The sequence below is a fragment of the Chenopodium quinoa genome, unplaced genomic scaffold, assembly GCF_001683475.1.
Source record: "Chenopodium quinoa cultivar QQ74 unplaced genomic scaffold, ASM168347v1, whole genome shotgun sequence".
Taxonomy (NCBI): domain Eukaryota; kingdom Viridiplantae; phylum Streptophyta; class Magnoliopsida; order Caryophyllales; family Amaranthaceae; genus Chenopodium; species Chenopodium quinoa.
The window spans coordinates 5,853,444-5,925,532 of record NW_018744704.1 but is presented as its reverse complement, the minus strand read 5'-3'; the positions used below and the strand labels follow the sequence as shown (position 1 = coordinate 5,925,532).

At 41.8% G+C, this 72,089-nt stretch overlaps 2 protein-coding genes and 1 pseudogene across 3 annotated transcripts; 1 reads left to right on the top strand and 2 right to left on the bottom strand.

Annotated features, from left to right (window-relative positions):
* Positions 1–18,738: 18,738 nt before the first annotated feature.
* On the bottom strand, positions 18,739–20,101 carry LOC110703014. The gene is made up of 2 exons (XM_021880772.1): positions 19,901–20,101; positions 18,739–19,170 (listed from the first exon to the last, which is right to left on the bottom strand). Exons 1-2 carry the CDS (start codon positions 20,099–20,101, stop codon positions 18,739–18,741), a joined length of 633 nt encoding a protein of 210 aa, XP_021736464.1.
* Positions 20,102–22,075: 1,974 nt separating this feature from the next.
* Positions 22,076–29,233, top strand: LOC110702963 (bifunctional aspartate aminotransferase and glutamate/aspartate-prephenate aminotransferase-like). Of its 2 annotated transcripts, none has more exons than XM_021880726.1 (11): positions 22,076–22,206; positions 22,801–22,950; positions 24,988–25,222; positions 25,394–25,487; positions 25,582–25,685; positions 27,319–27,567; positions 27,645–27,758; positions 27,928–28,011; positions 28,364–28,534; positions 28,619–28,732; positions 28,864–29,228. In XM_021880726.1, exons 2-11 carry the CDS (start codon positions 22,829–22,831, stop codon positions 29,005–29,007), a joined length of 1,431 nt encoding a protein of 476 aa, XP_021736418.1. In that variant the 5' UTR covers positions 22,076–22,206; positions 22,801–22,828; the 3' UTR covers positions 29,008–29,228. The 2 variants fall into 2 exon arrangements, with proteins under 2 accessions (XP_021736418.1, XP_021736417.1); XM_021880725.1 differs by lacking the exon at positions 22,076–22,206 and adding an exon at positions 22,361–22,679 and having other exon boundaries at positions 28,864–29,233.
* A 2,469-nt stretch (positions 29,234–31,702) lies between these two features.
* LOC110702962 lies at positions 31,703–36,575 on the bottom strand (annotated as a pseudogene).
* Positions 36,576–72,089: the final 35,514 nt, after the last annotated feature.

The following is a 72,089-nucleotide window of genomic DNA, read 5'->3' as shown; positions in this document are numbered from 1 at the left end:
AACCGGAAAAAGATAAAGAAATGAAAACGATGAGAAGGTTATCCCGACGTCTTGGCTATGCACTCTCTCTCTATAAGCTTGACAACTATCTTCTTCCATCGATAAAGACTAAACTCTATAGGGTCTAAAGGTCTTTTATTGGTTGTAAGGGTATGCTTGGGGTGTAAGGTGGGAAAAATTTTAAAAAAATTTAAAAATTTGGTGGTATTCCCCCACACTTATTCAATAAACACACACTAACAAGACTAAGAAACAGGACTCCCCCACACTTGAACGGAGCATTGTCCTCAATGCTCAAACACGAGGGATATGAAGTTTTTTTTTTTTTTTTTTTTTTTTTTTTTTTTTTTGGTCCTTACCTTATTTGAGTAAGGACGGCTTTTCATAAGCATTTTCTCTTATTTCACTGAATAGAAACACAGTTTACTCACTTGCTTGACCAAAGAACTACAACTTTCTCATTTGCGTTCAAAATCAACACAAAACAATTCTCAAACCAACATGCTTCACATAAACAAAAGGTTTAGGGGAACAAAAGGTCATTCGGTTTGTAATGTGGCTCAAAATCAAGAAAGGGAAATAGGCTCAAAGGGTTAGAAAGAGGGGCAAATTTAAAAGAAAACCAATTTTGTAACAAAACAAAAAGAAGGATAAGAAAATGAAAAATGCCTATGTCCTCCCTTAAAGGGTTCGGTCACGATCGTGGGTAGATAGAAGTCAAACTCTGGATTGAAAAATGCATAACCAAGGATCCAAATATGCCACTCAACAAAGTTGATGAAGGCTAGAACAAATAAACCTCACACGGGATTTGTATAGCAATTACCGACCTAAGGGGTTCATATCCACTATGGAGAGCGACACCGTCTTACCACAACCATGGATTAAGGCTACAAGTATCCCAAAGTTCTTAAAACCGCTACCTTAGCATTAAAATATGTTTAACTCAACCCAAAACACTCTCAAACCGTGCATACCATTACCAATTAGGAAGGAAAACATTCAAGGACACAAGTTCAAAGTAGTAAGATCAAAACAAGAACGAATCAAAACACATATGCAAACTTGCCTTGTTTTCAAAGGAAAAGACTCCATACAAGCAAATATTCACAAGACAAGAACAAATTGAGAATGTTTATACATTTGCGCAAGATGAGAGCATGATCAACAAATCCATGTATACCAAAAGTCAAATCAATAAGGCACTCATGGCCATCCAAATATAGAATAACCAAAGTCAAAAATAAACCTTGGTATGTATGGAGGGGGTAAATCAAGCAATCAAGATACCAAGAAAGGGAAGAAGGAAACAACAAAACCACAAACATGTATCTTTCAAACCACATGCAAATAAGAAGGTAAAGCAATAAAAAAAAAAGAAAATGGAAAGAGTGAACCAAATGATAGGTGGGTGTGAAACCCGCAAATGAACTCATTTTCATCATTTCCATCTAATTACTCTTCTTTGATGCTTCAACTTCCAATCACAAGCATTCCTTGGTTTGTTTCTTCTTATGGTTCCCGATCCAAGGTCATGAGCAAAAGTATAGACATCAAGTAACTATATACAAAGAGAAACAAGAGGAAAAAAAAAATTAAAAGAAATAAGGAAAAGTAAAAGCAATAAAAACACGGGTTACTTCCCGAGAAAGTCTTGTTTAAGGTCCAAGATTGACCTTATTAGTAAATAACCGGACAAAGAACGCAAAAGCTTGTCATACGCATCGGAAAACATTTCAAGAAATAGAGCATATACGATGCTCATATGACAAGCAAGCACAAAGTTGAAAGAAACTTTATGCTTGAGGGGAGGGGGAAAAGAAAAATAAAAAGAATCAAAAGAAAAATCAAAAGAAAAATTAAAATAAGAAAAAGAAAAAGAGGGAACAAACTCATTTAGTTGCATTTTGGAAGGTGATAGCTCATCATTGAAATCAAAAGTAAGGCCATGGTGGTATAGAGAGGAAAGGGGCTCCTCAAGTGGTTTATTTTTGAGAAAATATGGTAGTGAGATGGGAAAAGAAGGAATATTGCTAAACTTCGTTGAAAAAGGGATGTAAGTTGAAGGGGTTTGAATTGAGATCGCACTCACCACCTCAATTACACCACCTAGCATTGAATCACAAGCTTTCTCTTCCAACTCATCTTCAATACCCTCAAAGATTTTTGATGTATTCTCAATCACCAATTGGGATATTTCACTCTCAACAAGAGCATGATCATCATTGTTAACATTCCCCAAGTCACCATGAATGAACATCGGTACCTCATCATCACCTAAACCAAACTTTTCTCTAAGCAAACTCAAATCAATGTTTAATTGCATCAATTTTGTATCGTCAATGGGTTGCGAAGAGTTTTGAGGCTCAAATTGGGTGGAGGGGTTGGTATTCACGAAGTCATGAAAAATCTCACCATCCATACTCCCTCCATCACTTTCAAAATCATCATCCTCAATCACATTCTCAAATTCCAAATGAGTTGTCTCACTCTCTTGATTACCCTTAGGCTCACTCAAATGGGAGGAGGGAGAAGAAGGAAAGGCATCCTCTTGGGATGAGGCTAGTTGGGAAATTTTACTTTCCATCATTTTAATCCAAGCTTCCCTTTCATTCCTCTCTTCATCTTGTTTTCTCATAAACTCCTTAAGCATCTCCATACACTCTTCTTCCTTCGATCTCCCCACTGAATTACCCTCACAAAAAGGCTCATTAGACACATAGGGGAACTCATTAGGAATCGTGTATGAAAAAGGAAAGGAAGATGAAGAATTATGCATTTGAGAATTTTGGGTGTGTGAAGCATCATTGGAATTCATGCACATAATTGATGAACATTGAAAAATATCATGAACATTATCAACATTGGGATGCATCTCATTACAATTAGCATACAAAAGGGAAGGGTTGCCATCATGCATCAAGGGATCATCATGGGGAACATAAGAATCATCATTAGAGTTTATGCAAGAGTTAGAAAAATCACGACAATTATCATAATTATCTTGCTCATTGCTATCCCGAGCAAACCACAAATAGAAATCCCAAGCCTCATCCGAAGATGTGGCTCGAAATTCACCATTAAATTTGTTTTCAACCACCCCCCTAGTGTACTCATTCAAACCCCAATAAATTATCTCACAAGACTCCCTTAAAGTACAACCAAGGTAATTAGAGAAGTCTTCAAACCTATTAAAGTATACCCAAAAGGGCTCATATTCAAATTGAGGCAAAGAAGGACATGACATTTCATTTTGGACAAATTGATCCATGACTCAATGAGGCAAAACAAATAGCAACCAAATAAGAAAGCTCAAATATTTTTGGAATTTCCCCTTTTTTTTCCTTTTTTTTAAACAAAAAATAAACAAAAAGAAAAGAAAATATTCGCAAAGACCTAGACTCAATAAGGTAATACAACAATAATGGAAGCCGTCCCCGGCAACGGCGCCATTTTGGTGAAGGATAATTAGGTCGTTGGACTAACTACCCTCAACCAAACAATATTTATAAACCTACACCTACACTAAACAAGTTTAGTGGTAAGTAGAGGGTCGAACCACGGAGACGCCATAAACACTATCAACACCACCACCAATTAAGCTAGGTCAAAGAGATAGGATGGATAGAACAATAAACAAAAATGAGATTTATATTAAGTTAAACTAACACCAAGGGAGAGGGTCAAACATGACAATGATCTTCAATAAAGTTAGGCAATGGAAATGAGTTTACATGCAAACCAAATATCTCATATAAGGCAATACCAACAATACTATCTAACCACCTATTGGGGTCAAAGGCTTTCCCAACTTAACACATGCTCATACTATCGTCATAAGCTGTGAAAGTTAAGGTTTTTGCATAGAATCGATCACCTAATGGATATCCCTAAGTTACACTATCGTCATAACTTAGTTCAATCCACCCAATTACAACACATGATTGGCCATTCACATGGAGTAATTAGTAAAACATGGTTACAAGGTATATTTAATCACATATAACCAACATTTGTCTAGCCTAATACATTCAAGATTCACCACATGCTATCACCAATCCCTTAGTAAAGGGAATTACTCACTAATCATGAACAACTAACACAAAACCCAACAAGAAGAACAAAGAGAAGCAATTAAACTAAACAACTACTCTAATCAAGCAAGAAATTAAGAAAGAACAATAAATGAGATAGAGTTTAGAATGCTCATTGAAGTATTGAAAAGGAATCCAAAACAATGTCACTTTGCATCTTCATCTTCTTCAATCCACCATTGAAGCTCTTCACTTTCTCTCTCTAAAATACCCTAAATTACTCTTAATCTACATTGCAAAGTATAAAAACAAAGATTAAAACTAAATCTAAGCCTAATTTATGTGAAGATTGATGGAGAGATGTTAGGGTTTAACCCCTCAAAGAGGAGAGAGAAAACCCCAAAGAAACCCACCCTCAAAAACTTATAAAAAGAGGAGAGGAAGAAGCGTTTAAAAGACCCGTAGCTGCTCGTGCGCGCCCGCGATATTTGCCTGCGCGCCCGCGCACTGGGATTGGCCTGACAGCGACATTCATTTTCAAACGGCCATAACTTCTGTTCTAGGAGTCTTCTGTGGGCGTGCAACCTACCGTTGGAAAGCTCTTTAAGTCTAGTTTTCAATGCAATTTGAATCACCTCAATCCAATTTGTAGATAAAAAGTTATGACTAAAAGAGTGAACAAAGGTTAGTTTCGGAGTTCAGGCCCTTGAGCGCCCGCGCCTATCTTAGGAGCGCCCGCGCCTATCTTAGGCGCGCCCGCGCCTAAGCCGCTCCCAAATCGCGCCTACATTCTGCCTCCTTCAATATTTTCAACCCCAATGTTAGGCACGCCCGCGCTTGGTTTGGCGCGCCCGCGCCATTCTAAAAGCACGACCCGCGCTGTCCGTATGGCCTTGCTTGCTTGCTCCTTAACTTCCTTTGTAGCTCTTCAAATGAACTCCAATTCTCCAAGCTCTTCATTCTATTAAAATCAACTCCAAAAGCCTACAAAACACGAGGAAAAGCACAAAAACATAATAAAGGGAGAAACGGAGCAAAAGGGGTACAAACAAGGGACAAACGTAGAAAAATACCGCAATTAGAGGATCTAAATAGTGGCATAAATGCCACTTATCAAGTGTTTAGCATTTTGCTTTGAGTTTGTCTCGAGTTAAAGTGTTTCCTTATAGCTTTGAGTTGTTCTTGAGTTATAAGATTAGGGTGAACTTTGAGTGTGTCTTGAGTTCTTGCCTAAGATCCCAAAACTTTGAGTGTGTTCTTGAGTTTTGGTTATCTATCCCGTTTCGTGAGTTTTCTAGTGTAATTCGTGTGTAATCCGTTTTAAAAAGTTTGAATCCATCAACCTATATTCGGGTGGGTGTATTTAGACTTACAGCACACATCACCACACACACACACACCACCACGGTGGCCGGCTACCACCACCACCACAGCCGGCCGCCGCTGCCAGCACAGGGCCAGCAGCAGCAGCCATGAGGAGGTGGCGCCGACCACCCTCCCTTTTCCCCTTGTTGTGCGTGTGTTTTAAAAAAAAATAAACTCTTCGTTTGTTTTAAAATTATTCTAGCCTTGATTCAATTATTATTTTTGGGGTTTGTGACGATTTTTATGATGTTTGATTATAATTATTATGTATATAATTTTCTGATTTGGGTTTTAAATTGAAAAGCCCCAAGTTGAATAAACCCTAGGTTTCTAAATTAATGTGTGTTGATGGAAATTGATTGTAGGTGATTGAAACTATTAAATTAGATGTTTTTAAAAATATTTACAGCTTACATGTTTTTATTAAGATTGAATTTTTATGTAAAGGTTAAAATTATGGTTCTTGAAGGGATTTTTTAATTACCCATTAATTGGGAATAAAAGTAAGGATTTATAATTAATTTTCAACTTGTTTTAGAGGGTTTATGAGTGATTTAAAGAGTGTATATATTGCTGGAAATTTATATTAAATAGGTATTAATGTCTCTTTGTAATTTTGGGTTGTACGAGATTTTCAAGTGAGTGATTTTGTGTAGTCGTGGCGATTTTGAGATCTTATTCAAGGTATGTTCGCGTACTCGGTAATTATTTAAGTGTAGAAGCATGCTAGGCTTTGTATAATTAATTTCGTGGTAGTATTATGATAAGTATGAATTGGAATTGGTGATTGGATTGGTGTTGGTGATTGATGTATGATGTATGAATTATTTGTGATGGATTAATGATTGGAATTAATTATATTGGCATGTTGAATACGAACTACACTTTTATTGTTGCTATGAGTGAGAGCATGTTTAATTAAACTAAATGTTTAATTTGGTTTGGAATATAAAAATGGAATTTTATCGTAGTCCATATAATTTTTTTTTTTGATGCTTTAAGCATGGGAATTGAGCTATCAAGTGTCTTTGTACACAGGGATAAATTATATTGCGGTGCCTATGTGCACTTAAGGTGTTCTAAACGCTGATGGATAGGATTTGCGGTGCTTTATGCACTTAAGGTGTTATTTAACACCGAGGTAGTTTAAAAAGGATTCAACATTAAATTATGTGGTCACTAATTATTCAAGAATTAAATTGGTATGTTTGGTTGCTTGAGTGATTTATTATGGTTAATTGTGTTATGGTTTAAAAGTCGTCACCAAGTCTAAAAAAATATGTAAATAACTTAAGTGAAAGAGATTACGCACCAAAACTCTTGTAACGTATATACCTTGAGTATGAACTTATGGGGGGAGTTATGGGGTTTTATATTTAACCATGACTTTTACTAGGAGTACAAGACGCTGTATTTTCTTTTTTATTATTATAATGCGCAAGACGTCCAGTCACTTCATGTGGCATTTCCCTACCCGGTTAGCTCTCGGTGTAATTTACCTCAATTTATTTGGGGCAGGGATTTGTTGGGAAACCCGTTCGATGCATAATTAAATTAAATAAGGAATTTATTTAGCTATTTAATGGTTGTGTTGTGTGCTTGAAAACAGGTGCAGTAAGGTAAGTTGTGTGTTGATAGGATTAGAGCATGTTAGTGTGTACTGTTTATGCTTATGTACTCAGCATTGCTGATTGTGTGTTGTATATTTGCTAGGCCTTGTCTTTATCTTGGCCCTACGACGACCCATTTCTAATGGCGAGTAATGGGGATAAAGTAAGGAGAAGCTTTTCAGGTATGGAAGCATATTCATGATGGGCATGAATGAATAGCGAATCATATTTACTTTTCATAAGATAATAATGTGGTTTGTTGCTTTAGCTATTATATAGTTTGCTTGTGAGACTAACGCAAAGGTTTTCAAATGTTTTATCTCGGTTTTATTAGGGGCCTACAATGTTTCCAAGTTGTAGGTTGACTTTGTTTGACTTTGGTTGACTTTACTTTCATTTGGTTTGACTTTTTGAGTTGACTTGTTTTGAATGGTTTTAAAGAGAGTCTTCCGCTATATGTCTTTGATCATTGCCTTAGCCATTTTCACGGTGGTGGTAATGTCTAAGAATTACCTATTTCGTATTTTAAAAAGAGCAAAATAGGTATTTTATGAAAGGAATGGTGTCCTTCCAACAAGTGTATTATTCTGATAGAGGGTTCAGAATTATCAGGAAGCTAATTCTTCGATGAAATCAAGTGATTGGAATGCCTGGATGGAGACCGCTTCCGATATGTAATATTAGTAAACAATTAATATTACAGCTTTGTCTTGACTGAACCCTTCGGGTCGAACCCAAACGAACTGCCGATCCGAACCGACGAATCAATTCGAAGGATTTGATGAGTAACTAGAGTATTACGAACACAGACGTCGGATATCGAGCCTAGGGCATCGAGATCAAGCGTCGCAAAATCACCAAGCAACAAGTTCGAACAAAGCCGTAGCATCTCATTGGCCTAGCCATGTGGTTTCTAGGCAAGCTCGAGCTAGCACGACTCCATGGTGTGCGTGCGTGCGTGCCTTCGCATGGCAGCACCATCGCAGCACCATGGTGTGCGTGCGTGCATGCCTTCGTGTGGCACAGCACCACCGCAGCATGCGAGCTTGCGTGCCTAGGTTCTTTCTCAAGGTCTCACATAGCTAGGCGCTTGCGTGTGCGTGCCTTCACATGGCAGCACCAAGCAGCAGCACGCTGTGCTCGTTTGCGTGTGCGTGCCTTCGCATGGCAGCACCAAGCAGCAGCAACACGCTGTGCTTGCTTGCGTGTGTGCGTGCCCTCCATGGAAGCACCAAGCTAGGGCCTCGCCTAGCACAACAGCATGCGTGGCTCGCTAGCAGCACGCATGCGCTGGCTGGGCTATGCATGCTTGCTGTGCTGGGCTGGCTGTGCTAGCTGGCCAGCAAGGCTGGCAGCCAGCTCACCATGGAATTGATGCCGGTTAAGGAGAGTGGGGACCAAGGCTTAGCCATGCCTTGGGGAGCAAGGCAATGGCCCCCCCATGGTTATGGTCCTCACCTAACCTCTCCTCTCCTCATGCCACTTGTTGATTGTTGATTGTTGATTGCATTGTTTTATAATTTAATTTTGATTTAAATAAATTAGTTGAAAAATACAAATATCCCACAATGATCATGAATGGGAGTGCAAGTTGCATTTCCCTATAAATACCCCAAGATTGGGCATTTGGAAATCAACTTGAGTGGAACTCAAAAAGGCATCTCTTATTATTGAGAAAACCTTTAGGTTCGTAAAACTCTTGTTTTATACTTGATCAAGTCTCGACTAACCCTCGAGACGAAGATCGTTCGGGTCGGGTCGTAGGTACGAGCCGTTGGAGGCCGTCACGCTTGTGAGGCTTTAAGCTTCGAAGTAAGAGCTCGGTTTACGAGCGAAGCACGCTTCAAGGGTATTACTTCTTTCTCCCTTCTCTTAATTATTGTTTAATTATGTTTGTGCATGCTTTATTGCTTTAATTATTGGGGCGCGTCTTGGGCGGGTTTTTCTTCCGCGTAGCGTTGGACGCTACGAAACGCAACAGAGGTATCGGAGCCGCGTTCTTTTTAATTATTGCAATTTGTAATTAATTAAGGTGATTTATAAGGGATTTAAATTTCTGGTTGTGCTTTCTAATTGGATTAGAAGCTCGTTTTAATTATTTTTAAAACTCGTATTTTTTAAATTTTGGCTGATGAACCCAGATTTCGACTAAAAAATAGTGATTTTTGGGTGGAATCGATGTTCTAAATCGTTTCTAATCCTTTAAAGGGTTGTTCAGAAGCCAAAATCCTCCCTGAAATATGTTTTTCGAGGGGTTTTTTCGTTTTTGACGAAATTTTTTTAAATCTTTATGCCTTGATTAATTTATTCTTGTCAAGGGTAGATTAAATGCATTGTTGCACCCCTAATCTACAGAATTTTTAAACCCTTTTAAGCATGGTTATGAAGTCATAATGAGTGCTTATGTTGGTATGTTCAATTTCTCACATAAACTTGTTATTTCACTATCATGCAAATAAATTGCGTTAAAGTGTGAATGTTTATTGTGAATGTGAGATTTTAAATTTCCTTATATATTAAAGATCCAATCTTTAAGTGTTTAAATGGTTGGAACTTTTATTCTAAATTCCATATTGAACTAATTTTGGATTTAATCATTTTGTGTTGATTAAAGTCCTTAAAGTTCAAGTTCTTGTGATTGAATCTTGATTAATCTTCATATTGGAAGATGAAATTTTGTTATTTTACACAAGTTAAAAGTAATAAAAAATTTCTTGGATGATTGGTTTTATTTTCCAACTCCCTATTTTGTCAAAACTCATCATTAATTTACATTTGGTTTAAATTAATTATGGGTGTAGCCCTTCAATTTTAAAGCATCAAGAAAGACCTAAATTATTTCAAAAGGTAATTTTGGATGATTTAGACTTGTGCACCATTAAAATTGAATTTAATTAAGTTGGACTTATTTTAATTTCATTTTGCCCTAAATTGATCCTAAAATAAATTTAGGATTAATTTTATGTCACACGTAAATCGGGATTAAAATCCCGAGAAATGGCACGCAAATCGAGGCAACAACACCCAAGCGTCACCAAGGCTAGTCGGGCTGCCTAGCAGCCCACATGTGGCTGCCTATGCTGCGCACAAGGGGAATGCCTTGAAGTGCTGCTATGTGTGGCGAGGGGCTGGTGTTGCATGAGATGGCTGGATGCGTGGCCTTAGGCTGCTGGAGTGCTTGTGCGTGCTGCTTGGCAGCGAGGCAGCAAGCCCCAGCCAGCCCCTGTCATACGCTACCAGGCGCCAACTAGCAAGCTAGCATGCGTAGCGAGCTGCTGGTGCTGGCTAGCGTAGCATGCTACGCTGGGCGTGCATGCTTGCACCCAGCACAACAAGTGCAACACATGGGTTGCCTAGCAGCCATGGTGCGCAACCCTCATGTTTTTTTGGTGGGTCGTTTTTGCTTAATTTTGGGCTATTTTTTTTGCAAAATTTTGCCATTTTAATTTTATTTAAAATTTTTAACGAGGTTAGACCTCGATTTTTCCGGCTCTTGCAAAATTTTTAATTTTGACAAAATTTGGGTTAACTGACTTAATTAATTAGATTAATTAAGTTGGATGAGGAATTTAGTGGGAGCTTGAGTAATTTCGTGATCAAATTGCGCCTTAATAAACATAATATGTTAAACAACTTTGACTAGTTTTAATTAGGCGTGTTAATTGGATTAACCACCTAAGTTAATTACTAGTTTTTTTGCGTGTTGTGCAATTTTACTTGTTTTTGTCGAAAAATGCATGGGCCATTCACATATAGTGAATGGGTGAATGAAAGCTTGTTTCACAGGTTTCATGAAAATGGCAACTAGTGAGGCCCGATTAGGATAGAAAATACGGACTGCGATCCGTTATGTATTTTTGTAAATCTAAATACAGTCTGCGTACCGTTGAGTATTTTTGTACATTAATATTTAGATTAATCCTAGTCGTAGTAGCTAGTAATTTTATTTTGGCAAAGATGTCTCAAGACGGTGTTTCTATGAAGACGAGCCAAGATGAAGACTCTTGAAGATTTGAAGATTTCAAAGGGTCATGCTAGTTGCCAAATGCATCTATTTTTATGCTTCATATATATTATTTTGCTTATATATATATATATATATATATATATATATATATATATATATTATATTATATATATATATATATATATATATATATATATATATATATATATATTTGAATGTTAGGTGCATGTCTAGGATTTCAAATCTTGCGATGATTAGTTAAGTTCACTTAAATTAACCAACATAGAAACCCTAGGTCCCTAAAATATTGAGCTAAAATTTGTCGTTCCAAGAACAACACTTGCCGAACTAATGCGCGTACGTGATGGGCTACGCCAAAGAGATGCATCACTACTTCCCTAGGAACGTAAGGTATGCTAGGTATACGAGTTGATCTTGGTTAAGCTCAACGATATCAGTAAGGAGTCCTTAGATGTCGTGGCAAAAGAGATAAAATGTCAAGAATGCAATAGATGCGACGTTTTATCAAACCGAGAGTAGCTTAGAGCTATTAGCAATTGGATTGCTTACCCTAAAATATTAAGTGTTAAGACAAGCCAAAGCATGCTTAATCACTTTCTGATTTTTGGGATCTTAGAATCATTTTATTCTCGCCAAAAGGGACAAATTATTAATGCGTGGATAAAATGCTCAATAAGATTGAAAATTTGCATGAACGCTTTTAAATTTCAAACTTATTGGTTTACGAATGGTTTTTCATTTCAAAATTCTTTCAATTATAGAACCATGTCTGCAAGTAACTCAAACAACAATTTTATGTACCCGGAACTCCTCGACAAGTTGGCCTTTTGCCTTAACTTGGTCAACTTCAAGGAGTGGGAGGAGGAACTCAGGAAAACTCTACGGAATTGTTCCTTGGAGTACACTCTTGACACTCCCATTCCAAGCTTCTTCTCTAAGGGAATCATGACTGATGAGACTCATGAAGAATGGTCTTCCAACTGCAAGAAAGTCTCACGACTTATGACTAATTCCATCCCGGAAGATTGGAAGGAAAGCCTTTCCACCTACCTTCCGGACATGTTCCTCAAAGCCCTTGAGGACGTTGTCAATGTGAGAGTCACCAAGAGTGACAATGGCAACTATGATGGACTCGTGTTTGATTTGACTAGGTCACTCTCAAACATGAGGATAAAGCCACCGAACGTGGGTTGTCTTGCTAAGTAAAGGCGTCGGCTTTAGACAAAGGTCTACAATACCAAATTGAGACCCGGCATGCCCCTCCAACCTCATGTGCTTGGAATGACTAGGCTCTTCAAACACATGCAGCTTCTCGGAATCTCATTAGAGGATGAGATGGTGGGGCATATCTTGCTTGCTTCGCTCCACTTGGGCTATGATGCACTTAGAGTGCATATGGCTGCGGGAAAGGAGACACGCTCTTTAATGGAGGTGGTGCAACTACTTAGCCGAGCCACCGCCTATGGAGTGACCGAGAGGCCCTTGAGAGCAAGGAGAAGGGAGTTCAAGAACAAGGCAAAGATGCGGTGCTTCTATAATGGTGGGCAAGGCCACTACAAGAGGGAAAGCAAGCTCTTCCGAAAGGAGGAGGAGGAGAGGAATGTGGCATCTGCCTCGGGTATCTTCATTAACACTTGTGTTTAAAGCAATTCATAGGTATTGGATACCACATATGACTCACTTTACGTTTCCTTTTTCAGGAACCAAATGAGAGGGCTTCATAAGTGGATGTGCAACTACGAGCGGACGACGAAGATGATCTTTTAGTCGTGCTTGTAGGCACATTTATTTTGTCTATAACTTGTAATCAAACTAATCCTAGTTTCATCATGCTTTTTGAACATACTATGATCTATGGTGTTGGACACCAAGTTGTTTTGATCATAAGACTTTGACAATAGTTGATTCAAAATGTCTTGTTTATATATGTTCAATGGAAATTGCATGTTTTACATATGATTAGACAAATGTTGATACCGCTGATAAAACTAAGACAATTCATTACCTTCACCGACGACTATAGTAGATATTGTTATGTCTAGCTTATGTCGAATAAATCTGAATCCTTTGAGAAATTCAAAGAATTTCAGAGTGAAGTTGAGAATCAACTTGGCAAGAAGATTAAAGCACTTCAATCGGATCGAGGTGGCGAATATTTGAGCCATGAATTTGACGATCACTTGAAAGAAAATAGTATTCTTTCACAGCTGACACCTCCTGGAACTCCTCAATGGAACGGAGTATCCGAAAGGAGAAATCGAACCTTGTTAGACATGGTTCGATCAATGATGGGTCTTAGTGAACTTCCTATCTTTTTCTAGGGACATGCGTTACTAACTGCGGCACTAACACTGAACCGTGCTCCGTCAAAAGATGTCGAAAAGACTCCATATGAGATATGGACTAAGAAACCTCCAAGGTTGTCTTTTCTTAAGATTTAGGGTTGCAAAGCATATGTCAAGCGATTAATTTCTGACAAGCTTCACTCGAAATCAGACAAGTGTTTCTTTGTGGGCTACCCCAAAGAAACCAAAGGGTATTAGTTCTACAATAAATCCGAGAACAAAGTGTTTGTTGTTCGTGATGGTGTCTTTTTGGAGAAGCAACACCTTTCCAAAATGACAAGTGGGAGGAAAATCGAACTTGACGAAGTTCGAGAGGACAAGCAACAATGTCAACCTGATAAAACTGACAATCAAAATGCTTTAGAAGCTGTTAATAAGATTGGTCAGAATCAAACAGACAATGTAAATGCTCAGCTTATTACCCTTCATAGGTCGCAACGGCCAAGATCTCAACCAGACAGATACCTTGGTATTGTCTTAACCAAAGATCAGGACATCCTAGTCATGGATGGAGATGAGCCAGCGACATACAAACAAGCTATGACGAGCCATGACTCTGCTAAATGGCAAGAGGCCATGAAATATGAGAAGGAATCCATGTCTGAAAATTAAGTCTAGGACTTGGTAAATTTGCCCGAACGTTACACACCCATCGGTTGCAAATGGATTTTCAAATTGAAAACAGACAAAGATGGAAATGTATCAGTATACAAAGCTAGACTGGTGGCAAAAGGTTATAGGCAAATCCAAGGGATTGATTATGATGAAACCTTTTCGCCAGTCGCAATGCTTAAGTCCGTCCGGATCATCCTAGCGATTGCTGCATATTACGATTATGAAATATGGCAAATGGATGTCAAAATCGCTTTCCTTAATGGGATTTTGGAAGAAACTGTATATATAACACAGCCGGAAGGTTTTGTTGATCCAAGCAACGCTCGAAAGGTATGCAAGTTTAAGAAGTCCAATTATGGACTGAAGCAGGCAAGCAGAAGTTGGAATCTACGATTTGATAAAGCCATCTGTAAATTTGGTTTTATCAAGAATCCAGATGAGTCTTGTGTTTACAAGAAGGTCAGTGGGAGTGACATCGCATTCCTAGTCTTGTATGTTGATGACATATTGCTCATTGCAAACAACACAAAATTATTAGAGTCCGTAAAGGGCTGGCTGGGAAAGTGTTTTTCAATGAAGGACTTAGGAGAGGCATAGTACATATTGGCCATCAAGATCTATCGGGATAGATCTAAGAGGATAATTGGATTGAGCCAGAGTACTTACATTGATAAAGTACTGGCACGATTCAGCATGGAGAATGCCAAGAGAGGGCACCTACCCATGTCCCACGGCACAACTCTCAGCAAGAAATAGTGTCCACAGACACCTATTGAGCGGGATAGAATGAATCAGATTCCATATGCTTTGCTAATTGGATCGATCATGTATGTCATGATATGTACTAGGCCTGATGTATCGTATGCCTTAAGTGCTACGAGCCGATACCAATCAGACCCAGGAGAGGCGCATTGGACTGCTGCCAAGAATATCCTAAAGTACCTGAAAAGGAACAAGGATAAATTCCTGGTATATGGTGGCCACAAAGATTTGGTTGTTGAAGGTTACACTGACGCTAGCTTCCAGACTGACAGAGACGACTTCAAGTCACAGTCAGGGTACATATTTTGCCTAAATGGAGGAGCGTTTAGTTGGAAGAGTGCCAAGCAGAGCACCACTGCAGATTCTACAACTGAAGCCGAATACTTAGCAGCTTCGGAAGCAGCTAAGGAGGCAGTTTGGATTCGTAAGTTCGTCAGTGAACTTGGTGTTGTACCCTCCATCAAGGGTCCAATGATCTCTATTGTGACAGCAATGGAGCTATTGCTCAGGCTAGAGAGCCAAGAGAGCACCAGAAGGTCAAACATGTCCAAAGGCGATTTCACATGATAAGGGAATGGAAATCCGAAGGTGAAATCAAAATTTGTAAGATCGGAACGGATGACAATGTGGCCGATCCTTTGACTAAATCTCTGCCTCAAGAGAAGCACAACAAGCACGTCGAGGCAATGGGAATCAAGCACATTGGAGATTGGCTTTGAAATTCCCTGTACAAGTGTTTTAATTAAACTAGATGTCTTAATGTAAGACACTATGTTGAAACCATTCATTTATGGAGTAATTAATTTTTCATGCAAAATTACTATTCACTCCATTGCTATTTAATTGTGGTTTAGAATTAAATAATGAGTCCATTCGATTTATGAGAATATTCAAAACAGGGTATCAAGACCATGTCTTGGATAAAGAAACACTTGTTAAGTGAACATTGAATATTTAAGTTGAAAATTATCCCTAATCGAGGTCATATAACTGATGGACGATTAATGACCACTGGAGATTAGTGTGTAGTATGATTTACAACACCGTTTCTTGTGCTGCAAGGACATAGTAGTCATAAATCATTTGCACAGGTGCTATTTTGGAACTGCACCGGATCGACCTATGAGAGTACTTTAAGAGATTTAAAAACATCATAAGTAGATTTCTCATTATAGCTATCGGAACCTGTTTTCTCAACCATGAGTATTGGGAAGTTCTCTTGTTTGAGTACTAGTCATTTTGATGTTGTCAAACGTCCGCCGTAACTGGGGATTATAACGGGAACACTCGGGAGACTAGGTTCTCTTAGTAAGAGAGGCTTACAGTACAATACTGGGAATGTCCCCCTATTAACAATAGGGAATATGTCTTTGTTGTTTACAAGGCCGCTCGAAGAGCGAGACTGTGAAAATACAAGGCTGTGCTCAGATGGATTTTAGAAATCATCTGCTTATTGACAGTCGAACTCAGAGATTGAGAAACACTTCTGGACGTAATAAGGATGACGAAGATTCTTACCTTATAGTTTATGAAGAGACATTAAGCGGCATAGGAAATAGACTATACACTGTATGCACACTTGTCCGGAAGGACAAGTGGGAGATTGAAAGGAATTGTGTCCTTCCAACAAGTGTATTATTCTGATAGAGGGTCCAGAATAATCAGGAAGCTAATTTTTCAGTGAGATCAAGTGATTGGAATGCCTGAGTGGAGGCCGCTTCCGATCTATAATATTAGTAAACAATTAATATTACAGCTTTGTCTTGACTGAACCCTTCGGGTCGAACCCAAACAAATTGCCGAGCCGAACCGACGAATCAATCCGAAGGATTTGATGAGTCACTAGAGTATTACGAACACAGACGTCGGATATCGAGCCTAGGGCGTCGAGACCGAGCATCGCAAAATCAACAAGCAACAAGTTCGAGCAAAGCCGTAGCATCACATTGGCCTAGCCTTGTGGTTACTAGGCTAGCTCGAGCTAGCACAACTCCATAGTATGCGTGCGTGCATGCCTTCGCATGGCAACACCATCGCAGCACCATGGTGTGCGTGCGTGCGTGCCTTCGCATGGCAGCACCATCGCAGCACCATGGTGTGCGTGCGTGCGTGCGTGCCTTCGCGTGGCACAACACCACCGCAGCATGCGAGCTTGCGTGCCTAGGTGCTATCGCAAGGCCTCGCATAGCTAGGCGCTTGCGTGTGTGTGCCTTCGCATGGCAGCACCAAGCAGCAGTACGTTGTGCTCGCTTGCGTGTGCGTGCCTTCGCATGGCAGCACCAAGCAGCAGCAGCACGCTGTGCTTGCTTGCGTGTGTGCGTGCCCTTGCATGGCAGCACCAAGCAGCAGCAGCGAGCTAGGGCCTCGCCTAGCACAGCAACATGCGTGGCTCGCTAGCAGCACGCATGCGCTGGCTGGGCTATGCGTGCTTGCCGTGCTGGGCTGGCTGTGCTAGCTGGCCAGCAAGGCTAGCAGCCAGCTCACCATGGCATTGATGCCGGTTTAAGGAGAGTGAGGACCAAGGCTTAGAGCCATGCCTTGGGGAGCAAGGCAATGGTCCCCCCATGGTTATGGTCCTCACCTAACCTCTCCTCTCCTCATGCCACTTGTTGATTGTTGATTGCATTGTTTTATAGTTTATTTTTTATTTAAATAAATTAGTTGAAAAATACAACTATCCCACATTGATCATGAATGGGAGTGCAAGTTGCATTTCCCTATAAATACCCCAAGATTGGGCATTTGGAAATCAACTTGAGTGGAACTCAAAAAGGCATCTCTTATTATTGAGAAAACCTTTAGGTTCGTAAAACTCTTGTTTTATACTTGGTCAAGTCTCGACTAACCCTCGAGACGAAGATCGTTCGGGTCGGGTCGTAGGTACGAGCCGTTGGAGGCCGTCACGCTTGTGAGGCTTTAAGCTTCGAAGTAAGAGCTCGGTTTACGAGCGAAGCACGCTTCAAGGGTATTACTTCTTTCTCCCTTCTCTTAATTATTGTTTAATTATGTTTGTGCATGCTTTACTGCGTTAATTATTGGGGCGGGTTTCTTTTCCGCATAGCGTTGGACGCTACGAAACCCAACATTTTAAAGGAAAGGAATTTCTAGGGTGTTATATTTGCACTACAATTTCGAGTTATCCAGAGCCACTTACTCACAAACGAGTCACTTGGTGCCCCATTTAATTTGTCCACATTTACACAATGCTTCCAAATCTTCGCAGCAGGCTCACACTCAAACATTACATGATTTATTGACTCGTTTGAAGCTTGACATACCTGACATTTTGCGTCTTCAATGATGTGTCTATATACCAGCCTTTCTTTCACCGCTAGAATCCCTTTACAGGCATTCCAAATGAAATGCTTGTGCTTTGGAGGCCCAGCCAAACGCCACATCTTACGCCACAACTCTTCATTTTTACTATCACTCGCAACCCCATAAGCAAAATTTTCACCCAGCCTAGCAAGCCAATAGTAGCTCTTAACTGTGAACAACCCCCCTTTTGTCTGCAGCCAATAATACTCATCACAAGAGTTTATGGCAGACAACGGAGTTGCCAAAATTACCACACAAACATCACTTGGGAACTGGCTACTCACTTTGTTATAATCCCAGGTGCGTGTATGCTCATCAATCAACTCATACACCTTTATTTCCATATCACAGTCAACCACTAGGCTAGGATATGTCACCTTCCCATGTAAAACGATCCAAGGGTCCCTCCAAACCTTAATATCCCTGCTCCTACTCTCCATACAAGACCATCCCTCAACAAGGATTTGCCCCCCCCCCTCCCATAAATTTCTCCATGAGAAGCTAGGGTCATAACCCCTATTTGCCTCAAGTATGCTCGACCTCTTGAAATACCGAGCTTTCAAAATGTCATGAATTAAAGTATCCTTATTCTTCAGCAATCGCCATGATTGTTTCGCAAGGAGGGCATTATTAAAACACTTCAAATCACGGAACCCCAAACCACCCTTAGCCTTCGGCACACACATCTTTTCCCAACTTTGTCAATGGAGCTTACGCACATCTTCCATAGAGCCCCACCAAAATCTGCAGAGTAGAGAATAGATTTCATCAATTAATCCTTCCATAATTTTAAAAATGCTCATCATGTACGTGGGAATCGCTTGTGCCACCGCTTTGATAAGCACTTCCTTTACCGGCCTTAATAATAATTTCTCCTTCCACCCGTTCAACTTCTTCCATATTCTCTTCTTCAGACAAGCAAACACAGCTTCTTTGACTTTCCAATCACAGTCGGTAGACCCCAAATATTTCTCATGTCTATCTACCTTGTGCACCCCTAGAGTTTCAATCATCTCCGCTCTCCGATGAAAAGGTACACATTTGCTAAAAGTTACTTCCGCCTTCTCAAGATTAACTTTCTGACCAGATGCTCTCTCATAAATCCTGATGATATCAACAACACTAGAGCATTCCTGTAGAGTAACTTTTGCAAACAAAATACTACCATCAGCAAAAAAATAAATGTGATACTCTAGGAGCACCATTACATATTTTGGCCCCTCTTATTTTTCTCTCATATGCAGCACGCGATAACAGAGTTGAAAACGCATCGGCACATAACAGGAACAAGTACGACGAGATTGGATCACCCTGTCTAAGCCCCCTTGTCGGAGTCACATCACCCGAAATTTCTCCATTACTTTAAAAGCGAAGGAAACACTAGAAAGACAGATCATGATGCGCCCAATCCACCCCCCTGCAAACCCAAGTTTCTGCATCACCTTCTGTAAAACAATCCATTCAACCCTATCATAAGCTTTACTCATATCCAATTTCAGGACTATCGAGTCGTCTCTCCCCTCCCCTTCTCTTTTCATTATGTGGAAAATTTCTAACGCAACTAAAGCATTGTCCGTAATTAGTCGACCCGGAACAAAAGCACTCTGATTAACCGAAATTATGTCATTAAAAAAAAACCTTCACTTATTAGCCATGGTTTTCGAGATGATTTTGTATAACACATTGCAACAACTTATCTAAAATCACTCATTCTCTTCGAGGCATCACACTTCAGTATAAGAACAATGCAAGTTTTATTTTCCTCCAACAAGTCAACCTGACCATTCCACCATTTTGTCACAAAAGCAATTATGTACGAACCTATAATATGCCAAAATTTCTAGAAAAACAAAGCATGCATACCGTTAGGTCCCGTTGATTTATTCGGATGCATTTAGAACAGTGCTTGTTTAATTTCCTCCCTGGTGGCTCCTTCTCCTTCTCCAACACCATATTTATTTCCTCTGTCACACGGCACTCCAACCCTTCCATTGCAGCATCAAACTCAAATGGTGAACCCGTAGCAAATAAATAAGCAAAGTAATCTGCCACAATAGCCTTCATCTCTTTGTGGTCATCATGCCACACATCGTGCTTGTCAAAAAGACCCAGAATACTATTCTTTTTTTCTTCTCTGACTCGCTTTCCTGTGAAAATAGGAGGTGTTTTTGTCACCGACCTTCATTTCATCAGCTCGAGCACGTGTGAACTAATATGATTCCTTAAGTCTTCTTAACTCATCTAGCTCTGCAGAAAGTCGTTTACATTCCTATAACATTCTGGTATCAACTCTGCCCTTCTGACATTCTACTAGATTATTTTCGGCTATTCGGATTTTCTTTTAATGCTCTCGAAAGTCTCAGCAACCCACTTCGATAAGCCTTCAGCACATGACATGATTCGTTTATGAGGGTCATACACCATTTCCTTCTTCCACGATTTCAACACCACTTTCTCACATTCTTTACGAGACAACCACACTGCTTCGAACCTAAATAATTTTTCTTTTTTTTCAACGTTCGAAAACTTTGTTTGCATCTTGCAATATAGGAGCATGGCCCGAGTTCTGCATTGGGAGGTGGGATACTATAAAATTTGGGAATATATTACACCAAGTATCCTCCGCTAAAAATCTGTCAAGACGTTCTCGAACCATAGCATCCGAAGTAGTGCCTCTCTGCCACGTGAAAATGTTGCCAGAGAATCCCAAATCCCTCAAACCACACATGTCGATTGCTTCCCGAAAAGCATCCATTAACCTCTCTCTTCTAACCGCCCCACCATCCTTCTCATTCATACTTACAATCTTTTTAAAGTCACCAAACATAATACATGGAATGTTACACTCAGAGTGCAAATTAATCATCATCTCCCAAGTCTTATGTTTATTTTCCGTCTTCGGCCAACCATACACACCTATTGCTCTCCATATAGGAACACCTACACTATTTAATACATCAATCGCAAAATGATGAACAGAGTAGGAAATCGTCGAAATCCCAACATCCCTCCACCAAAAACCAATACCACCTGCTTTTCCATTACTACTCAAACACAACCCATCATCAAAACCACACCGCCTCTTAATTCTCTCTAAATTACAACTATCCACTTTTGTTTCCATTAAAAAAAAATATTCGCCCTCTCTCTCCAAAATATATCACACAGAGTTCTTACAGTCCAAGGGTTTCCAAGCCCTCGAACATTACATCTTAGGATTTTCATTGTCCTTCAAGGGTTTGGTCCACACCAACACCCTCTACTTGATTTATACTATCACCGGTAATACTAGCAAAATCACCCCTTAATCTCTTAGCCTCTTCCCCTCCCACGTCACTTCCCACTTCAGCATGTATACGAACCAAACTTCTTTTTTGCCCACCAACTCCCTCTCCATCCCCTCAAAACATATTCCTCATTTTCACACACCCTCATTAATGCATCCTCACTACGCACCTCCTTTTCCATTTCCCCCACCACCACTTGTGATCCCACCCCCACCACATCAACATTCCCCATCACCCCCTACTTTACTATCCACTAAACCATACTCCACTGTATTAGCTTAGCCACAACATCAGCCCTACACCCCTGCACATGCACAACATTATTATCCCCTCCTTGCACAACTTGAAGCTCGCTACTTTCACTCCCACTCTTCAAAATCACCGGCTCATTCTCCTTACAATGCACCTCCTCTGTTATATCATTTTTTTTGGTGAATTCTAGCTTGCGAGCTATCAGAACTTCCTCCAATTCTTCGACCTCTTTAAGCCTCCGCTTTCCAGGTGAAGCCCTAAGCCATCTCCCCCATCCTAATTTCTCTTTTTTGCTCTCCTCCGATACCGTAAAACAATCTTTCTCAGAGTTCCCTATAACACCACAAGCAAAGCAAAAGAATGGGAGTTGCTCATACACAAACTCCACATAAATAAGGGTATTTTGCTCGAATTATTATTTTAAAAACTGGGTAAGTTTCAATTGGTAAAAATATATGGTCTTTTTGAGATTTTTTCATTCGAATTTCAATTTTTCGGTGCTGTGAATCATAAAGCATCATAAAGAAATTGGCGGTGTTCCCTCCTCTTACAAGCCCATTTCTACCCCCATTTCGAATTCTATTGATAATGATATTGAGGACTTTTCTGATGAGGAAATTGCTCGAACAAGTAAGCTTTTTGGTTGGAATTTAAGTTTTATTGCTGATTTGATTTTTTTTTTTTAGTGAAATGGTTTCTGGGTAGTTTTAATTTGGTTGTTTGATTGTCTGTTTTGGTGAGGATTTCGCTGAGTATGTGGTGGGGAAAGGGGGATTCCAGTGGTGGGGGATGAGGAGAAGGGCTGCCGGAGATGGGAAGGGGGCTGTCGGAAAATAGGGAAAGGTGGTGGTGGGGTTGTCGTGGGTGGGGATGGGATGGGTAGATGGGCTGGCTAGTTTTTTTTTTTTTTTTTTGTTTTTAAAATTTTTCTTTTATTAAAATTTTGGATAAACCCATATTATTAGATAGGTTATCTAAACTATCCGATCTGAAAATTTCGGATGTCCAGTATTTGATTTTTTGGATATCCGATCCATGTTAATCCGTAGATGGAGGGAGTATTTTTTTTTTAAGGGGTATGAGGTAGAGTTAGAATCATTTGGGTATGTGATTGTATTTTAGATCATTTATAAATAGCTGTAGTTTTGCAAATGGTTATTTATTCTCTCTTATTTTAACATCTCAACTTTACTTTGATTATTCTTTTTCCCACCTACCCACCAGCTCGTGGACTCAGACACCAACTAATACTATGCAACTCCAAGCCGCCTGTTCACCAACTCTTTCCCACCAACCTCACCGCCGCCAACTCGTCGGAGATCCTTCCGGTCGACCTATCTCGCTTTCTTCTCATCCCGTCGGCATTTCTTTCAAGTATGATTCTCCTCATTTTTAAATATTGTCAATTGTCCAATTCGAAATTTTAATTTAGTTTGAATTATGTATTTGATTCTTTATCTTGTATTGGTATCATCAATTTTAGTTACTTGTGAATTTTTTCAAATTCATTGCTTTTGATTTGAATTTTTTATTTTATTTTATTTTTTTTAATTAATTGACTAGGTTATAACCCATGTGACGGTATATATAAAATCTATTTTTATAATTTGTACATTTAAAAAAAAAATGGATAAATATGATATAATACCTGTTTAACATCGTCTAATACATATTTCTAGGAGGCCATTTATTAGTGTGCTATTTACAATTGTTTCATGTTTTAAGGATAAATTGATATATTGTAGTTATAATGTAGAAGCTTCTAATATTCAAATTTCAAGATTGTTAAATATGGTAGCTCCACCAAAAAAATAAATAAAAAATTTAGACGAGAAAAAATGACATCATCTTTGCATTTAGACGAGAAAAAATTTATTATGAGAGTGACATGTGGACATTGATGACATCAACAATGTTTTATTTTAGTAATAGTTAATAGATTTGTTGGCCGGTGGACATTTTAGTGTGCACTTTCTGTATTTTGATGATTAAAAATTGTTTAAAGAATTGGCGTTGCAATAATTTTATACTATTTCTTATTAACTTAAAATGCCAAAACCAAGAAAAAATTTTATTATTAATCTCTACAAAGGTAAACTGAATTTGTTTGATCATAATATTAGAAGTTAAGCACTACAATTGCTCTATGTGTGGACTTGTTGGACTAACATGTATCGTTAAGAAAATGAACGGCGTCCCTGTGTATTTGGTGAGCAATGTCCTTTATTATAACTTTTGTTCGTGTTCACACATTAGTATTTAAGTCTCCGTTTGTTTCGAGAAAACGAGTTTCCATGGCAAACCCTTTTCAAGGGAAAAACGCAGCTGTGATAATAAGTTTCTTTTGTTTGTTTTTCTTAAAGAAATTATAGCGGAAGAAGAAGTGGAGATATCGATGTTGAGAGTAGACTGGAAAAAATGGCATTTCTTCTATTTAAATTGTTTCCCATCATTTTTACAAACCTAACAAAGAAAAATGGGAAAACATTTTCTTGGAACATGTATTTTGTCAAAACAAACAGAGGCTAATCGATTACTTAAGTTCCTATTTCCTACTCCCTCTGTTATTTTTAATTGCCCCAGTTTAACCGGATTTGCTAGAGCTTTGACAAATAATATCTTTAATTATCATTAAGTATAAATTATAAAAATTTAATATTCGAAAACTATACATTGAGACAATTTTAACAGGTACCCATATGCTATGTTTGATCATATGTATGAAGCACAAACATTGATTAAAATGGTATATGTTAATAGTGCAAAAGTCATACCGGGGCACAAAAAACAAAAATTGAGGGCGTAGAGGCAGTGCCTTTGCCTTGTGCATAACTGGAAACATGTGCTAATATAAGCTAATATTTTCCTTAATTGGTAATATTTGACAATTATTTGTAGATAAATGTTGTTTCTATTAATGCTGTGCGGTTACTGTCCATAGGTTTTGACCAGATGTTGATTTCAATCTGAAAATTTCCTTATGTAATTTGAATTGGTGATGTTCAATCTTATTTAGTATTATTGGTATTTTTCCTTTTATGTTTATAGTTAACAATTGTAGTTTTTGTTCATTGTACTTTTTGAAAATATCTGTATATTTCAACCATAATTTGTTTTTGTGTCGTTTTCAATCTAAATGTTAAGTGAAAGGGAACATTTAAGTCATATTGGTGGTACATATCCATGCTTTACTATTTCTTAATTTTTTTTCAATATTGTGGTGCTTTACACATATCTTGTTTATCCTAGATTATACTAACACTTAGGTTTTTAGCCTATATCTTGTGTATTGTCATTGTTCAGAGTTGTAGCTGATAAACTTGCTTTCTTTCATGAGACTTGCTTCTAGGTAAATAGTTGTTTTTCTTCTTGATGAATTTAATAATTAATCCATTTGTTGTGTATTACCAGAACATCAAACATTAGGGAAGAGTTTTTTCCTAGACTAAGAGTGGTGATGAGATCTCAAAGTACTTCCGATCCTATTGAACTAGATGTCTCATTGAGTCCAAGGGTTAACTCTGTTAAGCCCTCTAAAACAGTTGCGATAACAGATCAAGCAACTGCTCTTGTACAAGCTGGTGTTCCAGTAATTAGGTTGGCGGCTGGTGAGCCCGACTTTGATACCCCACCGGTGATAGCTGAGGTCTTATGTCACCCTTATTGCTGATTACACATCATGTTCATTTGATTGCTTTTTGATATTGAACTTGCTTCATATTACAATGTTATATACTCTCATTTAACAGGAGCTATTAAATTTTTTTTTTTTTATTATTATTTTTTTTTTTCTAAAATTGTACTTTTTCCTTTATAGGCTGGCATTAATGCAATTCGTGAAGGGCATACTAGATATACTCCAAATGCAGGTACTATGGAACTTCGCACTGCTATATGCCACAAATTAAAAGGTTAGTGCCTTGTTGCTTTTATTTGTGTGATTGTTGTGGATCTTGATTGATTAAAAGAAAGAAAAAGAAGCTAAAGTCTAGCTTTCTTGTACAGAGGAAAATGGAATTGATTACTCCCCAGATCAAATTTTAGTGAGTAATGGAGCTAAACAATCTATTCTACAAGTAGTGCTTGGTGTTTGTTCACCCGGAGATGAGGTGAGTTGGTTGATCTTTTAAACTAACTATTACACTTGCTACGTATTTCCATATCATCATATCAAAGTTTCATTTAAAATAAACTGTTTCCTCAAACTATTGTAATTTTGTCCAATGAATGTGTGGACATGATTTCACTCTTATTATGCTTATTGAAGACTATGTATTGTCACATGCTAACAAATGTTGACACCTTAGTGACCTGTGAGTCACTTGCTTTATGGCCGTGTCAAAATAAGGCGTAATGATATAAAATTTCTCAGATCTTGTATAGTATGGTCTGTGATTCTAAATTATTTGGGTCTTAACTAATACTCCATCCATTCTTTTTTGTTATACCCACTTTTTAGTCCGTTCTTTTATGTTACACTTTGCTTTATTCTGTTTTTGGCTTACCCATTTTACCATACTACCTCTTTAACCTCACAATAATTACACCTTTCCATATTCTTTCTCCTACTTTAGTCACCTTTTTCTTACATAAATCCACCTATTTACATTCTCTCTTCTACTTTATCCTACTTTTCTTACACCCACCCACATTCTTCAACATTTTGTTAAAGACATAAAAGAACAGAGGGAGTATCTATTATATCTATCCTGATTTGACCCAATGTTTTGACTGTGCTAATATATTCTCCATAGTCCAAGAATTCAATTGTTTTCGTAAAATCTTGCTCTGGTCATAGCGGTGCAATTAATCTGTACTGGAGGGAGTAAGAAAAACATCTTCTTGTGAAATCTTGTTGAACTATTCTTTTATCTGTAATTTACATATATCTTTATTTCATAATTTTTATAAATACGCAATATAAGAATTTTAGCAATGAGCAATACATTAAAAAAAATAAAATAAAAAATCTAGACTGGTGTGGTATGATCTATTTTGATTATAAGAAGAGTAAGTTAATGTGTTATTAGAAATAAGGTGAAGGAAACATAGCTTTCACATTCCTACCATCCATAAAATTCTTGTATTCCTTTTTCTAATGTCTACTAAAATCTTTCTGTTAATTGAAATGGAATTTTATACTCAATCCATGTGATGTAAACCCTGTCTAACTCCCACTCTCCATATTCCAAGTGATGTGGGTCTTCCCACCCTCACTAGACCTTACGTAAATTCTATCAGTTGCTAGCAGGCTTAGATTGAGCGCTTGTTGGACTATAGAAGTGATTAAATTACAAATTTGTGTCAATGACACAGGATCAAATCGTATGAAACATTTGTTTTGTTGCGCCACTTTTGCATTCGACGGTTTTCATCATGTATAATAATTTAACTCTCTGTCAGACTAATCACCTTTCAATGTTCTGCAATGGGATTATGACAAAACTAAATTATGGCAGCTGCAAGGATTCTTTTCTTTCATTGTAGTATTTGGCAGTTATTATTTTGCTACCTTGCCCATCAACCTGATGATTATCTCTCTGACCTATGAGTGACAAGGGTCTGCAATCTGCAGTTCTGCATGACTTTGCAATCGAATTGATAAATAGCATTGTGTTTTAACATATACATGGAATATCTTGATTGTTTTGAAAATTTATTTACTAGTGATGTTTCTTGTTCTATATAGCTAACTTTATAGCACTCTTGATATCAATGGATTTGCCTATGAATCAAATTCAGGTTGTAATTCCTGCACCTTATTGGGTAAGTTACCCTGAAATGGCAAGGTTGGCTGATGCAACTCCTGTGATTGTTGACACTGGAATATCTCGTAACTTTTTAATGGACCCGAAGCATCTGGAGTCAAAACTTAATGAGAAGTCAAGGTTGTTGATTCTATGCTCACCATCCAACCCAACAGGTTCTGTTTATCCCAAGGAACTCCTTGAAGAGATTGCTGCAATTGTAGCACGACACCCCCGACTTCTGGTAGTATCAGACTGACTTCTTACATGTATACGCATATCATTGTGGTTCTAATTGTCAAAGTATGATTTTCTCTTTAGGTCTTGTCTGATGAGATTTATGAGCATATCATCTATTCACCGGCTAAGCATACTAGCTTTGCTTCACTACCTGGAATGTGGGAGAGGACTTTGACTGTCAATGGCTTTTCCAAGGTAATATGCAGATGGGCTACTGAGTTTGCTGATGTAGATTGCTCCTTTAGATCGTTTTGCTTCTTTAGTGTGCAATTTGTGGATGACAATCTATTAAATTAATTTGCATTAGTATGCTGTTGTGATTTCTACTCTAGTCTCACTCTTCGACTTTATTTGACAATCTTAGGCCTTTGCTATGACTGGTTGGAGACTTGGATATCTTGCTGGTCCAAAACATTTTGTTGCTGCTAGTGGAAAGATTCAGAGCCAGGTATACCTACTGAACTTAAAGCTACCAATTTGAATGTTTTTAATTCGAAATTTTGATAAGCTTAAACAAGTGATGATAGTAAAACTTATCAAATTGTTTTGAATGTCAAATATTAAAACACAATGGTAGCTCGAATTATCTGGCTGATGACTTGTTTTGATTATGACAATATCAGGGTTTTATTTATTTCTTTTTTTTTTTTTTTGTTTTATTAAGTTAACAAGTGTAGCATTCATAGAACTTAATGAAAGTTGAAGTGTACACTGATTTTCAAAGTGTGCTTAAAAATTCAAAACATAGATGTAAATTCAAACCCTGAATTGCAGTTGGTTTATTTGTTCTGCTGTTCTAGTCAACTTCAGGTGCCTGCAGTATATCCCAAAAAGCTGGAGTTGCTGCTCTTGGAATGGGTAAGGCTGGTGGGGAGACAGTGGCAACAATGGTAAAAGCATTTAGAGAGAGACGTGATTTCTTAATTAAAGGTTTCAGTGAGCTGGAAGGTGTAAAGATATCCGATCCTCAGGTACTTGCTGCATGACAAAAAAATCCTCCCTCCCAAATCTCTTTCTGTATTGGGAGCCAATTATGTTGACTGGACTTTTTGCAGGGAGCTTTCTATCTGTTTCTCGATTTCAGCTCTTATTATGGTTCAGAAGCTGAAGGGTTTGGTGCCATAAATGGGTCAGAATCCCTCTGTCGCTTTTTACTTGACAAAGCTCAGGTAAGCTTGTACTGATTTTTTGATGTAGAGTGCAATTGATCAATGTCACTCTCTTTCCTTAGTGCTTGTAAGAAATGATATTCGACAGCAATATGGAAAGGGATATTTAAAATTAATGTTGGCATTCTCAGGTGGCACTTGTTCCGGGAGATGCTTTTGGGGATGACAACTGTATTCGCATTTCATATGCAGAATCTCTTTCCACTCTCGAGAAGGCCCTGGACAACATAAAGAAAGCCATCCCCTTGCTCAAGTTGCCGGTGTCAATCAACTAACTTGTTCATTTTGGAAGAAGACCATTTAGTCACGTACCATTTACTTCATACAATACAACTCAATTGTCAATCATCTTTTCATTACAAATATAGAATCATGGTCTCTGATTCTTGTGACTATCAGCATTGGTGTGAACACTAAATTAGAATTGTATGTTTGAATGTATATTTAATTTTCAAAAACATTATTATAATTAAGATATTACCATTATTGTTTTGAAGTTAAGCTACTACAAGCTTTAATATGCTAAAAAATAATAATAATAATATTCTAAAATGAGTTATAAGAGAATGAAGTAAATCTTTGATCTAATTAAGTAAATTAACCCAATAAGGCTATATAAAAAAGTTTTTTGATTAGCTTTGCTACATAACATTGATCCTTAGACAAGCATAACTTGAACATATTACAAAGCTCAAATTTGAGTTTGACTAAAATAAAATGAAGTACTCGATCATGAACTAGGAAATACTTCTTCAGTTCTTCTACAACGCCACCAAAGGTGCTACAACATGTAACCAGTATAATCTGTGTTGGGGCAAAAGGTGATTTGCATAAGAGCTTGAGAAGTGGAATTTGCTTGCCCTGTGGTTCCGGTTATAACATAACCTCAAGAGTCATGGAGTTTAGTTATACATGGATCATAGCACAATGGAAATCGACAAAAGTTGAATAATTTGCAAACAACTGGATCATTCTGCTTCTGTTTGTATCATTCTGCTGTTGAGCTTCGTCTGGATATGGAGGAAATGTTCTCCAACTCAACATGCATTGGCCCTCGACGCTGATAGGAATCTGGAATCTTGAAGATCCTTATGGCAACAGGGAAGGTTAAATTCACCTCATACGTTCATTTTGTACCAAGGAATGCAGAGTTTTGCTTGTGGTCAAAAGATCAAAGCATTATATCAGTTTGAAAAGCTGATTTCCTATCAGAAAACCATCTCTTTGGGAACTTTGGATTCAAAGACTCTCTCCGTAGCTTTCTTGGCCTAAAGAAGTATCACAAGACAATGGTCAAATTGATATTAAAGGGAGATGAATTTAATTGCAAAGAATGTAGAAAGTTGGTTGAGGCTTTACCTCTTCCTCCCAGTTTGTTTTTGAAAGGATTACAATGGTAATGGAATGAACACAATAATACTCTAGAAGGGAGGGTTGAATAAAGTATGGGCGTTTTTCGCAAAACACAAAATGTCAAGGTCTTGAGATTAGTTTCATGGCGGAATAAACTAATTTCAGACTTAAAGTCAAGGCTTTGAAAACAATTGATACAACGAAGCTGATTGCTAATCAGAATGTTAGATGCGTTTGTTTGAATTTAGCAAATGATCAGTTTAAGCAACACAAAAATAAGTGCAAGAACAGAAAGTAAAGCACACAAGGAAATTGTTACGAAGTTCAGCACAAAGGCATACGTCTCCGCCTAGGGTTGTCCAACCCGTAGGATTTTAACCAACTTTTATTTCTTCCCTTAGAGTTCTAAAGCACCCTAGAAGATCTCACTATCTTCTCTCCGCAGCACCCCAGCTACACCTTAGACACTCAATTCCCAGAAATAAAAGCTAACTCACTTTTACTATACTTTGAGTATTATAAATTTACTCTAAGTATATCACTCTTTTGATATATACTTTTTCCACTCTTAGATACACTTTTCTTTTCTCTCAATCTAATCACACAATAAGGTATTAAAGAACTTACAAGAAAATATTTAACACTCTTGCTATATAGTGTATAAAGCTTGATAATTCTCGAGTGTTCTTGTTCTACGTTGTTGATTCTTCAGCATATCTTGACGTTATTTATAAGGCCTCAAGAGTGATTTCAAACGTTGTAGGGTTGTTTCAAAGGTTTGAAAAACTTCAACATAATTCCTTCAATTTAGCAGCTTTCAAAATTCAAACGTTGCTTTTCATCTTGCTGTATTTTTGGGACTTCGAAACCAACGTACAAAGCAGCAAGTAATTCCAGCCTACTTCCAAGGAATAAAAACAGCTTTATTTAAAAACCTGAAACTAAAAGTTGTTAGGATAATAAAGCATTTATTCAAAAGATAATATCATTATTATCCCATGTTTCAAGGAGCCTGCAAATCAAATTTGTTAGAGATATTTATCTTATCATTATCAAAGATAAATCAGTTAAAGATAAATATTTAACCTTCTGCAAAACAAATTTGTTAACGATAATAATTGAAATACCAACAGGATATACCAAGATAAACAAGCCATCAATGTAGGCTTAAATAATCCTGCCAAAATAATAATAGAGTTCAAGACATAATGTATTATGGGCTTAATAAAATATATCAATTCGTACAGTCCAATGCAACATAATACTGTATTACATATGTTTTGACTTCCATCATAAACTTAAATAAAAATATCAAGGTGGAGCCTTCAGTTTTGCATAGTAATAGCAAGGAAGGAGATAGCTTGAAGAGTGATTGCGCATAAAATCCCTAACCATAGACCCTTTAAGAAGAGATTCAAGGCAGCAATAATGGTTAATAATTTTTAAAACAATCATTTAGGCGTTTTAATACTGCAAAGGAGTGAATAATTACCTTTCCTCCAATGTTCATGAAAAACGCTAACAGGATAGCAATTGGAAGACCCACAAGATAAAATGACCCTAGATTGATATATGCACCAATCTTTTGCCAACCACATCATCTAGCAGTGCCTGGATGTTTACAGAAAATCAGAAAATACTGTGCACTACATAAGACGCATGCCTCAGAAAATTAGAAAAGACTGTCATTGTTGATTTGCTACAACTATATACCATGCATGCCTCAGTTAAGCACACAGATTTAGTAGAAACATATACTAGTAACCAAATTGGCAGGTTCCAAAACATAACTGTTTGAAGTTGATATTGTCAATAATGTAGGTGTTACCAGATAAGACACAAGTGAGTCCATCTACAAAATTGGTTAATGCTAGCAGGGGCATCATGGAAGCAAGATATCTGACCACTTCCATCTCGCTACTGTAAGCATAACCCCACGCATTTCGTATCAATATAAGGATCAACCCCACAACAATGCTCTCAGAGACTGTCATACATAGAACAACATATACTGCTAATCTTGCTGCTTCTGGATTCCCAGCTTCAATTCATTGGAGACCCTAGTACTGGGGACAGAACCCCAAAGAGAATTTAGAATCTACTACTATATTTATTGTATATGCCCTTCCCTAATCAGAACAATTCTCTAAGAAAGTTCAAAGAAGATTTGGCAGTGTTTATGAAAGACAAACAAGTAAGCAACATAAAAGAAGATAAGTAATTACTATATTTCCGAAAGCAAGGGAAACAAACCAAAGCTTACCTTACAGCACCACTAAAACCTTCAGGAACAACCCAAACAAGTGAGGTAGTATTGAGGCTGCAAGAAGTTGAATTCCAAGATAAATACAACTCCTTTCATAATCATATATATCAAATTATTCAAAAAAAGTCCCCTCCCACCCAGAGGAAAAAGATCGCGAAGTATTAACATGCCATGTCTACTACGTGTTTAGACAGTAATTAGGACTGCTCAGTACCAGAGCTTAGGTATAATTAAAAACAATCCTCTTTTTAGAACTGTATCACACTGTGCCTTGAGGCCCTTGAATAAATATCTGCGTCGTCATATTAACATGTTGTAAATAAAGAATAGTTCACTACATTTTCTTCTTTATGTGACTAATAAATGTTTTAAGATAATAGTTTCATTCTCATGAAGTCATAATCTAAATAGAACAGAAGAGTTTTATTTTTTCATAGAGATGATCCTTAAGTTGAACAACAAAGTGCAATGTTCAAAGACCAACCTGATAGAAAGCACTGAAGTTTCTAATGCTGGATTCGGCAGAAGACCAGACAAGAGAACAATCATCTCAAAAGACCACATTTCCAAGTTGTTTTAATCACAGAAAAGGAAGTTCTTTAAAATACTAAATCATAGCACATATTAAATGTTTTCTTTAGCAGCTAAAATCATTGCAAATGTAAGTCCTTCCCACAGGAATGTAATAGAACGTTACCAGACCATGACAGCTGATGGTATAGCGAGCCTCAGTAGAGCAGGGATACCTTGAAATGACGCTTTAGAGAAGCTGCTGGTCCAAGTTCTTGAACACGCCGAAGAAAATTTTACATAAAGTGCTAACAGAAGACAAATAATCCAGTACGATATAGTATTTGCAAGGGCAGCTCCTTTGATTCCTAGGCCAAATTTGTACACCAACAACCAGCAGATTAATATGTGACACAAAGTAGTGACTCCAGAGGTCAGCATCATGGGAATGACTATATTTTGTGTTTGGAAGAATCTGATAAAGCATTGAAGAAGACTATAGGCAAAAAGACTTAGAATCATAAACCAGGTGTACAGAGCAACTCCAGCAGCAATCTCATGGTCCTGTCCTAAAGTCACCAGAATAGTTTCGGTATATGAACATATTTCATTAATGGGGATGCTTATCAACATCAGCAAAACTATGGCTCTCTGTATGTGTATGCCCACCATATTGTATTGCTCTGCACCATATGATTGGCCACATACAGTCTCTAGTGCACTCGCCATTCCGAGCTGCTCACACAGATGAAAAATACATTTCAAAACACAAGTATGTCTTGTATAATATGAGATTGCCCAATTTATTCTCTCATTCCTGAAAGGTACTAATAGATTACTGCTAGAAAAATAATATATACATGATCATGTGTCACTCAATAGTTTATTACTTTGTATATTAGAGTACAAGAGATAAAATCTTGGTTCATATAGTCGAGTCCATTTTGGGAATAAGGCTTCGATTGTTATTGATGGTTATGTTGATGTTGTTGTAATGTCAAATCATAATATGTGCACCTGCACAATATTCATATCACACAAACTAGGCAGAAAAGTCTGTTTGATTGCGTAGTTGATCATATTGATTAATAGTATATGACATAAAAAAAAAAAACAATAAATAAAATAAAATAAAAAACAAACAAACAAACAAACAAACAGGAGGAAATACAAGTTAATCTATATGATTGACTTATAAAGCATATATAGGGTTAAAAAGGACATTTTCAAGTCATTAAAAGGGGTAGCAAAGTAATTACACCATTGATGACCTGTATTTTCTCACACATAGGACAGCTGAAGTGGTAGCAATTAGGGCTGCAAACGATTCGGGCTGAGCCGAGTTTTAGTCTGTTCGAGCTAAGCTTGATAAGAAATATTCGTGTTCGAACTATCTCGAGCTTGGACGAGCTTATAAAATTCTTGTTCGAGCTGGGCTCGTTAAAAATTCGGCTTGTTCGAGTTTTGTTCACGAACGTACTCATTTGCATTTTGAGTTTCAGTTCGAGCTTGAACGGGTCTAAATCGGGCTTGATTAAATCAACGAGCCCTAATTTATCATTAAAAAAAATGGTTTCTTTCAAATTTTAACACATCCATATAATTTTATATAAGATGTTTTTATTTTTCTATGGAAAAAGATAATCACGGAGTTTTCATGTCTTTACATGATAAAATAATTAGTACTTTTTATAAATACGTATGAATAAAAGATACATAAATTTTTTGAGTTTTAATTAGATGTGAAAAAACTTATAAATGAACTTAAACGAGCTGTTCATGAACATTACTGAGTCGAACATGATGTTGTTTGAGCTTTTTGTTCATCTATTTGACGAGCTTAACATTCTTGTCCAAGCTTGTTTGTTAACTTAACAAACGAGTTTTGACCAAGCTTTGACCGAACTTGTTCGCGAATAGTTTATGAATGTATCATCTCATTTAAACTCCCATTAGCAATCCTGTATAGTATATCAAATGGTGTTGAGGTGACGTTAACGGCATAAGTGAAGCAACACCCACCCAAAGCACATGACGCCACTACACCTCCATGACTCCGAGACCATCACCACAACCAAAGCGACGCCCCTGTTTCCGAAGAAGGCGAGCAACCATCACACCGTTTTTGCCGGCAACCGCCTCATAAACTAACCCCAATGTCGAACTAATTTCGGCCAAATTCACCAATTTGAGCAATTTTTGTTCAAATTAATGCATAAATGCAGGTTATGGTTAATTAATTACAAGTAAGTCACCCCTACCTTTTGGGGTTGACCATGCCCTTAATTTCATCTTTTATTCATAGGGTTTTCGTTTAATTTGGCGACAAAGCCGCCGAAGATGGTGGTGTCGTTGGTGGTATCATTGGTTGAAGGTGGATACGAGTATGATGATGGTGGGAATGGTGGTATTGGTGGAAGGTGGGTGGAGATCGGGGAAGTAAGACGAAGGAAGCTTCAATGGAGAAATTGGTGTCGGTGCAGCATACAATTGGTGAGTTGAGTACACAACGGCGTTAGTGGAGTTAACAAGCATTATACAACAGCTGTAATCTGACTCATCAAATGCTAAATAAAAATTATGAGCTAGCAATATAGATTGACGAAGTTCGTCAATCATAAATCATAAAGATTAACCAGGGCTTGCTCAACAGACAAACAAACTAAAATATACTTAAATTATAACATCGAGAAAACCAACTAACCAGCGCGCTGAAGCCAGTAACATAAGCAAAAGAAGTAGCCATAGAAGCTGCAGAGAGAGGTAACTCGCCGAGGTGGCCGACCATCATAAGAGAGATTATATGCAATGAAAATGTTAGGAGACCAACTAATATCAATGGACCTGCCAACCATACTTGTCTCTTTGCTTCTTCTCTAAAATCTTTCTTTCCCAAATGATGATATATCTTTTTGTTTGAACCATCATAGTTAATAAGTTGATCATGTTCAGATTCATTTATGTTTCTTTCAATCTGAATACCTTCTTCTTTGGTTTCTTCATTGAGTAATGTTCTAAGAAGAGGGGAAGTTGTTGAGGAGTTCTCTTGTTTTTCCATTATTTTTTATTAGTTTTCGGAAGAACACTTGTAGCGTGACTCGTGATTTTGTAGGTCAAGTCGGCCAACTACAGTTATATGCACCCGGGGTATTTTAGTAATTCTGTGCTTTGTTATAGCAATGAGGTGACGACGTGTAGGCAAGGTATTGTTATCACGGTTCATTTTGTAGCCATTAATACGAAGTATATATTATGGAGGAAGTATATTTGGAGGGTTGTGAGACAAATGGGGAGTGTCTCGCAATGACAATTTCGCAAATAAGAGGAAAATAAAGTAAAACGGGGTGATTTTTGGAGGGAAAACAAAACAATATAGTGAAAATAAAAATGGAGTGGTCCCAAAAGAACAATAGTGACATTTTGTTAATTTAGGGGAAAAGTGAAAAAGTAAGTGGAAAAGGGAAAAAGTTCAACCCTTTCTTTCTGCCTTGTAAATGTCGAAGGGAAGAACAATGTAAAATTGAAAACTCCATGGGAGGTTGAAAACAGTGGGAAGGAGGGATAAAAATTATCGTGATACATCGTCAATCGTAGCTGATTAAAATGGAGGGTGTTGCTAACGACGGATGTGTCGTTAGTGACACCGGTAATGATAATGTAGCAGTACTTGATTTGGTGAAGTATGGAGGCGACGACGGCTAGGGGTGAAAGTTTGGTTTTCGATTTGGTTTATAGCCCGAACCGAAAACGAACCACTCTAATTCGGTTTTTGGATTTTACAAACCACACCGCACCACTTTACTCTTGAAACCAAACCAAACCAAACCATAAAAATTTCGATTTTTACAAAAAAAAAACCAAACCGCACCGAATTATTCTTTAATTGATAATTCTATTGCAAAAAAACGATATTACACATAAAGCAAAAATCCCAATAAACACAAATCTGACAAAATGAAGTTCTAATTATCAATTGAAAAACCAAGTAAAATTCTAACTGAGTAACTTCACAATTCACATTCAATTATTCAGTAATTAATTAAATCAGCAATTATGTCTAATTTACAAAAATTAAACAAACAAATTCAGAATTTTGGAGGAGAAAAGACTCGCGAAGAAGATATGCGGACATGCGGGGGCCTCCGGGCTCCAGCTAACTGCAGGCGAGTGGGTGTGGGTGTGAGTGTGGTGGGATGGTGGACGGTGGTCGGACGCCGGTGAACGGTGGAGTAACCACTGATGAAGTGAGTCAGTGTCTTAGTGAGAGTGGAGTAGTAGTAGCCGAATAAGAGAGTGTGAGGCTAAGTGGAGGAATGTTAGATTAGCGTTTTTTTTTTTTTTTTTTTTTTTTATACTTTATATACTTAGGCTAAAATCATAGTTGGGCTAGGGTGTATTTGGGGTTTGGGCCAAAATTTCGGTTTGGTTTTGGTTTTTTCGGTTTTTCAATTCCTCAACCCGAAACCAAACCGAAATTTATTTTTTTAAAAAAACCAAACCGAAACACTTTAGAAAAAAAAAAATCGTACCGTATTCTAATTCAGTTCGGATTACGGTTTGGTTTGGTTTTAAACCAAATTAGTTTCACCCCTAACGGCGGCTAACGACATGGTGAATACGAAGAGGACGTTGCGGCGTTATAGGCTTTGTTGAAAGAGGCAAGTATAAAAAGTTTTCCATTAAAAGAAAAACGAGTGAATTATGGTTTACTTAGAGCACCAACAAATTGAGATATTGTTGTTGATTTCCCCGTCGAACCAAAATAGAAATCACATGACTATGAAAATATGAATAAGAATGTGGTAATTTATATGCAATTATTGCTTAATTCATGCCGAACTCGAATGTGAGTAATTTGAAACTAGGAATAAGAATGTGGTAATTTATATGGAATTATTCTTTAATTCATGCTGAATTACAATGTGTTATGAGATGTGTAATTAGAATGGTAGTGAATGTGGTAAATGATATGTTAATGTAAGAGCAAGAGACTGAATTTTGTGGAATGGTGGCTAATGTATGAAATAAGGGGAAACCGGTGTTAGTGTTATTATTTACCAGGGAATTAGATATTGTATGTGTTATCATTGATGAAATGTGGCTGTTGTTGCATTCAGGTAGTTGGTAAATGTGTGGTGAACAATGTAAAGTTGTTGGTTTTGCTTATATAATGAATAGTTGTTGGTTTTGCTTATTTTCCATGGTATTTGCCATGTTATTTGGTTATGGATATTGTTTCTATTTTTTATCCTAGGTTGTAATTGGTGAAGAGTCTTATAAGACTCCAGAGAAAGGCTTTAGTAGTGTGGCTATTTCAGTTGAGATAGAAGAGTATGTTGAAGTGGATGTTGGTCTTCCTCCTCCTACAGTAGGGATGGTTTTTCAATCATGGCAGGAACTTGATGAATATTATATGGAATACATGAAGCAAAATGGATTTGGGGTAGTTCGTACTAGTGCTTGCAAAGTAAGTAAAGGGCCTAATGCAAAATTGAGAAGGAGTTGTTTGTGGACATGTGAGTGTTATGGGTTGCTTGATAGGAAGCGTAAGAAGGTGGAGGAGAGTTTAGTGACTGATGCTCAGATTGTTAAGGAGGAGGCGTGCGCTATGAAGAGGAGGAATAAGAAAGTTGAATGTCCAGCGAATATGTATGCAAATGTTAACGAACGTGGCGAATGGGTTATTCAGAGGGCGGACCTTGAGCATGGTGGACACACCCCCACTCCAGGCAAGGTTAAGAGGGTAGGTTGAAGGATGTACTTTGGGTAGATGTAAGGAGTCAGATGGCCTATGAGGAGTTTGGAGATGTAGTTTGTTTTGATTCCACCTACTTGACTAATGAATATAAGCTACCGTTTTGTAACTTTGTTGGAGTGAACCATCATGGTCAAACAATTCTTTTTGGGTGTGCGCTTGTTACTAGGGAGACTGCTGAAACATTTGAGTGGGTATATAGCAATTGGTTGAGGTGTATGCAGAACAAAACCCCTCTTGAAATACTTACTGATCAAGACCCTGCCATGAGGAAAGCTTTGAAGGCCGCTACACACAGATGGTGCATCTCGCACATCTTGCAAAATATTTCAACAAAGTTAGGAAAGCATTCTAACTACCCCGACCCTTGAAGGAAGACCTAGAGAGTGTTGTGTATGATAGTCTGGACTGTGAAGAGTTCGAAAGACGGTGGCCAGAAGTGATTAAGAAACACAAAGTTGAAACGAATGAGTGGCTAGAAGGTTAGATGATGTATTTTTAACGTATTATAAATTTATTTTGTTTAACCAGTAACATTGACTAGGATAGAGTCTTGCATAAAATGGTTGCTTATTATTATAAGTTTGGATATGTTGTTTGGATGCATTTCAGATTTTGGTAATTTATTAAATTGAGTGTAAGTTGTTTATGTGTTGATAATTTACCTGACATGAGTTTATTATAAATGTTAATGGATAGGCCTATTTGTCGAACGTCATATGTGGATAAATGCATTCGTGAAGCATCTCTTTTGGGCCGGCATGAAAACAATCCATAGGATTGAGAGAATACATAGCTTTTTTGATGGTTATTTGAGCAAGCACACATTGCTTAATGAATTTGTGGAGAGATATTGTGAAGCGTTGGAGGTTAGAGCTGTTAGTGAGAAACGAGCCGATGATAACAATTCCAGATTTGTTAGGCAACCCATGACAGCCTTCCTTGTTGAGTCTGTTTTTCGAAAAATCTACACCGACGCCAAATTTAAAGAGGTACAAAGGGAGTGCAGTAGGCTGCTATATGTGACCGGTTTGGAGAAGAGGGAAATATCATATACAATGATTGAACACTTACTCGAGGATCATGTTTGGTACAAACCAAAGAATTCAAGGAAAGAAGTACCATCGCAGAGAAAACGGGTGTACAAGGTTACCTTCAATAGCAGCACCAAAGAAGCAGATTGTGAGTGCAGGTACTTTGACTGCCATGGTATCATCTATCGCCATATGATTATGGTGTATCAAATGAACGATTGTGGAGAAATTCCTGAGAAGTACATATTACGTCGGTGGAGGAAAAATGTTATTAGGAAGCACACTAGGGTGAAAGTGAAGTACCATGATCCAAGCAAGACGGAGGCGGTCTGTTGGTTTGATAAGATGATGGTGAAGTTCTCTCCCAGGCATTGGTTTGCAAGAGTGCGTCGAATGTTGTATTGAACGGTCTGCCGTTGCTTGATATCCAAGTAGAAGAGAAATTGTCTATGCTTACTCAAAAATCCGGAATAGATCTGACCTTTTGGGGTGTAATGGAACACCTTCCTCTATGTGCCTGGAAAAGGAGGCTACACCACTTACCACTGAAAAGCAAGGCAGCTGTGCTACGGATTTGTCTTTACAACTTGCTACCATAAAGGACCCGCCACTTCCGAAGATACCTCCTCAGCGTAAAACAGATTCACGATATAAGTCATGTATTTAAAAATCGAAGAAACCAGGTAAGAGGAGTAATGGAAAACAAGGTACATCTGCTGGTGGTGGGAGTCAAAATAACTTGCAATCATTTTGTTCACAAGTAGTTGATAGTTGTTATTACATGTAATTGATTTTTCTTGTTTGTTTGAATATAAACATGTTTGGTTATTGATTTCTGATATTTTATTAACATACTGGGACTTCGTTAAATTGTGATAGGAACAAGTACCCTTTCCGATGATGGGTAATAGTCCTGATTGTGTAGGAGGGATACAAATGGCAGATGGTGATGGGTCGTTGGGTTATTTTACCTCATTGTCTGGAGTGCAACATCCTCCATCTTCTGGCGGACTTTCAAACTCTCCATCACGATAGCCTCATCCATTTTACCCGCCTTATTTCGTGTCATACCAACAGTTTTGTCAAATGCAAGGATTCTCGATGCAAATGGGCGGTTACATGTCTCCTAATACGGAAGTATCTCAGTCCTCGTATGTGGTGAGGCCTGCAACACCGGCAACTATTACTCAAATTCCGGGTTGGTCTTCGGTCAAATCAATTTTTGTTGATGTGAACGAACACCAACCTCTATGTCAATTAACGTTGATTATAATTTCCGTTTACGCATTAGTAAGTAGTAAGTCCATCAAATATTAACTAGGAAGGTTATAAACAATTTTCATTTGTTATATTGTGAGAAAGATTGAAAAACACCCTTTCCACAAACCATTAACTGAAAACCCTATATCAGTTTTAGTGGTACCTTATGACGTTTCAACTGTACTTTAATTCCACCTTTATGAGTAACAAATGACCAAATTTACAATAATAAAGACCCACTAAGTGTGATATATTCATAGGTCCATTGTAATCATGTAGGGTACCAAATTACTTATGAAGGGTTCCACTAATATTTATGGAGTTTCAACTTAAGTATCAGTGATTAGGGGGTTTTCCCCGCCCAATCAGTGTACGCCACGTGGACCAATCAGGTCTTACCAAGTGTCCTCCATTTGGACCTCTCAGGGCCTGCCACGTGGCACCCGAACATTTGTCTACCATGGACCAGTCAAGCCACTCCATGTGGCCTATTGATTGCCAGCTTGAAAGGAGGCCACCTAGGCCCACTTCCCGGGAGAAGCCCAACCAGATATAGGATTTACCAAAAACCCTATAATTAGGCACGCTTCCCAAGGCTATAAATACATTAATTAATCCTCATTAAAGGAGGTTTAGCAATTAATTACCCTCATCCAGAGAAGTCAAAACACATTGATCACTCCTCACCTTGAGGGACCAGATCTCCCACCTTTACTTTTCCGCACTTATTACTCCTCAAACAAGTAGTAACTTGACCGTTGGAGGCGGAGCTACCCCCACAAGGAGTCTCTGTTGTTTTGCAGGTACAGGCGCAAGGATACCAGTCTCGGAATTGTAACTCTCTCGCAGGACATCAAAAAACTCCGAAACATTTTGGCGCCGTCTGTGGGGAGAGTACTTTCGAGATGGGATCACAGTCTGTATCGAATCAAAGCGAGAAACGTCCTATGGACGACCCTCAGGTCTGTAGTGACCAGGATACTGACAATGAGGTCAAGGTCGAGAATCACACGGCCCAAGACGGGACCTTAAGAGCTCGATGAACTCGTTCCTCCGAAAAGAAGGAATGACAGGATTGCCTGGCTGGATCTAGTAAACCTGCCGGCCCGCCGCTTGATCATCAACAGGCGGCTGAGGGATCTGCCCCCATCACTAGAAGTGAGCTGATGACTTTCATGAATAATTTCAAAGGGGAGATCCAGGATCTCATCAATAAGAAGACGCCTGCTCCATCCAAGGAGCAGTCGGCAAGAAGACCCTCCCAGTCAGGGAGGAAGAAGCCTGTAAAGGATCGGGAGGCGACTCCTTACCCTAAGCATAGGGAGTGGGAGCCGCCAGTGATCGATCTAACTAAGTACCACTTCCCCTCTCTAGGGAAGAGAAAGCCCATCCGTCATGTTCAGTCGGACGGGTCTAAGAAAACATATTCTAATGCTCGATTGTTGCTAGAGCAGAAGAAGAATGACCGACTATCAGAGTCGGCCTCTACGTCTGATTTTCAGGACAGTTTACACAATACCTCCTTGAGGTATTCGAATTCAAATTATGAGAGCCAGACAGGCGGTACCTCCCACCGGTCCGGCTCCCAAAAAAACCAGGCGGCACCGCATGTGCCACCCCAGCCATACGTGCCGCAACCTCAATATTTCATGCAGCCTACTCTGTTTGGAGGACAGGCAGCAAGAAATGTCCAGCCTTTGGACTTGCAACTTAGGTTGCTTAGACTTGAAAACAGCCGTCCGCCTTCTCCAAGGAAATAATTGAGCCCGCCAAGCCGGTTAAAGTGAAGAATGTGTTGGTAGGAGCCTATGATGGCACTACAAACCCAGAAGACCATCTGATGGCGTTCACCAACCTTATGTACCTTCAAGGGTTGGATGACCCCACATGGTGTAAATGCTTCCCAGCCACATTAAAGGGCATTGCTCAACAATGGTTCGGCAACTTGCCGACAGGTTGCGTAAACAATTTCAAGACCCTCGACTACTTGTTTACCTCTAATTTTGCAATGAACATTCCTACTAAGAAGACGACCCTTGATTTGGGGACCATACAGCAGGGAGAGAAGGAGGGACTCCGTTCTTACATCAGGCGGTTTAACCTAATGAGGATTCAGATACAAGGGCTGCCGGATGAGGTAGCCTATGCTGATTTTTTCATAGGACTTAAGGATGGGTCGAACATCAAATTTGACCACCCTCCAAGAAGCCATGATGGAGGCGGATTCCTATATTCAGGCAACCGACCTCTGTAATACTGGGAAGAAGTCGGACAGCAAGAGGCCCGACAAAAGTGAAAACCGACAAAAGAAATCGACCAATAAAGAAGAGAAACAGAGAAAAGAAATATGGGCGGCCGACTTCTCTGAACAGCCGTCCCAGAAAAAAAAGAAGGAATATAAACCATACTCTCCTAAGTATTAGTTCAGCAAGGATAGCCACGCTATCCTTAATGAAATCAAGGGCCGGATCTCAATTGAGAGGCCGGCCGCCATGAAAGGTTCGGTTAGCAACCGGAACCAAAGCAAATTCTGCTACTTCCATGAAGACATTGGTCATGAAACCAATGAGTGTATAAACCTCAAGCTCTTTCTGGACCGCCTGGCAGAAAAAGGCGATCTTGACTCCTATTTCAAGAAGTCCAAGGGGAATGCTCCTCCCAAACAGAAACAGGCGGCCAAGAAGAAGCACCGGTCGGTTGACAGTTCTGACACTGACGACGCCGTCGTCTATACTATAGCAGGCGGCTTCGAAGGAGGCGGCCCCACTATCAGGGGCAACAAAGACAACATCAGGCGATTAGATGTTAACTCCGTTAACCAAAGGACGGACCTCCAAGAGTTTATCCCCAGAGATTGTCATCACAGAGGAAGACTTGGGAGGCATTAGGGGGCCGCATGACGACCCATTGTTATTGAATGTAAAGTGGCCAACCAGAGAGTTGGCCGGATCCTCACAGACACCGGCAGTTCCTCTGATCTAATCAGCAACAAGTGCTTGGCAAAGCTCAAGTATAAACCTGATTGCATACATCCGGTATCTCACCCTTTAGTAGGGTTTGGAGGAAGCGTCGTACACCCAGTGGGACGGGTGGATTTACCCATCCGTCTAGGTGAGAAAGGGGAGGGACGTCACATGGTGGTTTCGTTCTTAGTTGTTGAAGAGCTCTCGGCCTATAACATGATCTTAGGGCGACCCACCCTGAACAATTCCAAAGTTGTCATCATTCCATCCCTCATGCTACTCAAGTTCGAGAAGGATGATGGAACAGTCGGCTCCCTAAGGGGAGACCAGAAAATGGCACGAGAGTGTTACCTCTCGGATATTAAACCCACTGTGGCGACTGCTGGCCCAAGTGGAGAGACAAAGGACCTTGAACAAATCAAGGAGGATGCGCCTGCCCAAGCAGCAGGCGGCAAGAAAAGAAAGGTTGCCCAACTGGGGGCCGAAAGAAAGGAAAAGCGATAGCAATCATTGGCCGAGGAGCGGTCAGACGAGTTCCGCCCTTAGCCGGCTGGTGAGAATGTGGATGTCGTCCTGGACGACTCACGCCCTGACCGAACAGTTAAGGTTGGGACGACTGCTCTTGCGGCACTTGGTGATGATTTTCACCAACTCTTGAAGGAATTCAAGGATATTTTTGCATTTGAGGTACATGAGATGCAAGGTATCAGTCCAGACTTGGCAGAGCATAAGTTAGTTGTGGATCCGAAAAAGAAGCTGTTTAGGGTAAAATACCCCTAAGACACATGGCCCTATAATGGCTTGCCACGTGTCAAGATTGTAACGGTCAGCAAAGGCCCAATCCCTTTGCGACACGTTTCATTGTACCCTAATTGAGGTACAGCTCTCCCCTACTATAAATAGTAAGGGCAGACCTCATTAATGGGGATCGAATCATCTTCCAACAACCAACCAAACACAAATCCCCTTGCAAACGCTCTCAAATCGAGAAGCATTTATTGTCTTATTTCCTCATTAAGAAAGAGACTAACTTAATCTTCGGAGGCGGAACACCCCAGCCCCAGCCGGAGTATTCCGTTATTTGTGCAGGTACAGGCAAAGGAAGGAGCATACTAGGAAATTATAACTTTCCCGTAGGACACATAAAAAAAACCCCGAAACACCTGGCGCCGTCTGTGGGGAGAGTACTTTCTAGATGACTTCAGAACCGGTACTGCCGGGTAAAGGTAGTCAACCTGCTGGTGAGGCTGAGGTCCACTCGGACCAAGATACAGCCGACAACCATGAGGTTGAGACTTACACAGCTGCCAATGGTTCTTTCAGAACCAAGCATACTCGTTCCAAAGACAAAAGGGAACGGGCAGAGTAGCAGGCGAGCTCAAACCATCCCATCAGGGGACCGCTTGGGTTAACTCCTGCCTCAGAAGGGGCCACCTCGGTCTCTAGGGATGAACTCATGAACATGATGATGAGTTTCAAAGGGGAAATCAAAGGCCTTTTGGATAACACAGCCGGCCCCCGTAAGGGTCAGGCGGAAGAAAGGCGTCTTGGAAAAAAGACGGCCAAAACAGTGAAGGGTAGAGCATCTACCCCGCACCCGAAGTCAAAGGTGCCAGCTAGGCCCATTGATTTCTCAAAGATTCACACTCCCATGGATGGAGCCAGGAAACCCGTCTAGCACATAAAGCCGGATAGAACAAAGAAAGTCTATTCTGATGCTCGGACGCTCATTCAAGATAAAAAGACTCAGCAGCGCTCCGAGTCGGCATCAACATTGACCTTTCGAGACAGCTTCAATGTCACATCAGGGAGGCACTCAAGAACAAACAATGATAGCGGGACGAGCGAGGTTTCCGCTCGATCCGACCCCCATATCATCCAACCGACATTGCAAGGGACACCATACACGCCTTTTGGATCTCCATATACACAGCCGGGTCTTTTCGGGGGGCAGCAGCAGCCGCCCGTCCAGCCTATGGACTGGAAGCTCTGGCTGCTCAACCTTGGGGAACAGCCAACGGCGTTTTCCAGGGAAATCACCGAGATGACCCAGGCGGCAAAAATTAAAAGCGTGTTGGTGGGTGCCTATGACGGTACCACCAACCCGGAAGATCACCTCATGGCATACACCAACCTGATGTATTTGCAGGGTTTGGATGACGCCTCATGGTGTAGGTGCTTCCCGGCAACGTTGAAAGGGATTGCTCAACGTTGGTTTGGCAACCTCCCAGCCGGATGCATCAATAATTTCAGGACATTGGCCTACTGGTTTACATCCAACTTTTCTATGAATATTCCTGCTAAGAAAACAAGCCTTGATCTAGGGGCAATTCAGCAGGGAGATAAGGAAGGGCTCTGGTCATATGTTAGGCGGTTTAACCTGATGAGGATCCAAATCCATGGATTATCTGATGACGTTGCCTACACTGATTTCTTTAAAGGCTTAAAAGACGGGTCAACTTTTAAGTTTGACTTGGTTAGGAAGAGGGTCTCTACTCTTCACGAGGCGCTTATGAAGGCGGAGGCTTACATTCAAGCAATGGAACTCTGTGCTGTGAAACTTCCAACGGATTACAAAAGATCCGACAAAAAAGAGAATCGGCCTACCCAGCCAACCAAAAAGGAAGAAAATAAGAGAAAGGGGGTATGGGTAGCAGACTCATCCGGACAACCTTTCTAGAAAAGAAAGAGGTCGGATCCGTATGTGCCAAAGTATGAATTCAACAAGGATTGTGCCTCCATTCTCAAAGAAGTAAAGGACCGGTTGAATCTTGAAAAACCGGCTCCCATGAAGAGTCTTGTAAGCGCCCGGGATAAGAGCAAATATTGCCTTTTTCATGAAGAAATTGGCCATGACACTGAGGGTTGCTTTAGCCTCAGGCGGCTCTTTGACCGGCTTGCTGACGAAGGGGCTCTCAAGTCCTATCTATCCAAGTCAAAGGGTGCCCCCAAACAAGTAAAAGGACCACCCCCAAAGACGCCGGCTAATCAATCGGATACGGATGAGGATACCATCCTAACCATAGCCGGTGGATTTGCGGGAGGTGGGCCTACCATCCGGGGCACAAAGGATAACATTCGGAAACTGGTCAACTCAGTGAATGAGGGCCAGTCGTCTGAATATTCATTTCCGGAAGTTAACATCTCCGAGAAAGATAGAGGAGAGGTCAGGCGGCCTCATGATGACCCCATAGTCATCGAGTGCAAAATCGCCAATCAACGAGTTGGCCGAATCTTAATTGATACCGGGAGCTCATCTGACCTCATAAGCTACCGGTGCTTGGAAAAACTCAAGTACAAGCGAAAGGGTCGGCACATGGTTGTCAAGTTTCTTGTTGTAGGAGAGCTGACTGCCTACAACTTGATTATTGGCCGCCTAACCCTTAACATATCAAAAACAGTCATCATCCCATCCCTAATGTTGATTAAGTTTGAAAGGGATGATGGCACAGTCAGTTCCTTGAGTGGGGACCAAAAGATGGCGAGAGAGTGTTACCTCTCGGACATTAAACCAACGCTTGACACAGACGGTCAAGAGAAAAAGATCATTGAACTTGACGACTGTGATCAAAGCTCACCGACTACTAAGCCAGCCGGTAAAAAGAGGAAGGCGAACCAAATGGCGCCTGTAAAGGAGAAACAATAGCAATCACTGTCAGGGGAGAGGCCAGATGGCCTTCGCCCCCAGCCGGCTGGAGAAATAATTGACATTGTCCTTTAAGACAGCCGGCCAGAAAGAACCGTCAAAATTAGGACGGTTGCTTTTGAAAGCTTGGGACCTGACTTGCTCCTTTTGCTGTAGGAGTTCAAAGATGTGTTTGCCTTTGAAGTAGAAGAGATGCCGGGTGTAAGCCCGGATCTCGCTGTTCATAAACTCGTTGTGGATCCTAAGAAGAAGCCGGTCAAGAAAAAGAAAAGGAACCATGGCGAGGAAAGGTCCCAGGCGGCAGCAACTGAGGTCAAGAAACTCTTAAATGCTGGGTTCATCCGGCAATGCTACTACCCGGATTGGGTAGCCAATGTTGTCTTTGTGAAAAAGCCAAATGGAACCTGGCGGATGTGCGTAGATTACACGGACTTAAACAGAGCTTGTCCAAAAGATAGCTACCAGCTTCCAAAGATAGATCATTTGGTAGAATCTACAGCCGGCCATGCCCTGATGAGTTTTATGGATGCCTACTCCGGCTTCCATCAGATACCCTTGCGGAAGAAAGATTAAGAAAAAACGGCTTTCGTCATAGATTAGGGTTTATACTGCTACACGGTGATGCCGTTTGGGTTGAAGAATACGCCTGCCAGTTTCCGACGAATGATGAACTCTGTCTTTTATGATCAGATTGGAAGGAATATGGAGGCGTACATTGATGACATGATAGTCAAGTCAAAACTACAGGCAGATCATCTAGCTGAGCTCCGTGAAACCTTCACTACCCTCAGGCGCATAAAGTCATGTTAAACCCAAAAAAATGCGTCTTTCGAGTTGAGTCTGGGAAGTTTCTCGGATTTTTGATTGATCAGAGAGGCATAGAGGCCAATCCGGACAAAGTACAGGCGGTGATTGACATGCAGTCGCCTCGTACCGTCAGGGAAGCTCAAAAGCTTACCGGTTGCCTGGCGGCATTGGGGAGATTCCTCAGCCGGTCAGGTGACAAGTGCCTGTATTTCTTTCAAGCAATCAAAAAGAGGTCAAGGTTTGAATGGGGTGAAGAGGCTGAGGCGGCATTTCAAAGGTTGAAGCAACACTTGCATTCTTTGCCAAGATTAGTGAGTCCCCTACCCCAGGAGGCTCTCTAAATGTACTTGGCCATCTCAGATCATTCTAAGTGCCGTTCTCCTTACTGAGAGAGACGGCAACCAGCTCCCGGTCTACTTTATAAGCAACGTCCTCCGGAATGCTGAACTTCTCTATCCCATGATCGAAAAATTCGGTCTGGCTTTGTTCAAAGCAGTCAAGCGGTTGAAACCTTATTTCCTGGCTCATCCGGTTACCGTTTATACTGACCAAACGCTTAAAAGTCTTATGACCACTTTAGAGTCATCCGGAAGAATGATTAAATGGGCTGTGGAAATTCAAAGTCTATAAATCACTTTCGAACCTAGGCGGGCAGTGAAGGGTCAGGCGTTTGCTGACTTCATTGTTGAAATGACAAGGCCGATATAGCCGGATAAAACTGATCAAGTTTGGAAAGTATATGTAGACGGGAGCTCTACTGTGAATGGTTGTGGGGCAGGCGTAATTTGTCCAGAGGGGGACAAGTACGAATATGCTCTACGATTCAAATTTCAAGCTTCAAATAATGAAGCTGAATACGAGGCTCTGATAGCCGGTATCCGCATGTGTAAGGCAGCCGGGGCAAGAAAAGTTGACGCCTGTTCTGATTCTCAACTCATCGTTAGCCAATACAACAGTGATTATGAGGCCACCCATCCGATGATGAATAAGTATCTTCAGGCGGTCAAGGAGGAGGCTGGGGAATTTGATGAATTCAATCTAAGTCAAGTACCCAGGTCCGAGAATAATCAGGCGGATGCACTATCAAATTGGCATCATCCGCCACATGTGATACGCCTAGGTTAGTCTTTTGGGAAGTCATGGAAAAGAAAAGCATTAAACATGATCCCATTGGAGTTCTAGATTGAAGCACCACTTGGATGGACCCCATCCGGGATTACTTGTTAGACGGCACTCTACCGGGTGTCTCATCAGAAGCGGCTGCTCTTAAAAGACGAGCATTAAGCTTCGTAATGCACAAAGGTGAACTCTTCCGGAAGGGTTACCTGCAGCCGCTATTCAAATGTGCTACCCCATAAAGGAGAAAGGAAATACTGGAAGATCTACATGCCGGCTTCTGTGGATCACACATTGGCGGGAAGACTCTTGCCAAAAGAGCCAGGCAGCAGGGATACTTTTGGCCCACTCTCGAGGCAGATGCATTAGATCTGGTAAAAAGATGTGACAAGTGCCAGAAGTTTGGCCGGCTGATCAGACAGCCGGCCACTGATTTAACGGCTATTCACAGCCCAATACCCTTTGCCAAATGGGGCATGGATATTTTGGGGCCATACACACCTGCGCCAGGCGGCAAAAGATATATTTTAGTGGTTGTTGATTACTTCACAAAGTGGGTTGAGGCCGAGGCGGTTTGGTGTACCTATGTCATCTCCTTCATCTGGAGAAATGTCATCACCCGGTTTGGTGTACCTATGTCAATGGTCTTTGACAATGGCCCCCAGTTCGAAACGCCTGTCCTAAAGACTTGGTTGCAAGATCAAGGGATTTCCCATTACTTTGCATCCGTTGGCCGTCCTCAAGCAAACGGTCAAGTTGAAGCTTTTAACAAGCTCATCCCAGGCGGCATAAAGAAAAAGATTGATAAAGCGGGCGGTCTTTGGGCAGAGGAATTAACTCATGTTCTTTGGTCTATTAGGACTACTAAGAAGGGGTCAACCGGTGAAACTCCATTTCTTATGGAATATGGCACAGAGGCGGTGCTTCCCATTGAATTATATGAGCCAACACTTCGAATCATGTTATATGATGAAGAGGCAAATTGGGAAGCCATGCGCCTGGCTTTGGATACTCTTCCTGAAAGAAGGGGCAACGCCGCCTTGCGTCATGAAATCTACTGTCTGCGAATGACGAGGGCCTACAACAAAAGGGTGCGCAAACGCCCCCTCAAAGTTGGAGATTTTGTTTTACGAAAGCTTGAGGCAACCGGTAGAGTGAACGAACAAGGGAAATTAACCCCAAACTGGGAAGGACCCTACCGGATTTTTGAAGAAGTTAGAAACGGCACATACCGCCTGGAAACCCCAGACGGAATGCGACTGCCTCGTACCTGGAATGTAGATAACTTGAAAAATACTACTTCTAAGGAATTTGTAATTTTTTGTAAATAGTATTGAAATGTGAAAGCATAAAATTTCCATTCATACAACTGTATTAGCACCTGTCTAGTGCGAAAACACAGACGGAAGAACACTTGTTGAAAACCACTGCTCCAAAAAGAGCAGTCATCCGGCGACACCCATCCGGGTGAAATCGTTGAAGAGAACAGCTCCCTTCCGGGTGGTACATTATTCTAGCGATCAAATGACTCAAACGACATTTACTTAAAAGAAACTTGCAGCCGTTAGAAATGATCCTTCGCATCTAGGATTCATCCGGCAAGGACCCAAAAGTGTTCCATCCGACAAAGTGAAAATCCTAGTGGGTTAATGCAACCGGGTATTATCTAATAGCCACCCAAACGGTTTTACAACCCATCCGGCTGCCAATGAAACGGCTGCCTGTTTACCGTTGGAGTAAACAGTGGGCCATTTCAGGGGCATTTTATTGTACCAGCCGGGACAGGAGTAGATCAACCATTGATCACCCATCCGGCTGCCAATGAAACGGCTGCCTGTTTACCGTTGGAGTAAATAGTTAGCCTTTCAGGGGCATATCATGGTATCATCACTCCATCCGGCGTAAAATAGAACGGATGCCTGTTGTTGGAATAAATAAACAACCATTCTACTTTGGAAAAATATTAACCGGATGAGTAGTAAAAGCTTTGTAATACTTGTAGAAATTGCATAAATAAAAAAATGCAATAGAGAGAATATAAAATAGCAAAACCGACTGCGTCGGCCAGTAGATTAGGAAATTTTTTAAATGTAAACCGGACCCTTGTCCGGGAAAATTAAATTGATGCACACGGCACGCAGGCCGGTAAAAGAAGTTAAATATATATAAAAAAAAAGAGAGAGAGAGATTCATTGTTGCTCCTGTTGCTGCTGTTGCTCCGGCTGCTGCTGCTCCTGCACCTGCTCCTGAGCCGGCTCTTGAGTCTGCGCCTGCTGCTCACCCTCTTGCTGCTGTTCTTCGACCAAACCGGCCCATTCCTCGAAGGAAGTAGGCGGGTCCAGTCCAAGGACCTTGGCATCATATACCTCTGAGGCATACTTGTACCTAAGGTCGAAGAACTCGTAGTCATAATCCAGGTGTATGAGCCCCCAGGCGAGCTTCATGCGCTCCTCATTGTCGGTCTTGTTCTCAGCAATCAGGCGACGTTGTTCTTTTTTGAGCTCTTCTTTATGAGCCGCCCGACTCGAAGCAAGTTCATTTTTGAGCCGGTTGTTGTCAGCGCGAAGGTCGGCGTTTTCCTTGTCAGCTCGTTCCAAAGCCTTGAGATTGGCTTGGAGATTTTTGACCTTCAGATCTAGCTCATCCGCCCTCGCCTTTTCCGCCTCAACAGCCGCAATAGTTTGCTTCAGCAATTCCTCCTGTTCCAACTCTAGCCGTTTAGTTTCCATGTCATATCTAATGGCATTGTATTGGGAAACATCAATGAGCTCAGATGCCCGTCTCTGGGCATCCCTTACCTCCTCTTGCTTCTTGCGCAAGGGGACATGAAGCCCGTGAACTCTCAGCATCACCTGTGATATCATCCGGTAAAGGAATGTTAGAATTATTCTCAAACAACTAAAACGGCAAACAAAGAAATTACAAGATGGTGATGCATCCGGTAAAATTACTTCAGCCAGAAGAGAAGTGATCCGGTCAATGTTGACTGTATGCACAGCTGGCACAGCCTCTTTCTCGGTCCGGGTTAGGGTCCGGATCATCCTCTTGGCATACTGTTGATAGTTGGGCCGGCTGGAGGTAGCATCTGCAATTAGAGATTTATCTGTCAGGTGTTGAGCATACGCCGCGCCAATATTCTGATGGCTGCAAGAAGAATCCCCGGATTGGCAAGCTTGGGTCTTTACTCGCATAGGCCCAAGCGGCCAGGGGGGATCAAAGGAAAAAGTCATACCTTTGTCGGGCTGTGGGGTAGTATCACCCCCAGCCGCGTTTGAGCCAGTACCCGTTTGAGTCTGGCCAGCCGGAGTCACCGGCTCCTTTACACCCTCATCCACCACTTCAATGGTGGGAACAATTCCACTAAGGCTTTTGCCTCCAATGGTGGGCCTGCCTCCTGCAGGCGGTTTTGGAATAGACTTAGCCGACGGGGGAACCGGCATCTTCAGTACCTTAGCAGCAGGCAGAGGAATGTCCCCCGCCGGTCTTTTGACCATCTTAGACAGGGAGCGAGGAACAACTTTGTTCCCAGCATGCAAATATACAAAACCAACCGCTTAATGTCAACACAGCATACAGATGCTACAACCGGTGAAGTAGAGGAAATAAATGTTTCCCCGCCGTCTTTAGCCGCCAGCTGCGACTTCTTCTTCTCAATTTGCTCCTTCCGGAGCAGAGCGGATGAGGTAGCCGGTGTCTTTTCTTTCGGTATCTTCTCCATCGCAGCTTCTGCAAAAACAAAAGAAGAATGGTTAATATGATAAAGTACCAATATCAGGCGGCTAGGGCCGGTGATTAATAAAAACCTACTCTTAGGAAACATGGTGCTAAGGTTTCAGGCGGAGAGAAACGCCTCATCCTTGAACCAGTCCGGGTGGGGCACCCAGAACTGAGGAACTATTATCTCGCTCCCATCATCCAGGCGGGAGGTCTTTTTGAAGAGACCCTTTTGCATGATTTGGTCTCATGCCTCGCTTGGCACTCTAGGCAGAGCACACTTCATACCAAGCAAAGCTGGGTATTTATTGTATCTACGCAGGCGGCGATTAAGTTGAGGAGATGGAGAAGAGACGACATAAAATTTGCTCTTCCAGCTACTCCATTTGGACGGTTTGTCCAACGTCATCATATATTCCTGGTGCGTGGTTAGAGTATACCATGCATTCCACCCACCCGACGCCCTGCTGAGATAATGCATGTGTGCAAAGGCTTCCCAGCTTGGTTTGACCTCCTGCATCTCGCAGGTGGCAATGTATCCAAGTATGTTGACCCATGAGTTGGGGGTCAACTGCCATATGCCCAAGTCATACCCCCTTAGTATGACTTTAATGCAGTGGTGAAGGGGGAAGCGGAGGCCGGCTGTGAACGCCACCTCATAACAGCCGAAGTAGTTATCGGCGATGTCCACGTCGTCGGTCCAAACGACGCTTGCCTCTACAGGCGGGACAACCACTTCTCAGTCCTTCCCTACCGACTTCTTCTCCAAGAAAGCAGGTAATGTTGCATTCAGAGTAACCACATCCCTGGCGGACATGGTCATGTCGGTAGGGTCGCCAGCAGCCGGCCACTTATAGACTTCTTCGTCAATAGGGGCAGCCGTTCCAGGAGACTCCTCATCAGAGCCGGACTCCTCATTACCGGCTGATCCCTCTCCGGATTCTTCATCGGATCCCTCTCCGGATTCCTCAGCGTTGGAACCAGAGCTATCCAAGATACTGTCACCCGGTGTGCTAGGTGTATTCGGGGAATTTTGCGGAACCTCTTCATTATGACCCATCTCAGCCGGTTCCTCGGCTTGTTCTTGATTTATAGGGTCAGCCGGATCAACGGCTGCATCGTCGAACTGGTAGTCAGGGTCGACTATCGTCACTCTGATCCGAGCCATTCTGTCCTGCACATGAACAGAGACGATCGAATTTGATCTAGGTGAAGGTTGTTCCAAGCACCCCCAGACGGCAATCCCAGTCCTAGACTCAGCCGTTCCTGGTGACCGGCTGACCACAATCGTAGGCTGAGCCGTGTGTGCATTGGTGTAGTCCATATCCTAATACTATGCAACCAGAAATAAAAGAAAGTGACAAGTGTGGGATGCAGGCGGTACCTTTGAAATGAGAAAGTTGAAAGAGTTGGCATGAAGTCACCTCAGGCGGGGAACTCCGCAAAAGTGTTTAAAGTTGAAAAAGATAAAAGTAAATACTTAGCCGGTTATTCACTAACTCGCCCAAAGATTTGTAAAGGCCGGATGGGAGTACCCTAGACGGTGTAAGGCCGAATGGGATTTCTTTACAAACATTTGTAAAGCTAGCTAGATTATTGTAAAGCTCTCTATGATACCTCAGACGGTATTCAGCGAGCTAGGTCAGAAGTACCCCAGATGGTATAAGACCGGATGGGGGGGTTATGACTTGCATTTTTGTAAAGGCTAGCTAGATTATTGTAAAGCTCTCTATGATACCCCAAACGGTATTCAGCGAGCTAGGTCAGAAGTACCCAGACGGTATAAGACCAGATGGGGGTTATGACTTGCATTTTTTGTAAAGGCTAGCTGGATTGTTGTAAAGCTCTCAATGATACCCCAGACGGTATAAGACCGGATGGGGGGTTATGACTTGCAATTTTGTAAAGGCTAGCTGGATTGTTGTAAAGCTCTCTATGATACCCCAGACGGTATTCAGTGAGCTAAGTTAGAAGTACCCCCAAACGGTATAAAACCGGATGGGGTGGGGTTGTGATAATCTTTGGTAAAAATAGTAAAAAGAAATGTAAGGCTCACTCCATGATACCCCAGACGGTATCAAAGAAGTTGGGTCAGAGGTACCCCATCCGGTAAAAATACCTGATGTAGGTGTTGCAAGCAACATTTAGTCAACCATACCCCAAACGGTAAACTACCGGATGAGGGTATAGTAAGACCTATTTCAAAAAGGCCTGTTCAAACAATACCCAGACGGTGAGTCACCGGATGGGGGTGCATTGAATGCACCTTAAAAATTGAAAAGGTCATGAAAAGACCCAGGCGGTGTAATACCGGATGGGGATGCTTTAAAAGCCTTGTTACTTTAAAAAAAAATAATAAAATAAAATAAAAAATAAAAAAAGAGCCTGCTCAAACAATACCCAGACGGTGAGTCATGAAAAAGACAAGGATGATGACCCAACCGATTTTAAAACCGGTTGGGGTTTTTGAAATCATTTCTTGGTAAAAGCTTAGAAGTACCCCAGGTGGAGTTTTCACCGGATGGGTACTTTGAATGCCTGGTTATTTAAAGGATAAGTCTATTTGGGAATGGATCAGAGAACCCCCAGGCGGTGTTAAGCCGAATGGGGGTGTTTAGAATGCATAATTCTTAAAGGTTGAAGACCCCTTAGACGGAGCTATGCCGGCTGAGGGAGAGAACTCAGCACTGGGATATGGGTTAAAGGCCCCACAGGTGGCATGCAACCCGGATGGGGTAAAACGTTCAAAGTCCTCAAAAACAGAAGTTTAAAGTAGAAAAGAAAAGAACATCCGGTACCTTAGAGATTGGAGAAAGAATACTCAACCGGTAGCCGAATGTGCTTGATTTGAAAATGCCGGATGCAAGGAAACTTAGGAAATTATGCAGCCGGTATCAGAGCTCTCTCAGAAATTTTTGAAAAATTATGCAAAGTGTGGAGGAGAAAGAGAGTGTCTCTCATTTATAGTGAAGGAGCAGAAGGCGAAACGATGCCTTCTGCCCTAAAAACTTAAAATTTGAAAAAAGGAGGGAAGAAGACGAACCGTCTCCTCCCATGCGTCTGACACTTGTCACAAGTGACACGTGGGCATGCCACGTCACACCTGTGAGGGGCAGATGTTTAGGGTAAAATACCCCTAAGACACGTGGCCCTATAATGGTTTGCCACGTGTCAAGATCGTAACGGTCAGCAAAGGCCCAATCCCTTTGCGACACGTGTCATTGTACCCTAATTGAGGTACAGCTCTCCCCTACTATAAATAGTAAGGGCATACCTCATTAATGGGGATCGAATCATCTTCCAACAACCAACCAAACACAAATCTCCTTGCAAACGCTCTCAAATCGAGAAGCATTTATTGTCTTATTTCCTCATTAAGAAAGAGACTAACTTAATCTTCGGAGGCGGAACACCCCAGCCCCAGCCGGAGTATTCCGTTATTTGTGCAGGTACAGGCAAAAAAAGGAGCATACTAGGAAATTGTAACTCTCCCGTAGGACACATAAAAAAAACCCCGAAACAGAAGCCGGTCAGGCAAAAGAAACGGAACCATGGTAAAGAGAGAAGTCAGGCGGCTGCCGCCGAGGTTAAAAAACAACTCGATGCAGGGTTCATTCAGTAGTGTTATTTCCCTGACTGGGTTGCAAACGTTGTACTCGTGAAAATGCCGAATGGTACCTGGCGCATGTGAGTAGACTACACAGACTTGAATAAGGCGTGCCCTAAAGATAGTTATCCATTGCCCAAGATCGACAGTCTAGTCGACTCTACAGCCGGCCACGCCTTAATGAGTTTCATGGACGCCTACTCTGGGTTCCATCAGATTCCTCTATGGAAGAAAGACCAAGAGAAGACGGCCTTTGTCACAGATCAGGGCCTATACTGTTACACGGTCATGCCGTTTTGTTTGAAGAACGCCTCGGCTACCTTCCAGAGAATGATAAACACGGTCTTCTTTGATCAAATTGGGAGGAACGTCAAGGCGTACATAGATGATATGATTGTGAAGTCTAAACTCAAGACGGACCATTTGGGCAACCTCCGAGAAACATTCACCACACTCAGGCGGCACCAAGTCATGCTCAATCCCAAGAAGTGTGTTTTTGGAGTTGAGTCTGGGAAGTTCCTCGGATTTCTTATCCATGAAAGGGGCATAGAGGCTAACCCCGAAAACGTGCAGGCGGTCATAGACATGCAGTCGCCCCGCACAGTCCGTGAGGTCCAGAAATTAACAAATTGTCTGGCGGCCCTGGGGAGATTTCTCAGTCGATCAAGCGACAAATGCCTTTATTTCTTTCAGGCAATTAAAAAGAAAGCTATGTTTGAATGAGGGTCGGATGCTGAAGCGGCCTTCCAAAAGCTGAAAGAACATTTGCACTCGTTACCAAGGCTGGTCAGCCCTTTGCCCAAAGAAGTGCTCTATATGTATCTAGCAGTGTCTGACCATGCTCTAAGTGCCGTCCTCCTTGCTGAGAGGGACGGCTGCCAGCTCCCGGTCTATTTTGTCAGTCACGTGTTGAAGAATGCCGAGTTGAGATACTCCCTAGTGGAAAAATTTGGCCTTGCCCTCTTCATTGAAGTTAGAAAATTGAAGCCTTACTTCTTGGCACATTCGGACGTGGTATACACAGACCAGCCAATCAAGCGGCCGCTGACAACCATGCAGTCGTCAGGCCGAATGATCAAATGGGCAATAGAAATTCAGAGCCTTGAAATTACGTTTGAGCCAAGAAAAGCGGTGAAGGGACAAGCATTTGCTGACTTTATAATAGAGATGACTCGGCCCTCTGATTCTCAAATTCCAGACCAAGTCTGGAAGGTTTATGTGGACGGGAGCTCCACTGAGAATGGTTGTGGTGCAGGCATCATATGTCAGTCGCAAGAAGGCGACAGGTATGAGTATGCTCTACGTTTTAATTTCCAAGCCTCGAACAACGAGGCGGAATATGAAGCTTTATTGGTCGGTATCCACACGTGCAAGGCGGCTGGGGCAAGAAAAATAGACGCCTGCTCTAACTCACAGTTGATAGTAAGCCAGTACAACGGTGAATTCGAAGCAACCTATCCGGCCATGATTAAATATTTGCAGGCGGTACGTCAGGCGGCCGGGTCACTTTAAGAGTTTCATCTAACTCAAGTACCCAGGTCCGAGAACAACCAGGCGGATGCCCTCTCAAAATTGGCATCTTTAGCCTCCTGTGACACTCCAAGGACCGTCTTTTGGGAGTTTATGGAAAAGAGAAGCATTGAAGAAGAGCCTATTGGAATTCTGGATAGAAGTTCAACCTGGATGGACCCAATCAGGGCATATTTAGAAGACGGCACCTTGCCGAGTGATCAATCACAGGCGGCCCTGCTGAAAAAACGGGCGTCCGACTTTGAAAATGCGTAAGGGGGAACTTTTCAAGAAAGGGTATCTTCAACCCCTCCTGAAATGTGTTACCCCATAAAAGGGACGAGAGGTCTTAGAAGATCTACATTCAGGATATTGCGCTTCTCACGTAGGCGGCAGGTCGCTCGCTCAAAGAGCCAGGCGGCAGAGTTACTTCTGGCCTACATTGGAAGCTGATGCCATGGAAATGGTTAAAAAATGAGAAAAGTGACAAAGGTTTGGCAAGCTAATCCATCGTCCGGCCACTGACCTCACGGCCATTCATAGCCCACTAGCGTTTTCTAAGTGGGGCATGGATATCCTAGGTCCCTATACGCCTACTACAGGCAGCAGGAAGTACATACTCGTTGCAGTCGACTACTTCACCAAGTGGGTAGAGGCGGAGGCTGTTAAGGGTATCAAGACGAAGGATGTGATCTCGTTCATCTGGAAAAATGTCATCACTCGGTTTGGGGTGCCCATGTCTATGGTTTTTGATAATGGTCCCCAATTTGTGACGCCTGTTCTCAAAAACTGGTTGGGAGACCAAGGCATCTCACACTGCTTTGCATCAGTCGGCCGTCCTCAAGCAAACGGCCAAGTAGAAGCTTTCAATAAAATCATCTCAAACGGTATTAAGAAGAAAATTGAGAGAGCAGGCGGCCTATGGGCAGACGAACTACCACATGTTCTCTGGGCCATTAGGACGATTGATAAAGGGGCGACTGGAGAAACTCCATTCCTCCTAACTTATGGTGCAGAAGTTGTTCTTCCAATTGAACACTACGAGCCGACTCTTCGAATAATGCTGTATGACAAAGAAGAAAATTGGGAGGACATGCGCCTAGCATTGGATTCACTCCTAGAACGAAGGGGCAATGTAGCCTTGCGCCATGAAATCTACCTCCTAAGAATGACAAGGGCATATAACAAAAGGGTACACAGGCATCCACTCAAAGTGGGGGACTTTGTACTACGAAAGATGGAAGCAATCGGTAGGGCTAATGAGTTAGGCAAATTAACTCCCAACTGGGAAGGACCCTACCGAATCTATGAAGAGGTCAGGGACGACACCTACCGCCTGGAAACACCAGACGGCCAACCCTTACCTCGGACTTGGAATGTAGATAATCTAAAGAAGTATTATTTTTGAATAATGTAAATAGCCAAGAGCTACTAATAAAACTTGCTATTTTGCTTCATTTATATTGTAAACAGAGGGGCATGCCGCCTATAACATTAGCAGACATCTACTCTCTATCTTTCTTTAATATGTACTGAATACAGAGGGGCATGCCGACGGGACAAACCATCGGCTACTCTCCATTTTCTTTACTTTGTACTATATCAAAGGGGCATTCGGTTACTCTCCTATACTTGTTCACCATGAACTAAACAAGGCCTATGGCCGGGTGGTAAGCCCAGGCGCCTAGCCAACTGATCCTCTCTTTTAAACTAATATGACCTTTCCCAACATCATAGCAAGCGTCCGGCCACATCTCTCCGGATGAGATTCGTCGCAGAGAGAAGCTCCCTTTTGGGTGGAATAATGCTCTATAAACTAAGTACACGGCACCTAAACGACTGTCCCCAAGGACAAACCACGTAGCCGTTTTGAGACAAGGGTAACTCTAAACACTAACCAAACAAGTGTTAGCAGTTGACATCCCAGTCGGATAACCGCTTGTATCACTTAGGATAAGTACAGGGGGGTACTTCTTGAGTTAATAGCCAACAAAATTGGCGAATCAAGGGGATCAGCCGGCCTCCGCCGCCTGGTACCTCTACTACTCAAGCAAGAGAGGTGACGACTGGGTAATCTCAAAGATTACTCATAGTCACTCCCACATACTAGGTGTAGATCCAAAAAGCAACGATGAGTCCGCCTGGCTAAAGGCAAGCAAGGACTACGAACAGGCGGACCGACTACAAGCGACCTGTTCCTTCTAACTTGAAAAAGTTAAGCAGACCTAACATGTTTCCTAAAATGTGTTGGGAAACCGACTGGATACATGGCCGACTGGTCGCCAATCTGGAGCCAAGACAACAAGTCGTCCAGGGGCATAGGCAGTCGGTACTTGATAAACTTTGCTTGCAAAAAATCCTAAGCAAAATTTTAAGCAAAATTCTAAAAAACGTACAAAGCCGAAACAGTCGGTATAGCATACAAGCACATGTCAAGGACCCTCCATACTTGGAAAAAAATAAAGCATAAACAAGATTCTATGATCAAAGGCGACCGAATCGCCGCCCAAATTAGCATTAACAGCCGGCCATAAAGACTAGCAAAATATTCATAAACCCCGGCCCCCTGGCCGGGTAAAGTGGATACAAGAACAAACGGCACGCAGGCCGGAGAAAAGTTTGAAAAATAAAAGCTTTAAACATTGGGAGGGGCTTGAGTCTTAATTGCCGGCTGATCGAGTTCAACGACGGGCGCTTGATTCTTCAAAGCATCCTCTTTTGTTGACTCGTCTTCAGGGGCAGGAGCTTTAGGCGCATCCTCCTGAATTGGCTGTAGGGCCACCACCTCTTCTTCCTCCTCAGAGCTGGAGCCGACCCCTTCCTCTTTCTTCTCGTCCTCATCAGCCGCCTGCTGCATGATTCTTGTGTTGTACTCTTCAGTACAAGAATTGAATTTCTTGTCCCATGCAGCATAGCTAGCTTTTGGGAAGAGGGACGACCAAGTCATCTTCATGATATTGGCCGAGTCCTCCATCATGGCCTGGTCTAGAGCCAGCTTCTCGGTCTCGGCCTTCGCATTAAGATCTTTGGTGATGGCCGCCTCCTGCTTCACCAAGCGGTCCTTGACAGAATCCAAAGACTTCTGAAGGCTATCGGCATGATGGGCAATATGTTTAAGTGGCCGCAGCTCATCTTGGAGGCTCTTGACTGTCTGCTCCAGCTCCTGGTTCCTTTTGTTGACCGCCTCTAACTTGCCTTTGATCTCCAAAGTGGCCTGAGCCTGATAATAAAGAATATCAGATGTCAAAATTTCATTTTGGGAAAGTTTTAAGTTAATTAAATTTTGTTGAGGATTAGTTTTCCTATTCTAATTAGAAGTAGTTATTTTATTCTAGTTAGGATACTTGGAGAAAAAGGTTAGGGGTTTGTCCTAATCCTTGTAGGAGTAGAATTAGTTGCCTCTTATGTCTATAAATAGGAGGTATTTTCGTGGCTTTTAGAGAGATAGAAAATCATATTAATTTCAATACAAATTGTTTAACTTTGTTTAAACTTTTCTTTGCTAGTTGTCAATTCAAGGAGTTGTTTTTGATAATTAGAACGTTCAATTCTTAGTTCTAGGAGTAGTCTAAGTTTTGTTCATCAAAATACTTAGTTTCAGGAGTGGTCTAGGTAGTTTGAATAGGCATTGAATTCGTTCCAGGATTGGTCGTTTTCAAAGTCATATCCGGTTCGTTGTTCTTAAATTATTCGATTTTCTTAGGAAATTCGGAAGGCTTGTGTTACTTGTGTGATTTTAGATTCTTTATTAAGTTAAGGGGTTTAAATCCACATAAGTAAATGTGATGTGCATTTACAAGATTGTTTTGTGTTATATATGTTTGTCTTGGTGTGTGTGAGTTTGATATTTGGGGGGGGGGGGATTTATACTACTTTGACTCTCTGATGTATTGTCGAGTAAGGTCAGTAAACTGTTAAAAAGTAAATAAATTGATATAACAAGTAGATAATAATGTATCAAAAGTACATGAAATAACTCAAATAATTTTTTCAAAAAAAAATCAAATAATTGGATAATTCACATTGTGGTGAATAATTTGTTGCTAGGTTTGCTAAAAACCTATTAGCTCAAGTGGTAGAGCACTATGCAATGCATAGGGGTGTGGGTTCAATTCCTACATAGGTTAACTCTAGAAATAAATATAAAACCCTCTAAAGTTATTCAAAATACCTTAAAAGTAAAACAAAATAACTAAAAACTAAATCAAATTAGCTCTAAGTACAATGAGTTGACTTTTAAATTTTAATGATTCTAATTTTGTTACTTTACTATAGCACATAGAGTATGAGTTATTGACTATCATATCTGTTTCGGGATTTTTTGATGTCCTACGGGAGAGTTACAATTCCAAGACTGGAACCGGACGCCTGTACCTGCAAAACAAACGGATGCTCCGGATGATTGGAGATCCGCCTCCAACGGTCAAGTTAGTACTTGATTAAGGAGTAATTAATGCGGAAATAAATGTAATTTGGTCTCTCTAGGTGAGAGTGTTTAATGTGTGTAATCCCCTTTTAATGAGGATTAATGGGCATATTTATATGCCTTGGGATGCGTACCAGTACTAGGTTTAGGTTAAACTTTAGGCTGACTGGGCTTCCCACCAAGATTGGGCCTTGTTGGCTGATTTACCTATTTAGCATGATGGACACGTGTCACATCACAATTGGTCCGTGGAGGACGTATCTCATTATGACACGTGGCAAGCTCCTATTAGCCTACATGAAGGACACGTGGCGAAACCTGGCTGGTCCACGTGTCGGATGCTGATTGGTGGATAAAAATCCCCTAATCATTTGCCCCTCACAGGTGGCATGCGACTGGTCACGTGTTACCTGTGACAGGTGTCGCACCGTAACAGGCGACGGCCTGCTACAGGTGTCACTCAGTGAAAGGCCGATAAATTTTCCCGCCCAAATTTTGAATTTGGAAGTGACCCTTCGCCTTCTCATTTTGCCTATATAAGGGTGTGTTAACTTCAGTCATTTTCACACTTGAGAACTTTTTGAAGAGAACATTCGGACCCCTGAACTTGCTCTTACATTCCGGACTCTTTTTGCCTACCGCCTGCTCTAACAAGCCGGCTGCTCAGAATTTCCAGAACCTCGTCAACTTCACTCGTTCAGGTAACCGTCGGTTCTCTTACTCTTAATTTTTTATTTTTTCCTTTTTGAAATGGCACCACGGAAGCACACAACACGACCTAGATTAGTGATCAGCCGGTCACCGGGGACGGCTGAATCTAGGACTAGGAGTGCCGCTTGCCCTTTTCCGAACCAATCTTTGCCCTTTATACAAAGTCCGACTGTCTCTGTGTCTATGACGAACGTAATGGCCAGAACAAAAAGGACTACTATGATCTCGAACTCAGACGGCTCCTCCCACCGGGTGCCGATTAGTGAAACATCTGACCAGGTGCCAGATGCCGAAGTTAACCAAGGCGGCTTGACCGCTGACAGCTCTGAGGGAGGGATCAAGGTGGTCCCTTCTTATTTTACAGTTGACATGTCTACATTCTCTCCTACTCTTATCGAAGGAGAGGAGGCGGGCCTCTCTGGGAGAGGGGAGGAGTCGTCCTCTTCCAGCTCGTCAGAGGACGAGTCCGAGTCTAATTCTTCTGGTCATACTTCTCTAGACACAGAGGAGAAAAAAAACCGCCTACAAGAGGCGAGGCTTTCTCACGCAGTTGAGAAGGGGGACAATTGGGCGGAGCCATCCGCCTCTTACCGAGAGCAAAATACCCCTTACTACTGTACTGTCCCACAGGGCCGGATCAAGGCCATGCAAGAGAGAGTGGGGAGCTTTATTGCGAACCACACAATGGGCCCTGGCTTTTTAGTTTTTGTGCCGGATCCAGAAGACATAGTCGTCTGGCCGGCTGGTACTAGTTATGATAGCGTCTGCTTTGGCTGCTACGAGGCGGCAACCAGGGCTGGGTTGCGCTTCCCACTACATCTGGCTGTTCAGCGGATCTTGGATGGGTATGAGTTGGGGTTATGGCAGTTAGCCCCAAACTTCTGGTTCAACGTTCTCGGCTATGTGGCCGGGTGCGAACTGGACGGGGTGGAGCCAAACTTCGAGGCTTTCGCCCATATGAACTACCTCAGCCGGACCCCTAAGGCAGGCGGTACCGGCTGGTATCAATTGACGAGCCACCGTGGCTACCTCATGACAAGAGGTAAAGAAAATAAGTGGAAGGATTGGCGAAGCACCTTCCTTATCATTGAAAGTTCAGACACAGAGCTGAACAAGCGCATCAATAGGTGGAACAGGGATCCGCCTCTTCTCGCAGGCGGCCACAGCATGCCGCCTGTTCCCCCCAAAGCCAAGAAAGAGATACTGGATAAAGGACTCTTCAAAGTAGAGTCGAGGGTCGACTCTACTACAGGGGTGCGAGAGCAAGTACCCCTGCACTGCATCCCAAGCTTTAAATGGCTCTATGACGAGTACTTTTTGGCCGCCTGTGGCCTCAGCAGTCAGTGCTCAAGAGGTAGCCGGCCTGTCGAATACTCTCTTTTGCCTTGCATTACTGTTATTACTGTTGTTAACCTTGGTATTTATTCTTGTAGAGGACGCCATGAGCAAAATTACCGCCTCAAAGACTGCGGCTGCTATGTTGCGTGCTTCCATCATGCAACAGTCCTCTGCCGACTCCCCCAACAAGGAGGCGCCCTTGGTAAGTTCCAAGCCTCTCACTCCTTTTTAAAGTTAAGAGTTTATGTAGATACTGACCGTGCGTCTTGTTGTGTTTTTTTTTTTTTTTAGACGGGCACTCCAAGAACCTCTTCTTCCCAACAGCCGGACTCCAAGACCCGGAGGACGACTGTTGCGATCTCTCCTGGTACTGCCAGGAAACATACGTCGGCTGAGAGACAGCCGGCCACCCCCTCTCAAACTCCAATTAGGCTGCCTAGGAGTATGGAACTATCCTTGCAAATTCAGACTTGCTTTCCTTTTACTAGGTCTAACATGCTCGTTTATGCTTGATGCAACGGGCCCTCAGGAGCCATACTTGGTCGAGGTGGCCAAGTCCATGATCAAAGTCGTCCCTCCATCTGAGAGGGAGGCGGTCAGGGGTGTCGGCACCCTTGACCTAGACGGGATCGCAGGGGTCCTTGCTGAGGTATACTTGGCATATTTTTGTCATTTTAATTCCAGGACGCCTGTTTTTTGTTTAAAACTGATGCATGTTCCCTTTTACATAGGCCTTACTCCGTGTGAACGGCCTTCGCAAGCCGCTTAATAGGAAGAACAAAGAGGTAAAGGTTGCTAAAGCTATGACCGCCTCTGACTGCGATAAGGCAATGTTTCAAATTGCCCAAAATGAGATTTTGAAAACTGATATTCTTTATTATCAGGCGCAGGCTACTTATGCTATCCGGGCTCAGTTGGAGGCGGCCTAGAAGAAGAATAATGATCTGGAGGCGACCATCAACAATCTCAAGACCGATCTGAGGCCTCTTCGCCAAAATGCAAGCTCATTCGACTCCTTGGAGAAATCCTTGGCGAGCGTTAAGGAGCGCCTGGCGACTCAGGAGAAGGGCCTCACCGAAGAGCTCTCGGCTAAGGCCGAGAAGGAAAAGAAGGAGCTGGTCCGAGAGATGATGGAAGACTCTGCTCAAATCCAGCGCCTGACCTGGGGCCGCCTCTTCCCTAATGCCGACTTTGCCTCATGGGAAAAAATGTACCGCCAGTGTTCTGATAGATATAATCAAGAGATCCTGGCGGCTGCTGAGGACGAGGCGTTTGAGGTGGAGGAGCCGGTAGTGGCGATTGTGCCGCTTGGGGTGGATGCATCGAAGAAGGATGCAGCTGAAGCCGAGTCAAGCAAAAAGAATGTTGACCAAGCGGCAGCTGCTATTATTGAAGATCTGCCCCCCTCTTAAGCTTTTCGTCCTCTTTCTACGGCCTGCGTGCCGTTTGTTTATGTTTACCCGGCCAGGGGGCCGGGGTTCTGAATATTTTGCCGGTCTTTTTGACTGGCTTCTTTTTGTATCTTTTACCCGGCCAAGGGGCTGGGGTTATGAATATTTATGCCGGTCTTTATGGCCGGCTGTTAATATAACTCAGGCGACCATTATTTTAGGTCGCCTTTTTGCCAAAATGTTTCGAATTTGTGCTTTTTATTTTGCTAAGTATCGAAACTCTGATATCCAATTTCATACTATACCGACTGTTCTGCATGGCCGATAGTTTCAGACTGGTACGAGGTAGTCACGCCGCCTATGCCCCTGGACGTCTGGTTGTCTGTTTCCAGGCTAAGCGATCAGTCGGCCATTTTAAAGACTGGATCCCCTTTAGGCAAGCGGTCCTGTCGTTTGTAAAATTAACCAAGTAGGAAGGTGGTTTCCTACCTGCCTTGCTTTTAGGCAAGAGACTCTAGCCGGTCCAGACTGGCTGTTCCCTGCCACATTTAACCTAGTTTGAACAGGCGCTATATGAACACCTTTTTAGTTTCATACTAAGTTTTTAAGGAGTGACCAAGTAAACACGATTGTTACTTAGTCGCCGAGTGACTGAGTAGTAGAGGTTTCAAGCGGTAGATACCGGTTGTTCCCCTTTATTCGCCAATGTTTGTTGGCTATTAACTCATAAGGTACCGACTGTTCTTATCCCAAGTAGTTTAATCGGTTAGTGGACACGGATAGTTAAGTTAAGTGAGAGGTATCCTTGTCTGAGAAACGGCTACGTGGTTGTCTTGGTTAGACAGTCGTATAGGTGTCGTGTAATGATTTTATAGAACAATGTTCCACCCAAAAGGGAGCTGCTCTCTGCGACGAATTTCATCCGGATGGATGCCGCCGGACGCCTGCTATAATGTTGGGACAGGTCGAATTAATTTAATATTTGGATCAGTTGGCCTGGCGCCTGGTCTGATCATTTCGGCCATGAGCCTTTGATAGTTCTTGGTGAACTGTGTTATGGGAGAGTAGCCGGTTGTGTGGAACAAGCGGCATGCCCCTCTTAAGTAAGAATGAAAATAAAACATGGAGAGTAGCCGACTGTTTTTCAGTAGGCATGCCCCTCTTAAGTAAGAATGAAAATAAAACATGGAGAGTAGTCGACTGTTTGTCAGTAGGCATGCTCCTCTTAGTAAAGAATTGAATGAAACAACAAACTTTTATTAAGTAGCCCTCGGCTATTTACATCATTCAAAAGTAATATTTCTTAAGATTATCTACATTCCAGGTTCGAGGCAACGGTTGGCCATCTGGTAGGTACCGTCCCTGACCTCTTCATAGATTCGGTAGGGTCCTTCCCAGTTGGGAGTTCATTTGCCAGACTCATTAGCCCTACCGAAAGCTTCCATTTTTCTTAGTACAAAGTCCCCCACTTTGAGTGGACGCCTGTGTACTTTTTTGTTGTATGATCTGGTCATTCTCAGGCGGTAAATTTCATGGCGCAAGACAGCATTGCCCCTCCTTTATGGGAGTGAGTCTAATGCCAGGCGCATGGCTTCCCAGTTTGCCTCTTCGTCATATAACATTACTCGAAGAGTCGGCTCGTAGTGTTCAATTGGAAGAACAGCTTCCGTACCATAGGTTAGGAGGAATGGAGTTTCTCTAGTCACCCCTTTTTCAGTCGTCCTAATGGCCCAGAGAACATGTGGTAGTTCATCCGCCCATAGGCCGCCTGCTCGTTCAATCTTTTTCTTGAGACCGTCTGAGATGATTTTATTGAAAGCTTCTACCTGGCCGTTTGCTTGTGGACGGCCGACTGATGCAAAGTGGTGTGCAATACCTTGTTCACCCAACCAGCTTTTGAGAACAGGCGTCTCAAATTGGGGACCATTATCAAAAACCATAGACATGGGAACCCCGAACCGAGTGATGACATTTTTCCAGATGAATGAAATTACATCCTTCGTCTTGATTCCCTTTACAGCCTCCGCCTCCACCCATTTAGTGAAGTAGTCGACTGCAACAAGTATGTACTTCCTACCGCCTGTAGCAGGCGTATAGGGACCCAGAATATCCATGCCCCACTTAGCAAACGGTAGTGGGCTATGAATGGTAGTGAGGTCAGTAGCCGGACGGTGAATTAGTTTGCCAAACCTTTGGCACTTGTCACATTTTTTCACCATCTCCATTGCATCTGCTTCTAAAGTAGGCCAAAAGTAGCCCTGCCGCCTTGTCCGTTGGGCAAGCGACCTGCCGCCTATATGGGAAGCGCAGTAACCAGAGTGAAGATCATCTAGTATCTCTCGCCCCTTTTCTGGAGTAACACACTTCAAGTAGGGTTGAAGATACCCTCTTTTGTGAAGTTCTCCCTTAATCATTTCAAAACTGGCTGCCCGTTTTTTCAGCGCAGCCGCCTGGTGATGATCATCCGGCAAGGTACCGTCTGTCAGATATGCCCTGATCGGATCCATCCAGGTTGAGCTTCTGTCTAGGATTCCAATAGGGTCTTCCTCGATGCTTCTTTCTCCATTACTTCCCAAAAAACGGTTCGAGGAGTATCACAAGAGGCGGAGGATGCTAATTTTGAAAGAGCATCCGCCTGGTTGTTTTCTGATCTCGGCACTTGAGTTAGATGAAAATCTTCAAGGGATCCGACTGCTTGTCGTACCGCCTGTAAATACTTGATCATGGCCGGATGAGTTGCTTCGTATTCACCATTATACTGACTCACTATAAATTGTGAATCGGAACAGGCGTCTTTCTTTCTTGCCCCTGCCGCCTTGCACATGCGGATTCCGGCTAGTAAAGCTTCATATTATGCCTCATTGTTTGAGGCCTGAAAAATGAAGCGTAGAGCATATTCGTACCTGTCGCCCTCTGGAGACTAACATATGACGCCTGCTCCACAACCATTTGAAGTAGAGCTTCCGTCCACATATACCTTCCAAACTTGACCTGGAACTTGAGAGTCATGGGGACGAGTCATCTCAACAATAAAGTCAGCAAAGGCTTGCCCCTTCACTGCTTTTCTAGGCTCGAAAGTAACTTCGAGGCTCTGAATTTCTATGGCCCATTTGATCATCCGGCCTGACGACTCCATGGTGGTCAATGGCCGCTTGATAGGTTGATATGTATACACGACGACTGCATGTGCCAAAAAGTAGGGCTTCAATTTTTTAACAGCCATGAAGAGTGCAAGACCAAATTTCTCCACTAAGGGATACCTCAACTCGGCATTTTTCAGTACATGACTGACAAAGTAGACCGGGAGCTGACAACCGTCTCTTTCAGCAAGAAGAATAACGCTTAACGCATGATCAGAGACGGTCAGGTACATGTAGAGTACTTCTTTGGGCAAAGGGTTGACTAGCCTCGGCAAGGAATGCAAGTGAACTTTCAATTTCTGGAAGGCCGCCTCAGCATCCGGCCCCCATTCAAACCTTGCCTTTTTCTTAATGGCCTGGAAGAAGTATAAACATTTGTCGCCTGATCGGCTTAGAAATCTTCCCAAGGCCGCCAGACAACCTATTAACTTCTGAACCTCTCGGACGGTGCGAGGCGACTGCATGTCGATGACCGCCTGCACCTTCTCAGGGTTCGCCTCTATTCCTCTCTGATTGATAAGGAATCCGAGAAATTTCCCAGACTCAACTCCAAATACACATTTCTTGGGATTGAGCATCACATGGTGCCGCCTGAGTGTGGCGAATGTTTCTCGGAGGTCCGACAGATGATTTGTCTGAAGCTTAGACTTAACGATCATATCATCAATGTATGCTTTGACGTTCCTCCCAATCTGATCAAAGAACACAGTATTTATCATTCGCTAGAAGGTGGCCGGGGCATTCTTCAGACAAAACGGTATGACCGTGTAACAATATAACCCCTGATCAGTGACGAAGGCCGTCTTCTCCTGATCTTTCTTCCATAAAGGAATTTGATGGAAACCAGAGTAGGCGTCCATAAAGCTCATTAGAGCATGGCCGGCTGTTGAGTCGACCAGATTATCAATTTTAGGCAGAGGGTAACTGTCCTTGGGGCACGCTTTGTTCAAATCTGTGTAGTCTACACACATTCTCCAGGTACCATTCGGCTTTTTAACAAGCACTACTTTTGCAACCCAGTCTAGGAAGTAACATTGCCGAATGAACCCCGCATCAAGTAATTTCTTAACTTCGGCGGCTGCCGCCTGACTTCTCTCTTCGCCATGGTTCCGTTTCTTCTGACTTACCGGCTTCCTTTTCGGATCTACAGCCAGTTTATGTACCGCCAGGTCAGGACTGATGCCTGGCATTTCATGGACTTCGAATGCAAGGATGTCTTTGTATTCTGTCAATAGTTTGTGAAAGTCGTCACCCAGGACTCTTAGAGCAGTCGTCCCAACCTTGACTGTTCGGTCAGGACACGAGTCGTCTAGAATCAGGTCTGTATGCTCACTAGCCGGCTGAGGGCGGAATTCATCCGACCGCTCCTCTGCCAATGATTGCTATTTTTTCTCTTTTCTTGCGGCCCCCATCTGGGCAGCCTTTCTCTTCTTGTCGCCTGCTTCTTGAACAGGCGCACTCTCCCTGACATTGTCAAGGTCTGTTTTTCCACCACTTGACCCAGCGGCCATGACAGTGGGCTTGATATCCGAGAGATAGCACTCTCGGGCCATCTTCTGATCTCCCGTTAGGGAGCCGACTGTTCCATCATCCCTCTCAAACTTGAGCAACATAAGAGATGGGATTATAACAGCCTTGGAATTATTCAGGGTTGGTCGTCCCAGAATCATGTTGTAGGCCGAGAGTTCCTCAACTACCAAGAACCGGACCACCATGTGTCGACCTTCCCCTTTTTCACCCAGACGGATGGGTAAATCCACTCGTCCCACCGGGTGGACAACTCCTCCTCCAAACCCTACGAGAGGGTGGGATACCGGATGTATGCAATCAGTCTGATATTTGAGTTTTGACAGACATTTGCTACTGATAAGGTCTGAGGAGCTGCCGGTATCTATGAGGATTCGGCCAACTCTCTGGTTGGCCACTTTACATTCAATAAAAATGGGGTCGTCATACGGCCCCCTTACCCCTCCTAAATCTTCTTCAGTGATGACAATCTCAGGAAAAGAATATTTGGAGGGCCGTTCTTGGTGAACTGAATTGACGTCTAGCCGCCTGATATTGTCTTTATTGCCCCTAATAGTGGGGGCGCCTCCTGAGAAGCCGCCTGCAATGGTGTAGACGACTGCATCATTTGTATCAGAGCTGTCGACCTGTTGATTCTTTTGGGCCGACTGCTTCTTCGAGGAAGAGCTCCCCTTAGATTTCTTGACATAAGAGTCAAGATCGCCTTGTTCAGCCAGGCGGTCCAGATACCGCATGAGGCTGATGCATTCGTTGGTTTGATGACCAACATCTTCATGATAATCACAAAATTTTTCTTGGTTCCGGTTGCTCGCAGAACCCTTCATGGGGGCCGGCTTCTCAATTGAGATCCGTCCCTTAATTTCTTTTAGGATAGCTTGGCTATCCTTGTTAAACGCATACTTCGGGGAGTATGGTTTAAACTCTTTCTTTTTCTGGGCCGGCTGTTTAGAGGAATCAGCCGCCCATACCTCTTTTCTCTTTTTCTCATCTTTGTTGGACGACTATTTCTGTCGTCCTTCTTTTTTGTCGAACCTTTTCTCGTCCGATTGTTTTCCCGTACTGCAAAAATCAGTCGCCTGTATATAGGCTTCTGCTTCAATCAAGGCTTCTTGAAGAGTCGCCACCCTTTTTCGAACTAAATCAAACTTGAAGGTCGGCCCGTCTTTGAGGCCTCTGAAAAAGTCAGTGTAGGCCACCTCATCCGGTAGCCCTTGAATCTGTATTCGCATCAGGTTAAACCGCCTGATGTAAGAACGAAGCCCCTCCTTCTCGCCCTGCTGAATC

Coding starts and splice junctions, on each gene's coding strand:
- LOC110703014 (XM_021880772.1), bottom strand. CDS start 20,101: ATGAAGGCTATTGTGGCAGATTACTTTGCTTATTTATTTGCTACGGGT. Junction 19,171..19,900: donor TAAATCAACGGGACCTAACG/GTATGCATGCTT, acceptor GTTACTCTACAG/GAATGCTCTAGTGTTGTTGA.
- LOC110702963 (XM_021880725.1), top strand. CDS start 22,612: ATGTTAATCCGTAGATGGAGGGAGTATTTTTTTTTTAAGGGGTATGAG. Junction 25,488..25,581: donor TATATGCCACAAATTAAAAG/GTTAGTGCCTTG, acceptor TTTCTTGTACAG/AGGAAAATGGAATTGATTAC. Junction 28,535..28,618: donor TAAAGATATCCGATCCTCAG/GTACTTGCTGCA, acceptor GACTTTTTGCAG/GGAGCTTTCTATCTGTTTCT.